We start from the raw sequence: 52,740 nt of genomic DNA on the forward strand, positions 1-52,740 counted from the left end.
TAGACCGGAGTAAACTATAAAGACTTAAGAGGTCTATGACCAAAATGACGGGACTAAAATAGACCTTAACCCTTTTATAAAATAAATCATGAGATTTTAGATGTTTTTGAATAGGTTCAAGCATATTATATTTTATTTTTGAGTGTAACAACGCCTTCCATCAAATCATTTCAAATTTTTACAACTCCCTTAAAACATGATTATGACAAAGGATTGTAGTTTTTTTTTATTTGTATTAATTTTAGGATAACTAATTATCAAATTTATGTAGTTTTTGATAAGTTCAATGAATGTATTTTACTTCTTTTTCAAGTGTAATAGGTCTTCTACTACCAAACTATCTCAAAGTTCCATAACTTCCCTAATACATATTTCTAACCAGATTTATAGTATTTTTTTTAATTTTTTTATTATTTTAGGATGATTAATTATCAAATTTGACATTTTTCTGGTAGGTTTTATAAAATTATTTTAATCAAATATTGCTTGCTTCTTATTTGAAGATGTTGTCATCCTAAGTATTTTATAAATATTCAACCAAAAAAATCTTCATAAAACTAATATAAATTAAAATTCATAAACCCGCTATTCATGAGAGCATGAAATATCAAATATATCAAAATACTAACATGAATATATTTTCCTTTTGTATTTATTATAACTATCTCTATAGATGTTTGAACTTAAAATATATTAAGTTTAGATACAAGGCTTAAGTTTAGACCTACAAATTTCTTTCTCAATCAAGGGTGTCAATATAATAGTAATAGCATTGGTAGTATGATGTTTAAAAATCGACGGACATCTTTCAATAATAAATTCATGCTTTTAGAGTCTTTTATTTTTAATGTCGCATACATTGTTAAAAAAAAAAATAGAAATCCAATGATAGCTTTTAATATAATTTAATAATTAATTTTTACATACATTCATTCAACTTGAATTGGTGCTCTTATAGTAGACCAAAAAAGTTTAATCGCTCCATATGTCACTTAATAAATTCTCGCGAAGATGAATCATATAGTAACAATGATGTGCATCTAGAAACATATCTTTTATTGCTGTAATAATTTCTAGATTTTTATCATCGACAATGCATAAAGACTCATTAACAGACGCTAATTTATTTTCTCAACTCAGAAAAAAAAAAAATCGACAAGTCTCTATCCTCAAAACGCTAGTCTTTATAAGGAAATAACTTATTAGCACCACCAACACTAGTCGTTATCATCTAAATACTAAGGTATTTATCACATGAATGTGTTGCATCTATATCGATAACTAGATGAATATAATATATAAAACTATACAAAGAATGCCCAAAAACCTTAATAAAAATGTGCTTCACTATAGTAATCAAACAAACATTTCTTTGATAGCCAAACAAGTATATTGTTTATTCGCAAAACTTGTTGTTTGATTTGTTCACAGAAAAGCAACCCTCTTGTTTCGTTGAAGAAGAGATCAACACCAAGTAATTTAGGAAATATAAGAGAGAATCGAGAAATTTATTGAACTAGAGCACATCGATTCAACTGAATAGAACCAAGCAAGCCATAAATTCTACCTTAGTACCAAGTCATTTAATATAAAAAGTGAGGACGTTTCTATGAACATCTCGTCTTCTTTTGTTTTTTAATACAAAGACACCACCCAATAAAAGATCAATAGTGAAACTTTTTCTGATAAGTTGTCCTTACATTAAAACAACACAATAAAACAAGACTAGTCATTCCTCTACACAAAATTGAACTCAAGAGGATCTAACCATAGTTTGTGGCACAACAATAATCTTAAAAGTATCTGTGAAAAACTGTAACATCCAGAGGAAACTCAGTGCTTTTGGTTTATCATGTTAATGATAACCTCAACATCAAATTCCAGCTCTAGCTAATTAATCTTCCCTTTGTGCAGAGAGGACTCACTCTTGATAGCAACCAAGTCTCGACGATAAATTTAAGATGCTAAGTCAAACTTGATAATGGACAAAATCATATGCTGCATGATATGAATGATGACATGCCAAAACTCAATACACATGCAAGAGATGATACTGATCAAGAAACAAAGACAGCTTTTTACCGAAGAATGATTATATTCAAATTTTTGTTCAAATAACAACTGAAGTAAGCAAAAAATCAAGAGGATCAGACCGATTTCCTATGTTGCACCATATAGAGTTGGTCCATCGTGACAAAAGAATAACCTTAAAATGATCAACTCCACGATGAACATACGTGGATATGTGACACATCGAGCCATGAAACCAAATCCATGGCTCCACTCCGATATTAAAATCATACATTCCTCAAATACTGGCTCAAATCTATAAGCAAACAGTGAATGAGAGTCCAGAGAAGTCTATTTGCTATAAACTACTTACAGATGAGCACCAGTCAGAACGTTATTTCATAGGCACCTTACAAGATCCATGAAAGATATACAGACGAGCTATCTCATACAACCTCAAGAAATTCAACCTGCGAGAAAAGGGTACAACTGCTATTTCACTTATTATGTACACAAAGTAAGCCTAGAAATGCTAAATAACATGAAAACCTATACTTATGCCATCCAGCTACCGTCCATCCTCTGTTCTCGAAAGCATAATTCATACAGAAACTTAATGCGGAGCTCCACATAATCACAAAATGCCTGGAATAAACAAAGAGATTGACAAGATAATGGCATTATGAAGATATGTGCCCAACATACCCTGGATTCTTCCTGGTAAACACTCTCGTACAATGTTCTTTCAGTACGTTCCCATTGGGGGCATACCAAATGGCGGCACCGGGGGCATCCCCATACCAGCCATAGGTGGTGGAGCTGGATAAGGTCCACCCATGCCAGTAGCACCCACACCAGGTATTGGTGGAGCTGGCAGTGCAAGGGGTAGCAACTGTGCATACATATTCTGCAAATGAGAGATGAATATCATTGCTAGGCAACAGAAAAAATAAAGACAAAATAAATTACAGAATAAAGATCGTCAAGAATGCACCAAACATGCCTGCTGAGTAACCAAATCCTTTTCCTCTTTTTCTTTAACTTTCACTTCATTCTGTGCTTCAATCTTATCTTTAATAAGTTCATCAACCTTGCTAGTATACTCACGAATAAACTGTAGATATGCAACAATCACATCAGAGTTGACAGGATTCAGAAAGATATGTACATAAGTTACTGAAGTTCGAAAAACAACCCAACTGCATCCACAAGGATATACAGCAATCACCTGCAAGAGGTATGGAAAAGCAAAATCCAGCATATTGTTCATCCAGGCAAGCTCAAGGGCAACATCAGGACGGATCAAGTCATAACAAATAAAAAGACATGAAGAAAAGCATTCCTTCTTTCCCTGCCATAAATAACCAAGAAATCATCAGGATACCATCGATGCACAGTTAATAGCAAATGGAAGAGAGTGCACAGATATAATCCAAGCACAATTATAAGTGAATGGATAAGGGAAAAGCTTGTTTTTCTAATTCTAATTACAGCATTTAGTTATGTCTAATGTTGAAATGATAACATTAATCCTACAGAGGAAATAAAGGCATTTGAATTTGTTTATGATTAATATAATATCTAGAACTTGCTCTTCTTACCCTAACACTAACGACCACCAGAGATCATGGCAAATAACAGTTTAGACTGAACAGTGAAAACAAGGATACGAAAGAACCACTAAATGGCGACAAGCAATCAGGGATTCTTGTAATCACGAATTATTAAACATAATGCAAGCAACTGTTATAATTACAGAACCAGCCGATATCAACTTTGTATACCAGCTTAATTAAACATATGAGAACACCATTCATTTGTTTCACATTACATTATGCTTCCGTATATTATTTCAACTGAATAGCACATCTGAAGATGACGATTTGGTCTCTGGTTCCTGCAATGACATTATTGAAAAAAAAAAATTTTCTTTCTTACCCACTTAGTCATTGGTCAACACACTGGACTAAATTATGAAAATAATCCCTGTTTTGCATAGGTTCTGGTTCTACAACCATTCTACTCCCAAAACGAACTGTCACATGTATGATTTAAAAGGGTAAGGACAATGCTGGTAGGAAAAGTACAAGGCACTCAGTTTACAGGCTTCAGCCAATCCAGAATGTGGGGAGTGACAAACATACGCAATCATCCCATTGCATGTAGATATATAGGTTGTTTCTGTAACTCTTGACACCGAAGACTGCAATGAAGCAACTTGATGCCACGCATCAAATGGCAGCACATAACAGACTCCTTTCTTTATTGACATGAAAACCATTCATATAACATGGTATCCACAATAAGTGAACATGAAGTAACATAACTATTTTGATATCTGATTAGAGGAGGTTTCTTTCAAATAACCAACTACAAAGTCATCAAATTCAACAATATAATCAAAAAATAAATAAATAAATCCAAATAAAAAGGTAGCTTCAATTTGGCAAGAACCGAATAAGATGATTGAGGAACAAAATTTGAATATAGCTGAGGAAATGAAGAGAATTCCTTCCATATATGACAACGAGTACAGAACAGTAAAAAATATCAGCACATCCAAAGGTTGACAAATAGGTGCTAGTTATCAAGCCCAGTACCTTTTCGATAAAATAAACAAGCAGCTCTTCAGAAAGTTCACGATCACCAGACTGTGAACATGTCTCCATTGCATCTTTGTATAGGTTGTCCTTCTTCGATAGTGCAATGGATTGCTTCCATCTTCCTGCTTTCTTGTAGATATATGCAGCGATACGTCTCATCTCAAGAAGCTCATGCTTTTCAATCTAGTTCATAAAATACTCATCAGGACTCAAGACTGCACCATAGTATTGCAATTCAAAGTAAAACAGTAGGACAAATTTACCCTCTGGGCGAGGCCTATCTGATCAAAGTTGTCATGCGTATCAACTGATTCCCGTAGCCTGTCATAGTCCTCCTCCTCGACATAAATTTCATTTAGTGCCTCGTTAACTGCAGCTACATTGTTACTTTGAACTGCAACCATGTATGGCTTGACAAGATGCAAGTGACCAGCCTGGTACATGCAAGGGTTTAGTTATCCAGATAACCTAACTTTAACCATACAGTAGCCGTATATACCCTTCACTATGAAAGTTACGATGGTGAAAGTAAATTATGAGTACAGATTTAAACCTTCCGCATAATATCTACAACACGAGTGTGGTCCACACGAAGAGCAAGTACATGCAAAAGATCATTAATCAGGTCTGGATGTTCTTGCAGGTAGAAATGCACTGCCTTGTAATAGAGCTCAACATTTGCAACTTTAATAACTACATCTTTAAATTGCATGTGATCCCATGCATCTGGAGAATGGTTCATAATAGTTGTGGCGGCATTGTCAAACTCATCATACTGAATATACAGATAGGTAAGCTCCTGCCAATGCTGTTGCTCATCACAAACACGGATAAGCTTGGGAATATTAAGGCGAGTCGAAAAAAGTTTAATGTGCTCCATAAGTTTCTCTGGTCGATATCTAGCATACAAGACTCCTAACTCCGTGAAAATACCCATGTGTGCGCGTTCCAATCCAAGGCCACTTTCCATGAGAGAAATTAACTCATTAAAGCAGCCTCTGTTCTGATAATAATCACTGACCTCTTCCAAGTCATCCACCTGAAGTGAAAATTTTAGTGATTAGGATCCAGTAGGGAGGATGAGGTCCCTAGATAACATAGTAGTGACAAGAAACTAGATTGAGAAAAGGTTTTTACTATAAATTCATATTACCTGGATGATGATATTTAAACCACAAATTTGTGCCAAGCGGAATTCCTCAGCATCAACACAAGCAAAACAGACTTCCTTCCATGTCTTTGAGCTATTTGCTTTTCGAGCAGCATCCACTGCACCCTGGAACTGTCTGAGCTTGACCAACGTACTAGCTAGCTTTGCCCAGTTGGAAATGAAAGTAAATATGATCTTGGCAGCTTCATAAAGGGCATCATCAAACAAGCGATCTCCAACATTTTGGAGATTAGCAACGTTGGGCATCAGAATGAATTCCTCAATTTCACCCAGCCTATCAATCTTTGCATAAGTATATATGAGTTCACTATCCACTTTTGGTTCCTTGACCGTTTGCCTTACCATCAATAAGTATTTCACCAAGTCATGGTAAATGTTTGAATCTTCTGCAGCCCGAATAACATCTAGGAACTGAGTAGCATCATCCGCTCGAATAAATGACTCAATTGCTTCACTTACTAACCCTTCCCGTAATTGAGCTTTGCCCACCTGACTCCATACAGAATCTTCTTCTACATGGAATGCAAATTCTACAGCCCGCTCTATGCTTTGGATGTTGTCCAGGAGGACATTAACAGCCTGCACATTTAAGTTGAATTTTTTAAAAATGGCAAAGGCTTCCTCGAACAGTTGAGCTTCAATTGCCACCTCACCCACTGCAGGGCCATCAAAGTTGTCCAATCTATTTATGTAATCCATGACCCTAGATGGATCTGCTTTGATGGAAGTTAAGATCAAAAGGTTTTGCAGATTGAAATTCCCACTAAAGGCTGAATTCTGGAGCACAATCTTTTCAAGTAATTCGATCAGTTCATGAGGAAGATCAGCAGTCATGAAAGCCTTAACAGCTGCAGAGACTTGCTCCGGGTTCTTGCTTTCAGGCAATGCAGTAGAAACAACCTGATCAATAAGCTGCCTTCTGTATTCATTTTCAGGAACAAGAACTTTCTCCCATAGATCAGCATCCATTCTTTCAACAACATATCTGTCACAAAAGAAAGATAACAAATCAATTAAGACGGACCATAATGATAAAAAAGAAGATAAAGATAGATGCTTCTAGTACAAATAAGTTGAAAGAAAAAAGAACGATACCTAGCCTGTAACTTGAACAATGAATTTTTATTAGTGACATTTATTAGTTCATCATCACATTGACCTCGTCTGTATGCAACAACTGCAAGCGTGGGGTCCCGCTTTTCACAATATTTACCCACTACACGTGAATCATAATACGGATTTGTAGTCAGAAAATGCTCTGGGTTATTATTGCTGTCTATGATGATCATTCCTAGAGCATTGTGAACATGTGCATCTTGGCTTCCTTCACTCACAAGATGTTCCAGAAATTGTGTGAGTAGCCGCAGACGGTTCCTGTCAGGCCATAATGCAGCAAACACCAAAGATATTAGTTAAGAGAGTTTATTTCAATAAGTAAAGCATGAGATGTCACATACCTCTTCTCACATTCAACCACAAGAGACTCAACTGGAAGGAGAGAACGGACAGAAAGAATCAGACCTTTTATAAAATCTTCAGGACACTCATCATCTAGCAGCTGTCCCACCACTAAAGGTGCATTACCTGGGTTCACCTATAATAGATTAACACAGCAAACTGTTAATATATGAGATCTGATAGTTCCAGTGAACTAGCCATGACCACAGCAATCTTTTTTTGTCCCAAGTGGCTATATAATGAGTGTAAACAGTACTGCAGAAAATAAAAATGGCAAAATGGTGAAAAGATCATCTTACTTTCTGGACATAACCTTCAATATATCGAAGCATATTGTTTGTGTACAAAAAGTGAGTTAAATCAGGAACAAAACCAAAACGGTCGCAAACATTTATCAAAGGCCTTGCATCAGGAAGTTTGGCTTCCATCAGGAAATTCTTTGTTTTCTCTGGATCATAGAAGTTGGATTCTCTTGTTACACGTTCAACTTCTTTGATTTGACCAGTTTTGGCTGCTGCCTCAATATACTTAAAGTGTATATCTGGATCTTCACTGTTTCAATTGAATACAAAGAAATATGTGGAAAAGAAAAAGGTTAACAACCTAGTCATAGTACTAAACTTCCCATCTAAATACATTGCATGTCAAACCAAGTACCTGGAACTCAAGTATGATCCTAAGAAGAAGTAAAGACCTTCATAGGACTTAAATTGCTCAAATAGTTTAATACAAGCATCCACACCTAACTGCTCAGAATATTCTTTGGCAGTCTGAAAAAACATAAGATCGTCATAAGTAGATATTAGTTAAGTGATCAATCATCAAATTATTCTACAGTGTGAGAAAACTAAATAAAGTTATACCTGAACAATTATCTGAAGGTTTGCTCTCAAATTCACAAGCAAAAGGTCCTTCATGCATTCTAAAGCCCACTCTCTGGAAAGGGTCCCAAAGAACTCCACAAGTGCCTAAAAACCAGTAGATCTATTCTAATACCAACCATAAATCAAATTATATATATATATATATATATATATATATATATATATGTAACCATAGATCACACACCTGTGGCTCAATGGCATGGGTATTCACGATGACACGCTTAATATCAAGCAGCTCTGTGTAATGCTGTAATAGAATTGGTTTAATAAATTGTAAGAAGAGAACTCAGTTCAAGATAACTACTGAGAAGCATTTAACCTGAAGGGCTCGCATATATAGGCCAGCCTTTTCACATAGCTGAGCTATTTGAGGACGATCATAATGACTAAACATTCCATTAGCTAATATAGCATCTGCAACATTAGGATATGTCACCAAATTGATCTCCAGAACCTGCAATGCTGACAATAATTAGGAAAATAACTGAGATGAGCAAGAAGACTACTTAACAAACATAACCATGAAAGCATCACCTTAGTTTGAAGAAAGGCATGCTCAGGTAGATTTGGCTTTAAGACATCTAACAAAAAGGCGGTTGCCTCTCGGATCATATTTCTCTAAAGAAAAACAATTATACCAAGAAAAAAAGAACATATTTTTAGCATCTACTAAATAAACTAAAGAGTTAACCAAGTAAAATATGTCATGCTATGCACTTTTTAAAACACTGGTTAAGTATTTCAGAAGAATAAGACAAAGAACCCCGACAAAATATATAAACCTGAAGAAAGATATCAGTAATTGTATTATAATCCACTGGACAGCCACCCTCCATTTGAGACATCATAAGAGCAAAATTAACTGCTCCCTGTAATGCAAAGGTATCACTAAGTCAATAAGTCTAAGACTAAAATGGAAATTTAGACAAGAATGAATAAGTGGATTTAAGGCTTAAAAAAAACCATGGTGCATGTAGATTATGGAGCAACTCAGAAGACAAATAATAATATAATATATCATACTAAATAATGCAGAGGTCAAAGGTCTATTAGCAATAAATTATAAGAGTATCTTCAATACCATCAACAGTTGATTAGTCCAAGAACAGAATCTTACCTGAGGATCTGACCTTAAAATTGTTTGCAGAAGGAAAAGGTAATCTGGCACGTATCCCACCTGCATTCAGGAGTGTATGATCATCACTTTCAGGTGGCCATTTTACAAAAGCTTTCTTCTGCAGAGAATTAAAAATGCATATGAATGTTGTAATTCCCCTCTTCCCCTTCTACTCCACCCTCACAAGTTGTGTGGCTTACAGGTGCATGAGCTCTGGTTTGTGTGGTTGCACATGCATAACATTTGCTGCTGATATGCACAGATATTCCACAAAACAAAAAAAATTCAAGCATGTGCTTTAGTAGACATGTTCTGAAACAATTACCAAAAAGTACCTGCTTTGAATAGATAAGTATCTTGTCAAACTCTCTCCGTTCAGCAAAAGCAGCAACAACTTTTGGGGTAGCCCTTGCTTTTATATAGATTTTTAGTGCTAGATCATTGTCGACAGTCTACAGGTGGAAGGGTGATCGAAGTTGAAAAATAGAGAACAATAGTGTCTGAATCTATGATACAGTAGTAACAGAAAAAACAGCTTTCCCTATAGAAAGTCACATATCTACCTTGACAAGATCCCCCAGTTCTTCACTGCACTCAAGCTTGTCTTCAGCCAACCAATTTTCCAATAGATTCTTTTTGTTCTGATTTACAACAAGGCGAGATAACTCCAAAGACTCAAAGGCATTTAGTTTTCCTCTGGTTAACAATGTTCCAAAGTACTGTAGAAGAGGAGGTGTCTGTCCAGCTTGCACAGGAACACTCTGCACAGTGTATAAAGACACTCAAGTAAATGGTGCACCAAGCCTCAAGCTGTAAAGCATTTCAAGATCTAGTCTGAGTGAATACATAACTTTTCCTTGTCAAGAGTATCTATTAGTAGAAATAGACAAATGATTCTATTAAACTGTAGAAAATAAAAAAATTCAAATGATAACAAATAGGCTGGCTATACAAGTTCAATGCAAAAAACCAAAGAAAGAGAGAGAAGAATAAAAGAACAGAATGCAAGTACTTGAAATTTTGCCACAGTCTCCGGAGTTCTCAGGATGTCTTGTGGAGATTCAGCAGCTAGTTCGGCAGCCTCCTTGTATTTTGTCTGGGAAAACAATTCTTGGAACCTCTGCACAACCTGATGGTGCACAAAACTAATTAGGAATATATTTACATCAATCCTGGAGGCTTTAAAACTTGGCTGCCAAAGGAATTCCAGTGTAATAATACACGTTACTAAAATCTTCTACAAGGACTGTCGTGCCATGCTGACCGGTGGTATCGGTCCATGGGCAGACTAGTACATGCTGATTGGTACTGGTATATCATATGTTGGTACACCGGTATGTACCAGTTTTTGGAGAAAAGGTGAAAAATTACTGAAAATTCACAAAAATTCTTTTTTAGGTTTCTTATCCTAATTGAATAGTAATTTTATTATATTTAATTAAGAATAGAGTGTATATGAGGCATAAATAAATGCATAAGGCTATGAATAACCTTGAATACCCCATTTTGGGCCAAAATGTAAGACAATAAACATAACTGGGACAAAGGCAAGAGAATAAACTTAATCACGTTTAATCTTTGTAAATATGCATTAGTAATGCCTCTAATTATATGAAATGATAAATAAAAACAAAAAGAAGCCAAATACCTTCAAATTTGAGGGAAATTTCACTAGATCCTGAGTTCTAATCCCATTTTTATCCAAATCAATATCTTGATTACCACTAATTGTTGATTAGGAACTTTAATTACAAGCGAGAGCGTGAGGAAGAGTGAGAATGAGAGATGAAATAAAAGTGACTAAGAGTAAGCGAAAGAGGGAGGAAGGAGGGGATTTAAAGCCCCAAAAGAAGCCCCAATGATCAATTTGACCGTTCGGGTCAAACTTGACCCGATTTACCCGTATCAACTGATACATCACCCGAACCAATCAATACATAACCTTCAAATCTGCATACCCCGAAACGGGCTGGTCCACGTACCAGTTAGCTTGCAGACTGGGCCACCCGTTTCAAACATTGATCTTCTATTTATTGGTAACAATTTTAGGGGAGTCTCTAGAGGTGAGATTTTGAGTTCAATTAGTGTCCTCGATTCCCTATATGAGTATAGCATAAGTTAGACAAGTTATTTTACTAATAAGATTCGTATTTAAAGAATAGGACAGGTTTCTTTTTGCAAATTTTATAGGGTGACAAGATCTACTCTTTTTCCCATAACTCCTATAAATAAGTGAACTTATAAAACCAAGAGCCACGGTTAATTTTTCTTTCTTTACAATTTTTGTTATCCTTCCTACTCCCATATTCTCATGGAAGCCTATTCCCCGACGAAAAAGATTAGCTCCCTGATATATGCACGTATGTAACAAGTGAATTTTTACATTATAAAGAAATTACATGGAAAAAACTGGAACTTGTGATTTACCAAATTTTCTGCCCCTGGAAGATTTCCTCTTTTAGCAAGGCTAACAGCAAGCTCCAGATTATTCAACTGCAACAAGCACGACATACTAAAAAATATTTCAACATCTGCCATAAGATTGAATGGTCCAACTAATAAATACTGATGTGCTTACTTGACTGCTGACAAACGGCACAATGGTTGCTTCATTAACAGTAGCCAATAAAACCTGTCCTCTCCTATTAATAGCATAAAATCCACCAATTGTTGAAGCCTCCGCGGTCAAGAATATAGGATCTGGACTAATTCTATTTCTGTACACTGCTGTTGCTGTTTCAAGATCATATACAAATAACAGACCGAGCTTCGTGATCACATATATCAAACTATACTTATGTGAGATCTGGAAAAAAAAAACGTATATATGTTAATACCAAATCAACAACATCTACTGGAGACTACAAGAATAGAGATTCTATTCATTACCTGCATTGCCACTGGGAAATCATCAGAAAAATCTGGTGGAAAAAATAAATCTGCCTGTTTCTTGGTGAAGCCTGGTTTACCTGAAAAAGGAACTTATGCTTCAGAACATAGGTTAAAACTAGTAAAAAGAAGGAAAACAAAAAACCTTCAGAAAAAACCAGTTGGTACATTTAGACTAAGTTCATGAATTTGCACCAAAGAAGTTACTTGGTGACTGAAGAAACACCAAGAAAGGAGGGCGAAAGCAAGGAGGTAACTATAGCTTTAATAGAGAGCACTTGGAGAAAAGATGTCCCATCAGGGAAAAAGGACTTTCTGATATTTGCTCCACTGAAAACTGTTTTCTACAGTGACAACCTTCCAAATATTAGGGAAACATTACTTCTTAATTCCCGCAAACACCAGGTGAACAAGAACAAAGTTAACTAATTTTTTGAAAAACTCCATTTGATTCCAACAGAAAGTGCTTTACCTTCTCCAATTTCTTTTTAGGAATGTAGAAATGAAAAACATGTTTCTAATACTAGTAGCATAATCATAGTAGAAAATCCAAGGCTATATGAAAATGATTGCCATCTGCAATATCTTCTATAGATTTTACAAGATTCTTTGCAATCAAACATATAGCTTCACAAGGGAAAATTAAAAAAACTGCATTATTCAAAATTTTCAAATAGCAATTTCCAAATTCAGAGGACAAGCATATTCAGAATTTTATACAACCTGGTTGGGCTCCCAGTTCAATCACATGCAACTTAGAGGTAATCTGTCCAGCGTTAGTGGTCTTTGAGGCAAAACAAATGAGAGTGGAGGGGTTTTCTTTTCCAACAACCTGTTTACAATATAAGTTCAAAAATAATACAAAAGGAAAACATAAAATGAAACAAGCAAGCACATCAACCAAAGGAGAATATTAAAAAAAAAGAATCAAATTAAAGACCTTAAATGTTGCAAAAGATGCAGCATGTGCTTCAAGTGCCTGACTGCGCTGCTGTTCCACTGAAAAAAGCTGCATATTTCCTTTCACCAGTTGGGGTCTCTGCAGCACCAAATGTATGGCATGGGATATGAAGTTAGTGAAGAGTAACTACGGCACATAAAACAAAAAAAACTGGATGTCAAAGTTGGAAGAAACGGGGTATTCCTAAATGAAGAGATGAACTGATGAAGTGAAAACAGCATAAATGCAACAAAAGGCAACCGAAGTCTGATAAAGATTTTATGATTGATGAACAACAACAACATGGAAGGCTAGCTTTCTGAAGTCAAGCAAGAAGATACTAAGAAGACTGCCATGAGCATATTAAAAGATGGTCACAAATTGAATGACATGTAATTTTTTAGCTGACCTGTTGCTTGTCTATACCCCACCTCAACCATGCAGTTCAATTGCTAGAAACAAGAAGATGTAAACAAAATAATGAAGAAATCAATCCAGGTACAAGTCTTTCTTAGAACTCCCCAATATACTAACATCAAAATTTTCCATCCTTTTAGTCAACAAATGAAAGTTCCATTTCACCATCAAGCTTGCCCAGAAAACCTGCATCTAGCATATTCTCTAGTAATGCAACACATACAACTTTATCGACAAGCTAATGCAACACATACAACCTCTAGCATTCTCTAGTAAGAAGAGCCTTCTTTCTAGTATTCTCCAACATAAGGAGTCCTAATATCATGTTAACTCTTGCTCAAGTTATTTAGTATTTCCAACTCAATATCAATCTTCTATTCTGCATGTTGGTTATGAGGCTAATTTACATGTCTAGTTAAAACTTCCATTATAAATAAGATCTACATATGGGGCCCCTGCCTCCTGCGTGGTCGCACCTTTTTTTATCTTTTTAGGCTTCATACCAAGTGATACTCCATGGACTTGTGGAGCTAAGTGATACTACATCAAGTCTTATGCCAATAGCATTCTAATTTTTAATCACACCTTACCGCTATTCACCATGTCTTAGAAAACACTTTGTACATGGTCTAATTGAGCACCAGTATAATGGAGAATTGTCATATACTGAAGTGCTGTACTTACAGATACGGATGACATACCAGTCAATCTTTAGTGGGCCAACAGGTGCAGTAAGAAATAGTTAGTTACAAGTAATTTAAACCTTACTCTGGACACATTCATTTGTAGCCAACATTTAGATCATTTAATTACTTCTTGCACTTATTCAGTCTAAGATACAAAATGATGTGCTCAGTTGAGTGGAGTCTGCTTTTTTCAAATATGTCAACTCCTCAAAGATTGTTTGGATATATAATTAGCATTCTTTTTTTTCTTTGTAGTAGAGGAGTAGCCTAGAACACAAGGCTCCTACCAATGCAATATCTTAGAAGGTATGCATCCTTATCCTTGTATAGAGAGAGGCTATTTTCGTGACTCAAACTCTAGCCATCTAGTTCACAAAGATATCATTCTTCTTCGAATACTCTTTTATTTGTCACTTGTCAGCATCATTCAAGCCTTTCCTCACTCGTATGGTGTCAGCCATATAAAATGAGAAGGCTTATGGAAGATATGGTGAGATCCTATGACTGATCAACCAAACATCAATCCTCCAAAGGTAGAAACCCAGTTCCTAACAGGAAATCAAGGGGCAAGAGATGGATTTCCATAAAATCTAAAATATAGCTAGCAGTTAAACAAATCAGTGAATTGGTTGAAGCTCAAGTTTGTTCCAAGAGGCTAGAAGAATTGAGAAATAACAAGTAAAGGGACCACATTCATCCCAAAGCCAATTCTAATTCAAATCCATCATTCTATATCTGTTATTGATTTGGATTTATTAATCTTTACCTGCCATTAGAGGTTACTTATCTGTGTAGTTGAGGATGTAGCAAAATAAAATTACTGATTGTTCAGCTTTGTGGTTGCATTTTCAAAAAACTAATGCTTTTAACAAAAATCAGAGGAAGACATTGCATTTCATAAACCCAAAGTTCTATATCCAACATGACATACTTATGCAAACAAAAAATAAAGAAATGCCAACAAAGCTCAAGATGAACTGATGAAGCATTACAAACAACAGCAAAATTGCATAACAATATGCAAAGAAGTTATTTGACCAAAAGAATATTTTATAAATTAAATTCAGTGCAACCAGATGGTAAGTCAGCAGACCTCAGGAGCTCCAGGTGCAATTCCAATGAGAACAAGCCATTTTTCTGAGGGATCGCACCGATAGTTGATGATTTGATTGTTTGTTAAGTTAGCTGCCCTATCAAACACCTTAACAGGCTCACTGTCACCTGGATTTGAGGGAAAACAACACAGATTTCAAAATTCACAGCATGACAATAATGGTTAACTAATTTGATTCAAACTTGGAATGATTCATTTCGCAGAAGAGGTTTACCTTCAATTGACCAGTGATAGACTGAAGCTTGTGTAACTAGCCCCAACATTTTTGGGTTAATCCACTTCCAAAAGACAACCTGCACATGTTCCAAATTAAATAAAGAATTCAGCTCTTCAAAGATTACAGACCAAAGGAAATAACAAATGAAAATTGGGGCAATGGAAGCATTTAAATTCATTCTAATTTTACCTGCTCAGGCATCTGATGAGATTTTATTTTAGTCTTCTGTTCAATATTGAAAATCTGTAGATGATCCTGCATGGTTCCCTGTATTTGTGCTGCATATCCCCAAAGACATTAGACTAAATAATACCAGTTCAAACATAACAATAGTACGACAAAAGAAATTTCAAAGAACCTCCTCTAACACCCCCAAAGTAAGTAATGTTTCATTTCACAAAAGCTCTCCATTAAAGAAAATCCCAGAAGGTATATTTCTAGTTGTAAAAATTCTAGTGGCAAATGTTACAAGCATCTACCTAATACTTTCCAATAAATATAGCAGCATAAACATTCTGCTTCTGTAACCTGCTTTGAACAGTCAATAATCAAGAAGTTGACTGCAAAATAACAGATATACCATAAAGATATGCTGATGAGCATTCCAAAGAAACAATATATGAAAAGATACCACATTTATAAATAAATATAGATATGATTTTATATACATTACATGTTGTGACAAGGTCAAAGAGCCTCAAGAAGTCAAGAAACATATTTAGGTTGTTTACACTCTCCTTATTCTTGTTTCTTTTTTCTTTCCTCCATTTCTACTTTAAATGAAAACTTCACCCATTGCATTGCAGACACATGAAAATAAAAATTCAGCATCATTATAGTCATGTTTGTGCACTTCAAAAAAGAATTTCCCTGTGTTGGGACAAACTATGGAAGAAGCTTATGATCAAAAACAAAGAAGTCATATATTAACAAGGTTTGACATACCGAAGCGTACCGCTCGATACGGGTAATATGTATTGGTCCGATAAAAGACCGGTATGGGCGGTACATCAGTATAACCTAGTGTACCATGTTGTCATGGACTTCGCTGGAATTGCCTAAGTCGTGAGACACTCTTGCGGCAAAGACGCGAACTTAGCTTGCGTTGCCTAAGTCGTGCTTCGCCCTTGCGATTTGTGTCCGCAAAGATCAGCCCACTTGCAACCTCTCGTAGGTCCCGAAGGACCTGTAAAAGAGAAAGTTGATTAGTTCGAAGAACGAGCGATGGACAAGTTCCGACGTCTCGCGAAAAGGGGAAGCTTTACAAGCAATTCAGCGAGCACCTTGCGTACACAAGAGAAAAGAGGGAGAGGAGGAAAACAAGGACTTTAGAGGGTTGAACGAACAATTGCAAGTCCACAAACAACTGCTCACCGGGTGCCGGGCGCGACAACAAGTTCCCATCAAGGTAACGTGCGAACTTGCGAAAGATTGTTTAACGCCCGACACTATACCGAAGCCCCATCCCCCATGGTGCCACCCGGGTGGTTCCAGGGTGCTGAGATGGCTGACATTTCGCGTGCAGCAGTGGGCTGCAGAAAACAGCCCGTGGCACGCGAAAGCGGAGCTGTTTTGCTCGGTTCGGTAAGCGATCGCACTGTAGCGCTGCAACTTGTTCGAACTTACATTTTTACAAGCAAAAGGACTTAAAACCAAGCCAAAACATGCTGCCAAGTAGCTGTACATGTAGATGAGAGCAACGAATAGTTCGTTAAACGGAGTTGTTGCGGGTGCGCGATGACCGTTCGAGACATTCTCCCCCACTCAAACTGTCGACGCCCTCGTCGACGCTTGCTGATAGTTGTTGATGATTGCTTCTTCATGTCGTAGGGCGTCTTCAAGCTTCCAACTGACTTCAGTTCGGGGAAGCTTTCGCCACTTCACCAAGTACTCGGTCTACTCAGCTCCAGTGGGTAGCTTTATCTTGCGATCCGCTAAAATGGTTTCAACTCGCTTCTCGTAGGAGGCTGTGGTGCGGGGTAGCCGAGTTAGAACACTTCGGGAAGCATCATGCGGATCCGAGTGGTAGGCTTTCAAGTTGCTGGCGTGAAGAACATTGTGAATTTTGAACCACGCAGGCAGCTGCAACTTGTAGGAGACGTTGCCCACCCTGCTGATAATTGGGAAGGGCCCTTCGTACTTGCGCACCAATCCTTTATGTACTTTGTTCCTAAAGAATTGGAGTGATGCTGGTTAGAGCTTGACCAACACCAAATCGCCGATCTTGAACTCTTGTGGTCGCTTTCCCAAGTCTGCCCACTTCTTCATTCTTTTTGCCGCCTTCTCCAAGTAAGCCCACGCAATATCTGCATTTCGGTGCCACTCCCTTGTAAAGTGGTAGGCTGACGGACTACTCCTAGTATACCCAATTACCATGGTATGAGGAGTTGACGGTTGTTGCCTTGTAATGATCTCGAAGGGGCTCTTGTTGGACGCAGAGCTCCGCTGCAAGTTGTAGGAGAATTGGGCAATGTCCAACAACTTCACCCAATCTCGTTGGTTGACACTCACGTAGTGCCGAAAATATTGCTCTATGAGCGAGTTTATCCTTTCAGTCTGGCCATCCGTCTGGGGGTGGAGGCTTGTGGAGAAGTATAACTTTGACCCCAACAATTTGAATAGCTCAGTCCAGAATCATCCCAGGAACCGAGCGTCTCGATCACTAATAATATTGTGCGAGACTCCCCAATACTTCACCACATCCTACATCATCAACTTGGCCGCCTCCTCTGCTGAATAGTGTAAGGGAGCAGTAATGAAAGTTGCATACTTAGAAAATCGATCAACCACCACAAGTATCGATCCGAGTCTCCCTACTGCGGGCAAGCTTGATATGAAGTCCAAGGAAATACTCTCCCACGGCCTTTCTGGTACGAGCAATGGCTCCAAAAGTCCCATCGGCTTCCGTTGCTCCACCTTGTCTTGTTGGCAAGTGAGGCACGTTTGAACATATTTCTCCACATCAGTCCCCATCTTCGGCCAATAGAAGGCCCTCTCCACGAGAGCCAAGGTTCTATGAATGCCTGGGTGTCCAGCTCAAAGGGAATTGTGACACTCTCTTAAGAGTTCACGTCTCAGATTGTCCACTCGAGGAACATAGACCCTATTCCCTTTGGTGTAAACGAGTCCCTCCTGGACCCAAAACCGTCGTGTCTTGCCTTCTTTAATGAGCTGTATCAGGGCTTCTGCTTGGGGATCACTGTACAGTCCATCCCTGATCCTGGAAAGGAAGTTGGAGTGTAACTGACTTGCTTGGCCTCTGCCCTCTAATTGTACGGCATTCACACGCTCCATTTTCCGACTCAATGCATCGGCCACGAAATTCGCCTTTTCGGGCTTATACTCCATTGCCATATCAAACTCAGCCAGGAAGTCCTGCCATCGTGCCTGCTTTGGGGAGAGTTTCTTCTGAGTTTGGAAATAGCTCAAAGCGATGTTGTATGTCCTTAGTACAAATCGCGATCCAAGAAGGTAGTGTCGCCAAACTCGTAGACAATGGATCACCACTGTCATCTCCTTCTCGTGCACCGGATACCGTCGCTCGGTCTCGTTGAGTTTGCAGCTCTCATAGGCCATCGGATGACCCTCCTGTATGAGTACTCCCCCAATAACGAAGTCTGAAGAATTTGTATGGACTTTGAAGGGATCCCCATAGTCTAGCAATTTGAGCACTGGTTCTTCCAACACGGCAACTTTCAGATCTTGGAATGCAATTTCACATTTATCAGACCACCTCCAAGGTTGCTCCTTCAGTAACTCCGTTAGTGGAGTTGCACGCTTCGAATATCCCGCTATGAAGCGTCGATAGTAGTTGACGAAGCCAAGGAAGGATCTCAACTCTGGCACCTTCTTTGGAGTTCGCCATTCCGCAACCGCTTGCACCTTCGATTTGTCCATCTAAATGGAGCCATCACCGATTCGATGCCCCAAAAATAAGATCTTCGTTTGAGCAAAGTAGCATTTCTCCCTTTTCAAGAACAAAGTGTTCTCCCTGAGAACCTTGAAGATTGTCCGAAGGTGCTTGACATACTCCTCGAGCGTTTGACTGTAGACGACGATATCGTCTAAGTAGACGATCATGAACTTATCCAAATACTCCTTGAATAGCTGGTTCATGATAGTGCAGAACGTGGCCAGAGCATTGGTTAAGCCGAAAGGCATCACCAAGAACTCAAACGCTCCATACCTAGTCACGCAGGGAGTCTTCGCTTCGTCGCCTTCAGCAATGCGCACCTGCCAATACCCCGACCGATTGTCAAGTTTTGAGAAATACTTGGCTTTGCCCAACTGGTCGAACAAGTCCGCGATGAGCGGGATGGGATACTTGTTCTTTACCGTCACTTTGTTGAGGGCTCGGTAATCGACGCATAGTCGGAGGCTCCCATCTAGTTTCTTCTGGAAGAGAACTGGAGCTCCGAATGGTGCTTTAGAACTGCGGATGAGACCACCGCTTAGTAGTTCACCTAACTGCTTTCTGAGTTCTGCCAACTCTGGCGGGAGCATGCGGTAGGGTGGTCTCGCTGGAAGCTTCACTCCCGGCTCCAGCTCGATGTTGTGATCCACACCTCTGCGTGGCAGAAGAGTCTTCGACAACTCGGGTGGCATAACGTTAGTGAACTCTTTCAGGACGTTCGCCACCACAACAGGTTCATGAATAGCCTTCTCATCGAGTGGTTCTAGCTTCATAGTAGCCACGAATGTTAATTCACCTTTTCGCACCCCTTTCTTCAGTTGTAATGCCGATATATGTTGGGGTTCCCTGGCTCCTCTCCGAGAGACGGGAACCACACAGGGGTCGTCACCTCCCATCACATATAGGGAGTTAAGGAACGGCATTGGCACCAACTTCGCCGCGTGCATAAATTTCATTCAAAGAATCACTTGTAAGTCATCCAATGGCACCGCCATCATGTTTGTGCTCTCGCTCCATGTTCCGATCTTGATGGGAACTCCCTTTGCCAACCCGGAGATTTGCTTGGCCTCCGAGTTCACCGCCTGCATTCGACTTAGGCTCTTCTCCAAGATCAGCCCGTCGCTTTGCTTCTCGATCGGTAATAAAGTTATGGGTAGTGCCCGTGTCCACCATTGCAAGGGTTGTTTGGCCATTGAGCTTGATGTCTACGTACATCAGCTCACCACTTCCTGTTTTTTGTAGCCTTGTCTTCGTGTTCTCCCCCACTTGACCTCGTATGGCGTTCAACAAACACATTGCTCCCATCCGGGGTTCTTGCGACTCCTCATCATCGCTGTTGGATTCAGAACTACTCGAACTAAGAGCGACAGCCTTGCCCTTGTCCGATCCGGGGGAGGAGGATATGGATGGAAGCTGTTAAAGCATTGAGTGCCTGCTTTTATGGGCACTCCCTCACCATGTGCGGCCCTCCACACAAGAAGCATCCGTCAGGTTTTGGGGTCTTGCCTTTCGGGCTTGGCCTTTTGTGGGAACTCTTCTTCCTTTGTTCGCCCCCGAGCTCCTTCCCTCGAGAATATTTTGGAGGGCGATTGCTTGAAGATTATTTCCTTTTTCTCGAGAATTTCCTGTTCGACATGGAACAATACTTTCGAGCTACGAGGCCTGATTCCGAAAAAATCAAAGTCTCTATAGCAACAATGTATCTGAACGGAGATGCAAAACTTTGGTGGCGAACCCGTTGGGAGGAGATCCAATAAGGTCGGTGTCGAGTTGACACGTGGGAGGACCTGAAGTGGGAGTTGAGAACTCAATTACTACCGGAGAATACATAGTTCGTCGTAAGAAGGAAGTTGAGACAACTCCACCAAAATACTTTCATCCGAGACTACGTGAAGCAATTTTCTACGTTAATGCTGGACATACAGGACATGTCCGAGAAGGACAAGCTGTTCAGCTTCCTCGATGGTTTGAAGCCAAGGGCTCAACAAGAACTACATCGAAGGAATGTCGCCGATGTGATCAGGGCAATTGTTGTCGCAGAAAGGCTCACCGACTTTGTTTCCTCTGAAGATGGCATCTCTGGCCCCTCCATAACCATGAGGCTCGGGTGCCCTCAAGTTTTGTGGCGACGCAACGCGGGTTTTGCTTCCTCCCGCATTTAGTGCTCTTGTGAGCATGGTCACCCTTAAAGTGAGTTCCGCTACAACTTCCTGCAGGTGTTGCACGGAGTCTTTGGTGTCATCTAACAATCGGTCGACAAGGGCCTCAACCTTGTCGATCCTGGACTCCGCTTCTTCTTGCGAACTTTCTACCCCAACAAGCCTTTGTTGGCCATGGTAGAGTTCCTCCAAGCTCGCTTTAAGAACATCCAAGCGGGTTTCCGCCGTTGTGAGTCTCTCTTTATGACTCTTTTTCCCAGTTGGCGCTCCAAATTGTGCCTCCTCCGCTCGCAGAGAGCAGTCGACTTCTCGCTCATCATGTTCACTGTCGCGCTCCTCCTGAGCGACTCCAACAGCATGAGAGCGAGTGTGCACTTGCAGCCCACCTGCGGCTGCTTGGGGCAAGGGTCTGGCTTGCCCCGTCTTGCTTGATTCGCCACGATGCTTTGCCATAGCGAAGTTGCGAAGTTCTTTCGCTGCTCGCTCGATGTGCTTGCCCGCTTTGATACCACAATGTCACGGACTTAGCTGGAATTGTCTAAGTCGTGAGGCATCCTTGCGGCAAAGACGCGAACTTAGCTTGCGTTGCCTAAGTCGCGATGCATGGCAAAGACGTGAACTTAGCTTGCGTTACCTAAGTCGCGCTTCGCCCTTGCGATTTGCATCCGCAAAGATCAGCCCACTTGCAACCTCTCGCAGGTCCCGAAGGACCTGTAAAAGAGAAAGCTGATTAGTTTGAAGAACGAGCAACGGACAAGTCCCGACGTCTCGCGAAAAGGGGAAGCTTTACAAGCAATTCAGTGAGCACCTTGCGTGCACAAGAGAAAAGAGGGAGAGGAGGAAAACAAGGACTTTAGAGGGCTGAACGAATAGCTGCAAGTCCACAAACAGCAGCTCACCGGGTGACGGGCGCGACAACAAGTTCCCGTCAAGGTAACGTGCGAACTTACGAAAGATTGTTCAACGCCCGACACTATACCGAAGCCCCATCCCCCATGGTGACACCCGAGTGGTTCCAGGGTGTTGAGATGGCTGATGTTTCGCGTGCAGCAACGGGCTGTAGAAAACAGCCCGTGGCACGTGAAAACAGAGCTGTTTTGCTCGGTTCGGTGAGCGATCGCACTGTAGCGCTGCAACTTATTCGAACTTACATTTTTACAAGCAAAAGGACTTAAAACCAGCCAAAACATGCTGCCAAGCAACTGTACATGTAGATGAGAGCGATGAACGGTTCGTTGAACGGAGTTGTTGTGGGTGCGCGACGACTGTTCGTGACAATGTGTTGGTACAACTTAGTATAGCTTGGTACATACCATACCAACAGCTAATCGGTACACTAGTAGAGACCGATAATGCGAACTATGTATACAAAGATAAAACATCAGTACATAACATTTTTAGCAAAGAACTAGCATCATATTTGATTTTGTTTAGATATGATAGGCTAATTGCCCATCAGGCTCGGGTCGTGATAATAATATCCGAAATAAAAAATAAAAATATATAATTTTATAAATATACCTAATTATGTGAAAAATATCACTAAAAAAAATAGTAGACACTTAGGTTTTAATGAATAATTCAATCAATAAGGTGGAGTATTATTCTTTGTCCAAAAATTAGTAAGAATTTGGAAAATTACATCAAAAAAGGATGAAGATTTATCTGATTTTGTTCCTTCATGTCTATATTTTTTTTCTTTCACATTCTCAATCATATTATTGTACATGTCATATACTAAATGAAGACTTGATTAATTTGTGTCATAAAATCGAAGCATATCATAAATAGATCTAGTGAAATAAAGAATATAGTCAATATTGTCTCATCAAATATCATAAATGTAAGGATCATCACATATATCATCAAAAGAAGACCTTTTATGGCAGCAGAGTGAAGAAAGTATACTAAGCAAACAAATAAGCATGAAACCCCAATTAAAAGATGTAGATTCCATTTCCTAACCACAATGATGACAATAGCTAACTGGTGTCAAAAGCGAGAAGGAAGAGGGGGCCGTTCGAGCTTCTCCTCCTCCCCCTCCTCTACTATCGCTCTCCGCTCGGCCTCCCCTTCAACAGGGGTGATCACGCCACGCCCGAGTGATAACTTGACACATTACATGCATATATGATGTGACAAATCAAGTTTCCGAGTGGACACGATGAGATCGGATTCCCGTGATGCTGGTTTGGGGTAAGACAATGGCTTTGCTCATGACGTCGCCGAGGGCGCGTGATAGATTGTAGTGGATGAAACTAGGCTCGGGGTAAAGGTACATCAAAATACAATGCACACCTCATTAGAATCCAAGTGGTCATGGACACAAGTGGGCTTAGGGCAAGAGGCATTGTCGATGCAAATATAGGTTCTACTCCCGTTGGAACCCCTTGTTGCACACCTTGCAAATGAATCGGTTAGTAACTATCGACGATAGAGGGCCATGCAATTGTGGCAAGAAATCCTCCAAGAATCACAAGATTTCATGCCGACAACCTATCTCCACAAGGCAAATGGCTCTTGCGTGAGGGCCATGTGAGCTCAGCATCGCACGCGAACACCACACAACGAAGCACTCAAGAGCAATGTCGTGTCCAAAAAATAAAAATAAATAAAAAAGGCACAGCTAGACATGTGTTCGACCGTGTCGACGACGTATTTATGTTCAACACATGTCCGACATGGATACCCCCACCAAAAGCACCTTTAACTGTAGGCCTCACGCAAATGACCGTGCAGCCCAACCCACCTCGAATTATATCAAGTGGGTTTAATGTGGCTTGGATAATATGTGTTGCTCAAATACCTATATACATTAAAAAAAAAGTTGATTATCTTAGGATATCTCCGTTCCAATAGTTCCTAGATCCTGTTCTACATGGCAGCAGAAGGAAGAAAGAATAGAGAACAGCAAAAAAAAAAAAAAAAAGAGGATCTCCCCATTATCAATATCAAAAAGTGTATTTGATTCCAATAGATCAAAAATGTTGAGGACATTGAGAGTGCTTGGAATAGGTTTACTTACTTTTTTCTTTGTTTGTAGTTCTTTTTGTTTGTATATTGAACCTGCTTCCAGTTTGACTTGAGTATGATTAGTATAAATTTGATGTGTTAATCTTTTTTTTATGCTTGCAGATATACCAAAATTCTAAATTAAGATTAGCAAAAATAAATGGTTTTTCTTTGTTCTATTGAATTGTGTGTTGCAATGAATTGACTCATGAAAATTTGATGTTTCTTGGTTTCATTTACATAATTAAATCATATCACATCAAACGGAACAGCAACTGGTTATGCTTGTAACTCATTTGTTATCCAGTAGCACAGAGACATCCATAGAAGAAACAGTGTAAAATAATAGTTTTTACCAATTCTACAACCAAGTAAATCCTTTAGTCAGGATGGCATTAATTATCTAATACAATGTGCATTAAGCATAAGATTTATGTTTATTAAAGCACTAAAAAATGAACAGATACAGCTAAAGGTGAGAAACGCATTGAAGCAACGGGAAAGAAAAAATATGGGAGTAAAAACGGTAAAAAAGAAATAAAGATAAAAATGAAACTACAACAAGGAATTGTAAAATCATAAACAGGAAGGTAAAGGAAAAAAAACCTTTAAGAGCCAGAATCCTGGCGTTGGGATTCATCAAAGCTGAGTCTGCCGTGATCGGCCTCCTCAACGGCTGCATGGGCATGCTCATATCGACGATTACCAAGCTGTTCTGCGGAGATGTCTCCCTAACGCAGATGTACTTGTCCGATTCCATGGTCACATGCGTAAAGGTGATGAATTGAGGATTGATTCCGAGACTGGGAAGCTAACATCAAAACAAACACTCGTCAAAACCAACGGTTTGAACCGATGCAGTAAATTACTCCGAACTCTTTCTCGTTTTATCTCTTCAAACAACAAGATCAGCGCGCAGAGACAAGAGCAAGAACTCCTCACAGAACCCACACGATGGGTAGCATAATTCGACATCGATACCATCCCCAAGACCAAATTAATATAATGAAAGTTGCGAAGCCCCAACTCGAGCCGTGTAATGGGAGTGACAACAATCAAGTGAAGAAGAATAACGCCGAAGAGGAATCGAGAGAGGTGTTGCTCGGTTCACTCACCGTGAGAGCTTCCCGCATGGCGATGGGAGCGTTGGCGGAAGTCATGGCGATGGGGACGGGGCTTCCGGCCGAGACCGCCTTCCTGCGATCTGAAGGATCGGAAAAACCCTTTCGGGTTCTCCTCCGGAACGACGGGGAAGACGGGGCACGAGCGAGGAGGAGGATGGTCTAAGGGGAGGGCAATATGGTAAATAAATAAAAACCCGAAGGCGAAGAGTAAGACGACGACCGAGTGGGGCAGGGAAGCGACACGAAACGCTTAGGCCGGAAGCGACGTTCTGGATTCATCGAGACGACTGCACGAATCCACAAGGACGAGCGAGCGGTCCCGATTCGATATGTTGCGGCGATCATCGCCAGCATCGTGTGCCCAAAATGTGGGATGCTTTCATCGTATTGGTACGTACCATCACGTCGTAACAAGCTTGTCGAGATCAAAATTAAACACAATTCACGAGCCTCGACGGACGATTCCGACATACGTACGAGATGGCCAAGACGCGGCTCTTTGGCATCCCCAGCGGCACCATCCGACATGGTGGGTCCAATCAAAAGCCGGTGTCAGGCCATCTGGTATAAATATGGGCCCCGCGTGACATGGTAAAGCCCGGTAGAGGGAGGGCATCGAGGAAGGAATCGGATTCGTCCGAATCCAATACCGCCTAATTCGTCGGGATCAGCTACCCTCGACTTAGGCTCGAGCGTGGGAAAGGAGAAGAGTAAATGCTCATCGGATTCTAATTAATGAAGCAGTATACGTCAATTAAGAACACACTCGTGAATCATGATGGAGGAGGGATAACAACAAATCGCGGCCATCATTCAAAGTCCCGTTGCATAGACTGTTGAGGGTAATAATTCTAAGTTGGTGCCATAAATTGCTACGGATAATGGGTTTTTGCGTCTCAAATTGCATAAATAATATATAATTCTTAGATAGATTAGCAAGCAGATAATTTATGCGGTGGCAACTATTCAGTTCGATTAGGATCATTTAGCATATCGAATCCAAAATTAGGGTAACAGCCGGCGTCCCACCTCGGCCTCGGTCTATAAAAGTCATACGGCACGAGAAATAGGGAACTTTTAGCTACATGAGTCCAGAACGCATGTGACCCGCTAAGTCCGGTGTGGTGTGGTGTGGTGGGTCTCACCGTTGCTGTCCACGTTCCATTATTTATTGGTGTGATGGAAATAAATTAGGCAGGTCGAACCGAACGCTACAGAAAAGGAACTCATCCTCGTTTCTTTTCTGAATGATGAAGGTTGGTCGGAGCTCAGTCACATCATCGGAACAAGACGCTCCACTTTCACCGAATGCGCCCCATAAATAAGCTCAACACAAGAGATAATTAATTTCTCTCCCCTGATATATTTCCCTTTTCTAACAACAACAGTTGAATCTTATCTTGTCGTCGAGCTTCGTGTCGAGTAAAATTTTGGATTTTTTTTCTCCGGCAATGGAAAAGAAATCAAAATGATAGAGAGAAAGAGGAGGACTCGATTGTCAGTGGCGCGGGCGGGCGGAGAGGAGGCGGGTGAAGAGGACCTGGTTCCACGTGTCGGGCAGGCCGGGCAGGCACCAGTGGATGCAGTCGGCGAACTCGGCCGGCTTCGCCTGCTGCTCCGGCGTCAGCAGCGCCCCCTGCCGCACCGTGTACACCGAGGTATGGGCGTCCTTGCGGTACTCCGACATGGCCGTGATGTCGATGAAGGTGACCGGCACCCGCGCCGTCGACCCCGTCACTTTCTTTGCCAACGCGAACAGGTTCATGTCGGTGCCGACGGAGACTCCGGTCACGTTCTTTATCGGCAGCGTCTCCTTCGCACACTTGATCCCGTTCGGATTACCCCAGTCCGAGCTCCTACGCATCAGCAACTCCAAATCAATTAGCTACAGAACCCTTTCTTTCTCTATGCATTGCAAGAAAAGAATCAACTCCCTGTCGCATGGTCACCGAATATTGGTAAAGATGGGACAGCTGCATCGAGACAGCTGCTAACGGAAGACAGGTAGCTTAAGGTGGTAATTGAGTCACCTCGTCACACCCAAGTTTAGAGACTTTGCAGCCGAGAACTTAGTGAACATGGTGACAAAGCCAAGTCAATCTTGTTTGCATCGAGACTGTTGTTTTAGTGTTCTTTATGGGGAAGGCCTATGTCGAGAAGGTCGTCCGGAGAGGTTAGGCAGCCGGACATCACGGTGGGCCGTGGGCACCGCTTGCTGACATTACGTTTCGGTTTGGAAGCTCTCGAGGAAACTTCGCTCGAACGCCACCGCCAATGTCACGCACAGTGACACCACTGTCTTCCTACCAGAATCAACGCACGGTGTTCCTACATTCCCCATCATCGAAGCCTACCCATGGCGCTACATGGAAAAACACGAGGAAAACTCTGCTGCAAGATCTAGCTAGTACTAAATATTTGAACTCGTTCCCTTGCGGTATGTTCGATGGGGTCAACATGTCATCTCTGTTTTCAAGGGGGTTAGGCTGGACGAGTGCCTCACATTTTGATGTCTCAAACGGTAATGGGTCACGGGAGAAGGATCCCGTCCTTGTGCTGGACGCAGTGCAAATGGCATGGTTTCAGTAGATCCTAAGATGATGCTCGAACAAGAGTGGCAGGAGTTGCTTACTTGATGTGAAGAGGAGACATGCTCATGAAGAACACCGACGACCGGTTGGGGTCCATATTTCGATCCAGCCATTTGGACAAGGTCCTCAAAACCGTCTCGTACGCGTCCCATCTCTCGACGTCATCGGTGTGTGTCCAATTCTTGGCCCCCGGACGCCTGCTCCCAAAGACAGATGATGGATGTAAGAACATGAAGCTAAATGCGACCGCAAGTGTGGCCAATCGACTGCTGCTGGTTACTCACAACACTTTTATCTTGCGAGTGTTCATCCACCAGATGTAGGTGTTGAACACCAGCACGTCCGCCCCTTTCCACTGCACAGCATGCTTCTCGATCGATTCGGCCTTGATGATCCTCACGTCGATGGTGTGGATGTTGGGGTCGTCGGAGTTCGACTCCACCAGGAACGGCGCCCAGTAGAACTCGATCGACGCGTCGTAGTCCTTGGGTTTTTCACAGTGGGAGACGGATCAGCCAAGAACAGGATAGCCGTAGAGCGAGCTCAGCTTTGATGGATGCGGCGGAAGGATTGTAGTAGTAGTAGTAGTACCTCTACCGTAAAGATGCTGCGGGAGCCGTCGACCCGACGGCTCCTCTTCTCCGGCGGTGTCACGGTCTGCAGGAGGCACACCAGGGACTCCCACTGGTTTCGGTTCATCGAATCGCCCACGAACATCATCCGCTTCCCCCGCAGCCTTTCCAGCAGCAGCCTCGGATCAAATCTGGCGAATCGAGAATCCTAACTTACCATCAGCCCAAATTAACCAAAACAGAGATGATGTCAAGAAGCTGATAGGAGTCGAGATGGACGGTGTTCGGTGTACTGACTTGGGCAAGGAGCAGCCCTTGGGCTGCCACCGCCATTTCTGGTACATGACCTCCCGGCGGCCGTTCCGCAAGCACGACATCTGCTCCGACAGGAACTGGCACTGATCCTCCCGGTAGAGCGGATAATTGACGTCGTCGAACACCCACTCGCCACGCGACAGATCGCACGTGTCCGGCACGCTCACGGCCGCCATCTCGGCGCCGGCCGGCGGCCCCGGCCCCTTCCTGGGCTTCTCGTTCTTGGTCTGAGGCTGTTGACCAGGCGTCGAGCGATTGCTGCTACCGTGCTGCGTCTGATGGCGAAGGTTGACGCCGGAGAAGGCGTCGGGGGCGTCATCCTGGGTTTTGTACCGCGACAAGGAGTAGCCGGCGATGGCCTTGATGTCCTCGCTGTACATGACCAAGGCGAAGACGGAGATCGTCACCACGACGACGAAGATCGGGAGGTTGCCGCCTTTTCTGACGTAGGATGCCGCGAGCTTTGCGACCGCGACCGACGACTCCGGCGGCGGGCCGAGCGGGGATTTCCGGCGAGGGGTGTGCATGGTGCTTCTCCCAGGTGTTGGATCTGGAGGAAGTAGGGGAAGGGGAGATGTCAGGGTGGGTAGAAAAGCAAAGGCTTATGGCTCCAGAAGAGAAGCTCTCATTTGGTAAGAGGAGAGGGAGGATATGCTACTTGGACAAGCCTGCCTTTCCTCCGGCCTTCACGTCTACAAGTTGGAGAGGCTGCAATAGCGAAGGAAGCAGCTGGGCCAGTGCTTTAGGTGTTTGATGGGGAAACCTGAGTTGGAGGTCAACCAGCTATCACACCTTAAATCTGTTTTGTCAACATTTGTGGGCTTTCATCACATGAATCATATTTTTTTCCTATTCTGTACTATTTTTTCTTTAATGTTTTCCTCGGAGGAAAACAAAAATATTTTGGTGAGCATAATAAGCATATGTTTAAGAAGTGCGATCGATAAGGTGTATTCATGTAGTCATTTACTCACTATAATGAAGTAGTGTGGACTGCTGGGAACGAAGCGACTCCCCCATTTCAGATCCATGGAAAGAAACCTAATCAATACCGCAGTGGAGTCTCTCTCATAAAGAAGAAGAGGGGCAACGCAGCACTAGGCAAAAGTTAGGTTGACCATGTGGACAACGAATGATTGCTTGCGAGCGAGCACACAGAAAAAGAAACCTAACGGGAACAGAGACGGGCAACAAAGACAAAGCACAATGGATGACCGGAGCTCTCTCTCTCTCTCAAGACACACATACGCTCTTCATCTGCCACTTGAACGGAGATGCCCGCCCCCACAGCCTCCGGAGAGTTGCCGATTAATACTGTCACGGGATGACACGACGAAGACAGGCATGCCAGAGTGTGTGGTATTTCGGCAATACAAAGTTTAACGAGAAGCAATGTACCACCAGCGACGTGATGGCAAAAGCAGGTCGAATATTATACTATCAGACAGCTGTGTTTTGCCAATACGAGTTCAGTCGGGAACCATGCACGGCAGAAGACAGCATAAACAATTGGCACCATTCCGCAGCCGACAAGCCCCCTAGCCTTGCGATCTGATCTGGTCACAGTAGGGCCTGGTGCATTGAATATTTAGAACATATGAGCATTTGATTTGATTCCCTCCTCTGTTCCAGTGCAGTGACTCGTTCACTCTTAGAAATCCTCAATGCTAATTGACCCACCCAACCTTTGGGAAAGTCTGAGGACCACCTCTGCATCCTTTTTACTAACTTGTAGAGGCAGCAGGGAAAGTGCTCGTGGTGTTCATGCGCTTCCCGCGAGAAGCTTGCATATTCAAGTGCTACTGTTACTCTCACTTGCTCTCTAAACCTTCTATCCTAGCGGTGCTCGATGACCGAAGACAGTAGGTTGTACCAGAAAAGAGAAAAGAAAGAAAGCAACAAAGCAGATGCCTCTGATGTTAGGACGATCTGCAGGCTGCTGAGGGGCCATCAGAAAAAGTCTTGAATTACTATTTCCTCTTACAGAGAAGAGAAAACTTCATGTATTTGTGTTTCTAGCCTACTGTTAGTGGAGAAAAAAACCAAAGAAAAAAGAAAAATGGGGTCAAACTGTGTAAGATTATAGTCACAGTTGAGTCAAAAGTCATACCAACGGGAGAGCCCAGTGAACCTCTTCTTGGGTTTTTTGTGCTACGGTTGATGAGATCAGACTGCATTTTGTCTTCTCCTGTGAATCTTTTCCTATTCAGAATCTTTCATCACATGTCCTGCAGAAGGCACAAGAGATCATATAGCTTTGTGAGTGAGACGACTGCAAGGTTACAAGCAAGCGGGATACTGAAGGGCACAGCATGCGCGATGTCACGCAGGAATAAGTGGGCCACTCCGACCTAGGAGTACATGTTCCTTCATGGTCCACAGCATCACATAGAGAACTTTGAAGCCTTCTTCTTTTATACTCGTATAATCCTAAGGAGTGAAGATATAGAAAGGGAAACATCAGTATTTATCATACCTGTCTTCTGGTAATCTCTTGTCGTCTCTGAATAAAGATTATCTGCTTCGATAGTCTGTGCAAGTAAATCTTCTGCTGCAACTGTTGTTGGAAAAAACACTCTTGCACTACTAAAGTACCATTGCTGAAGATGAATCATAGCAAACTATGCACTTGGATTGGTGGGCTCGGAGGTCCTATATCATTTAGTCTTTCTTTCTGTTTCTTTCCCCCCTTCTTGTCTTCATCTGTCGTATTGCCAAGCAATTGTTGTGTTTGATTTCCTCCTACCTCCTGTCTTCATCTGTCATCTCGGGAGCCATTGTCCTTTGTATTCTCCCTTCAACCAATGACCATATTTCTTGTAGATTCTTCTATTCTCCATCGTTAACCAACTTGACATTAATCCATACCAAACTTAAGACCATAAGGTCACCTCTTAAGATAAGATTGCCTAAAGCATAAGATACTCAAGATATACTCATTTGCAAGGGTCAACTTAGACCTTAACCTCGTGTAGTTCACAAATAACTTACACAGCAAAAAAAATAATAATAAGAAAGACGAACGTGTAGATAATATGTCATCGTCACTACGAAAATATGACAAGATAACTAGGATCACAAGCAACACAAAGCAACCAATTTTTATTAGACACAAAAGACTCTTAAAGATGGGTTGAACAAGCGTACACAAAGGGGGTTCCGAAGATAAATGCAGACCTAATGTTCACCTAGCACTCATGTCAAACATAAAACAGGTACACTAAAAACATTACATCACCCCTTAAACATATACCCAAGACCCTATCAACTTTAGTGCCACCCAGGGTTCCATAGGGCTTAGATACTTACCGTTTTGTATCGCAAGACTATCAATTAGAAATCAACCCGTGGCACATAAGAACGAGACTATTTTGGGCTATTTTCCCCTTTCGAGTGACGTCGCATGACCAGAAACATTTCTGAGTTTTACATGATGAAAACACAAAACAAAAACACTAACAACAAACAAAAATGAGCCTGACAGTAGTGTATCTAGCCCAATACATGCTGCCTATGATAAATCACTTGAAAACACCACAATCAATGAATAACAGGAATCGAAAACCATCTTGGACAAGTGACAAACACCTTGACTGCATTGTTCCATAACATTCTCACTCACTTATTCCTTTCTTTTAACGCCCTCATCGAAGCCTCCTTATACGCTGAAAATTGATCATCCTTAATTGCAACTTATTTTTCAGCTTCTATTGAGTCGTCAATTTCGATCCACCTACTTTGTTGCAACTCGCCATGCATAACTTGAAGTGTCTATGGCCTTCTCCCATGATGTTTGCCCCTTGCATCTTTCGTTTGATGGAGCTCCCAATCATTGTAGAGCACCAGTACATAGGTGGTGAGGAGAATTGAGTTGCTTTTATTGGATTCACTCAAATTCCTCGAGTTAAACTCTTTGCTCCAAGGTAGTTACTCAACTCCACTCTTCAAGTCTGTTGGTTGGCAAGAGAAGAGCCTTCATGTTTGCATTTAAGCCCCCTTGGAGGTGTCACCCTATAAGAGCTTTGCCTTGCAGAACTTGAAGAGTCTATGGCCTTCTCCCATGATGTTTGCCCCTTGCATCTTTCGTTTGAAGGAACTCCCAACCATCGTAGAGCTCCAGTACATAGGTGGTGAGGAGAATTGAGTTGGTTTTATTGTATTCACTCAAATCCCTCAAGTTACACTCTTTGCTCCAAGGTAGTTACTCAACTCCACCCACTCTTCATCGTCGCACTTCTAGAGTATTGGAAGTGTTACTCGGACCGTTTCACCCTTGTAGTGTGCTTAGGTGATAACTTTGGTCGTGCCAACGAGATCATACACACCCCATCTGCAGCTAGAATTGTGCTCTCCCCTCTAGAGCACAAGTTTGGTCAACGCTCGGAAGACGCACCGCTAAGGTACCATGCTTCATCCTCTGATGTTTATGGTCTTCACTTCGATGCTTTATCAACCAAGTTCTTCTTGGACTCGAGGTCATTGCAATGCCTTGCCTTTACTGATCAATTGCTTCAGCACACCTTATGACTTGAGAAGCATTTCCTTTATGATCTCCCGCCAATTAGATTGCAACTTTTCGATATAGTCACCATCGTCCGCTTGTTGCAGGGCCTCTGCTAACTCTGATTCTTTAGTCGTTTGCATGACATTGATGATCGCTCACCTAGTCTTGTCTCTTGAAAGCACCATATTACCCATGAGCGAAGATAAGTTATGGAGTAGTCTATCATCCAAGAGCTTGTTTGAGAGGTCTCGAAGATTATCTCACTCTAGAAATGATATCCAACATGGGCAGTTGACTAGATCTTTGACTCTTTCAAAGTTCGAACTGCCATTCCACCTTGCACCCTTGTCGTAAGGGTTTTGGTAACCTAGTTGTTGGCACACCGACATATTCTTCAAGTGCATTCATCTTGATGCTCTTACCCGGTGCTAAGGGCTTATGACTCCAGCTACATCGCTATGGGATTAGTCAGGTTTTCCCACCTTGATTCTTTCATCACTTACATAGCTAAGAGTATATGTCATTCAAAGCTTCCTTCGAAGCTTTCTTCGAAAGTGCCACCATATATGAAGAGTCATCGTCTATCAGAAAAAGAGTTCAAGAATGAAATGGGTACTGCTTTCGCCTCTTGTAGAAACTCCACACCAAGAACGACTCAGAAATAATCTAAGGGAAACACCATGAAGTTGGTTATACTACTCCAATCTCCAATCTTGATGTCCACTCCCTTTGACAATCTAGAGATAAGCTTCGCCTCCGAATTAACTTTTTTTATACAGCTTGGACTCTTCGCCAGCTTAAATCCGAGTCGCTTTGCCTCTCGATCTGCTATGAAGTTGTGTCTAGCACCTGTGTCCACCATTGCGCAAATCACCTTCCCCTTCAACTTGATGTCCACGAACATCAATGGGTTGTCATATGCCTTTGCCTCTTTCCATGTTGCCTCTAACTGCTCTCTTACTTGACCTTGTAGTGCATTCAGCAATTGCACTGCCCTAATGCGATATCCTTATGGCGATTTGTTGTCATTGCTCAAATCCAACAAACTCGAGCTTGAATAATCAGTGTTCTTTAGCCCCTGTTTAGGTTTCTCCCCGACTTCACCTCACAATGAGTTTAACAAACGCACATCTCCTATACGAGGTCTTGACAATGAATTGTCGCTATTCAAATGCGAAACCTCCTCGAGCTAGAAGATTTTACCCTTCTTCGTCCGGAAAGAAGCCACAAGCACATTAAGCGCCTCCTTCGTTGCGACCATTCTAACATTAGATGCTTTCCAACACACAAAAGACATTTGCCGGAGTTCAAGACGTTCCCTTTGAGTCCATGTCTCGTCGAAGCACCTTTCTTCTTCGAGTCCTTCCATCAAAAAGATTTTGGAGATCCCTTCTCCAGTGGATACTTCTTTTTTGGGTCGTCTTTGTAGAGAAATCTATGAGTCATTCTTCCTTGACAATTAAACCTGCTAGCTCCCAAATATTCCAACGATGCAACTCTTGTTGAGCCAACGGTTTCAAATCGCTGAGGAAGTAGAAAAGTTTGTCTTTCTTGGACATATCTTGAATGTCTAGAATCAGTGCAGAAAACTCTTTCACAAAATCTCAAATTGTAGAGGTCTGGTGAAGTTGCCGCAACTTCCGTCATGCAACAAACTCAATGTTCTCTGGCATGAATTGAGTTCACAACTTCCACTTTAATACATCCCAAGTGTCGATGTTATAGCGGCCTTGATGTATTTCTTCCCACCATATGCACCACGACAGTTTTGCATCACTAATGAGATACATCATCACTAACAACACCTTGGAATCTTTTGATTCGGGTTGGGTCGCTCTAAAGTATTGTTCCATATCGAATGGAAGTTTTCTAACTTCTTAGCATCTCGATCACCCACGTATCTATGCGATTCAAGAGCCCTTACTCTTGATTAGAGATGATCGCGAGACATTCTGCTACTCACATTCATAGCTTGCATGAGTACCGACACATGAGCCCTCAGGTCCCTTACTTGCTCTTGTAAGTATTGCATGGACTTCTTTCGTGTCATCTGTCAACCTTTCGACTCGAATCTCCAGTTGATCCAATCGAGATTCCAACTCTTTTTAGACAGACTACCATATCTTGAAAAGCTCCCCGTTTCCATAGAGCTCCACCAACTTTTGATTGACAATGTTGAGCTGCAACTCCAATTCTGCCACTTTCTTTGGTGTTTCTATGTCATTCAGGCTGCCCTTCAACTTGTGCCTCTTTTATGTGAGAGAACTCTTGTGGTGTGAGAACATCACTGCAAATGCCATGCTCTTCTTGAGAAGCTTTGCTAGTAGTCACACGAGTGCTCAATCCATTTCTCTCAAATGACCATGCATTACTGTTGCCCATCTTGTATAGTAGTGCTAGTTTTGGCAAGCTGCCCTGCCATGGCAATCCAATGTTAGCTTAACCAGCTTTGATACCACTTTGTCATGTCCTTAGTTGAGATTGCCTAAGGCATGCGAATCTTAAGCAATACTCGTTCGCAAGAGTCAGCCTAAAACTCAACCTCGTACACTCCACAAAGGACCTACATAGCAACGAAAAGGTTACAAAAGCAAATATGCAAGTAATACACCACAATCGCACACGAAAAGAGCAAGATATCTGGGATCACAAGCAATATAAAGCAACCAGCTTTTATTAAACATGAAAACCTCTCGAAAAGGGGCAAACAGGCACACACAAAGGGGGTTACGAAGGTACATATAGGCCCAATATTCACCTAGCACCTTCGCCGAACATAAAGCAAGCACACTAAAGACATTGCATCACTCCTCAGACATATACCCAAGGCCCTAACCGCCTTGGTGCTACCCAAGAGTTCTAAGGTTTTGAGACAGCTGATGTTTCGCATCACAAAACCGTTAACCACAAATTAGCCCATGGCACATGGAAAATAGAGTTGTTTTGGGTTATTTTCCCCTTTGAGCGATGCTGGACACCCAAAAAAGTTTCTGAGTTTTACATGATGTAAACACAAAACAAAAACATTGACAACAAATAAAAATAGGGCTAAAAATAGTGTTTTCTACCCTGTACATGCTGCATATGACAAAACACTTGAAAACACCGCACATAATGAGAAGCAAGAACCAAAAACTGTCATGGACAAGTGTCGAACATCATGACTGCATTGTTCCATGACATTATTTCATACCAAATTTAAGACCATGCATAAGGTTAGTCCTCTTGCACATTTCTTATAACCAAGGATTGAAATATCGTATCGTACCGAAGTTTCGACATTCTCTCGGTACGGTACAATATACCGAGTGGTATACAACTCGGTATACCGGTGTATATATATAATTTTAAAAAAATATACGATGTCGCCTTTATATATATTATTTATTTATTTATTTATAAATAAATAAAACTTGCTCAGTAGCTAGCGGTCCGCATACCGATTTATTGTCGGACCGATACGTACCGCTCAATACGAGCGGTATCATTCGAAACTATATACCTTGCTTACAATCTCCTCCTCTTTCTCTCCTCGTCTATTAGGTCTGTGCCAACTGATATGACTCAATTTCCATGTATTGGCAATGCCATTACGTATCACGTCTGAACTAGTCTGACGAGCAATCAGTACAGGTCTCATAATGAAATTTGAAACCTTGGCTTAAGAATTGGAACATTATTTAAGCAAGCAAGCATGCAAACTTTGAAATAATATCCTTCTTATTTGACGCTTTCGTCCCCATCCCGCAAGAAATAGAAAGATTCAATTGAAAATTGAAGCAATTTGATGATTTAAAAAGGCCAGATGAAAAAACCTTGGCCATAAGGTCTACATATCACATTTATGCTTACACAATTTAAATGGACCCAAGCATACTTGCCTTCTTAGAAGATTAAAATTTGATCGCTCTCTTGCCAGCATGATCCCTCTTGTCAGCAGGAGAATTCCCCTGTTTCAGTGAGGGAATATCTACAGATTTGTTGTGGGTGTATAAAACAGCAACTCACATGAAACCACCAAAGGAATGTCTAATTGCATTTCACAGTGAACTACATACACTGAGCATAAAACAATAAACAAATGGTAAAACTAACAAAAACTGTCACCAAACAGAAACATATTTCTAACTTAATGAGCCAGAGGCAGCATAATACTATACTGACATCCCCACAGAGCCTGTGCTTATGTTACATTCTGTTTCCAAAATACAGAACCTAAATCTTTAGATGAGGTAAGAAATAGATGAATGGTCATGACTCCTAGCTATGGTAGCTGTTACGGCTTTTTGAATCTACATATTTTTGTCTTAAACAGCTTAAGGATACATTTTGTTTGGAGATATGAATTAACATGAAATTGCTGCAAGCAAATGTTTTCTGTTCGCTTAAGTGAGGCAGAAGCTGCCATTAGCAGCTAGCCAGGCTGTGTCGTCAGCACATCATGTTGTCCCTCCAAGGCATCAGTAGAATAATACTATTCCTATTTAGGAAGTAACAGAGGACCAATGCAAAATTCATGACCAAAATGTTTTGATTCATCCAGCATATGGATATGTTTGGAGCAACTTGTTGAAATGATGTAACCAAGATTAGCTTATTATAATGGGTGAAACATAATTGGCATAATAGTTAAACTCCTTGTTTACCATTTCACTAGTCACTTATGATTGTTCATATATAAAAAGAAATTTAAATTCTTTATGCATCTTTCAGAAAAATAAATGGGAATTGAAATCTTAAGCATTACCCAAGTTATACAAGAAAGATTTCATGGTTTAGCATATAGATTCCAACAATCTGTACAGACGTTAGAGGGTATACCAGCATTGATGAATCTTGGGGAATAAGGTCAAAAGTCACCAAAGCTTTTGAGCAATTTATACCTGGACTGCCTTATAGACCATACCAAGGCACACCAATTAGCATATACATATTTCACATAATGACCCATGATAAGAGAAGGGGGTCCGAGAAGTCGTTGCCCATAGAGCAAATTTGTGGGAAACCCCATCCCAACATGGACAATTGGTCAAAGAAAGAATTTAATTGTCATACACGAACGTCCACAATTTTACAAGCTTAAGTCCCTTGGATCAGCATCTGATATCTATAAAATGATGCTATTGGTCGAACTATCACCAGTATCTTTTGATTTCTACTGATCTAGGAAGTTCCGGGGAGTATCCCATATAATTTTCGACTTTAGAAAAGCATTTTAATGACTGTTGGCCTATGAACAAGAATGATCAACAGTTCAGTATGTGATTGCAATGTCATTGATTATTGGTGCTTCCTTTCTTCTTAATGATCTCATCGGAGGCATGTCAATGATGAAAAAGTCGGCCATCCTACCAACCCAAACTCTCTATCCATCCATGATGCTAAACAATTTAAATCTGCAGAATCATTCACCTAACCAGCAGAAGGGTAAAAGATCTGATAATCTTACCTCAACATATGATGCCGAAAGCTCCTCCTTTGCTGCTCCTCTTTTTCGTTAACCTCAATATTCCCCCGACACTCGACCTCCGCTTCTTCCTGCCCAAATTCCACACTTTCTTATCCCGGACCTTCTACAATATTTCCTTCCTAAAGATGACCTTCTCCAGCTTCTAGCCGGGCAGGCAGTATCGATGATTGGACTCCCGACCGTCCCAGCTTCCTCCCACACCTTCGTGCAGCTAATCTTGGCCTCGGCGACACCGTCGTCCGCGATGGAGGGCGAGGAGGCGGCCGGAGGGGCACGGCAGCCATCGGTGGTGGATGAGGCCGCAGGGGACGCAGATCCTAGGGTTTGGCTGCTTCGCCACCGGCTGGCCCCCTCATAACGAAAAGCTCGGCGAGGATGCCACATCGAAGATCGAAGAGCCGCTGCGGCTGCCGCTGCTCATCGGCAGAGAAAAGACACGGAAGAAGGCTACTACGATAGCAGGCTTTGATTGGTAAGAGACAGAGATCGCTGAACGTGGTTCAACATTTTCCGCTTAACGTTCGGCTCGAACAATTGACACGGCGACCATTATTGGATTCGGTTCGGGTAATCGGGTCATTATGGCACCCTTTACGCAATCTCGTTGACGCGAAACCCGTTTACAACTGTCTTGTTACAAAACGGACTAATTAAAGTATTATCTTTCGTAATTAGTTATCTTTAATATTTTTTATTTTTATATTTTAAAAAATATATATTAATATTTTTATAATTACGAAAATAAAAATATTTAATTCCGTCTCTATTTACATCTCCTAATAGAAGATAATGTACATGTTATCACATACAAAAATAATGTTATTATTTTTATCATTTAAAAGATATTAATTTTTAAAAAAATAGTTTCTGTAAAAACTTTACTATCTTTTATCGACTCATCATAATCTTTTTAGATACTTAGGTATCGTTGTTCTACTTCGCCAATGATATGATATTGATGCTTTCCATCTAAAATTTGTTTTTATTTCGATGGATGATATGATGATGCTTTGCTTCGCGTTTGCACCATCGTCGAGTCTTTCCATCATCGGCAACATCCAATAGGCGAGGATTCAGATAACATTTGATGTTGTCAATGGATTCGTCAGCATTGGACCCAACACTTTCTTAGTACTTACGTAGGCTATCGATATGAATATTGGAGACTATGTAGTATCTTATCTTCCATAGCCACAAATATATAATGTATATATTAAGTGGCTTCGAAGTAGACAACTACGAGAGGAGCAAAATCATCTCATGTTACTTTGTATGGTTCTCTTGCTCGAACTAAGCAGTGGATGCGATGATGCCAACTTGGTGTTGATGCCTTTGACCAAACATGGAGCAACTCGATCGACTCCGCCTTTGGGTTGCCTCCATGGGCAAGAGGCACACCGAGAGGGGCAAGAAGTGGTGGCACTGAACAAAGGAGGAATCTCCGAAAGTAAAGGGAGGACTAAAAGCTTCGGACAAAGTCATGGATGGACTTGCAGTTTCGTCTCCCTAGGATGACTGGGTGTATTCAAACACAGCTTTCTTCTGCCGCTGAGTGCTCTTCTGGAGAGCCATCATTGAAGGCTGGAACTCAGCAGCTGGGAATCTATCCCTCTGCCTGTGGTTGAACTTTGCAGTACTATTCTATGTTGAAAAGGATAATGCATTTAGCATATAAGACAATTGAAGAAGAGAATATAAGATAAAAATAATTATTGAAGAAGCTTTATTGAAGTAACTTTAGCTTGAATACATTAATATGTCCATCTCCTATTTATACATATTAGGAGGAAGGATTTTTCTCAACAAAATAGAGGATTTCCCTCAACAGAGTAGTGAGATTTTCTCGTATAGTTGAGAAAATTTTATCTGCTATCAACAAGCTCAGGTTCACTACAGTGAATGTGATTTCACTTTCTTCATCGGTAGGAAGAAAGAAGCATTTAGGGGTTATGGCAGAAAAGAAGCAAGACTTATGTTGCCTTGATATTTATGTTACTTGTCATGTTGACATGTATAGTGTTTTGGCAGATAGAGATTTGTATTCAAAAGCATATCTCATATATATATATATATATATATATATATGGAGATTATAATAGGATCTTTTATTTCATGGGTTAATGTTAGGATTCCTTAATTTTATAAATTTGATATTAATTTTTATTTTTTATTTAAATTTTTTAGTTATGGTATGAGTTTTTGAGTTTTTCTTAATTATATTAGGACTCCAAATTAGGAATAGATATTTTTATTTATTTCATTTGTTAGAATTTTTACTCCTAGTTAACTATGGATTGAATAATTATGTGTAATACTGTTAACAAATATAACTTAAAGTCTTTGGCCAACTTAGAGGTTGATCCCCCTCAAAGCGATTAAATTCCTATATATTTTTTTAGATAAAGTCTTAAAATTTTATCATCTATTATCATAGTAGAGTTCCTAAAGTTTTTATGGCATTTTCTCATCATTCCTAAATATCTTGTGGTGTTTTCTCAATGTTACCTCAATCTCCTCTCCGACATTGCCATAGGCCTTGACACCCATACCGCCAACAATGACTTCACCTTCAACGCCAAGTAAATAGTGCTCATGCCCTTGACCCGAAATCAAAAACAAAACTTAGGAATTATAAATCTACAATCATATGCAATAATTATTAATAATTATATGGAATCCCAATTTGAAGCCTTGGAAATAAAAATTAAGAATAGATTGTAATAAACTCTCAATGATTTTAAAAAGAGTTTGCTGGAGAGTTTTAGCAAAAGTCAATAAGATGGAAGTTTGGTTTTTACCAATAAACAACTAGATCGATATGAAGTCATAGAAAGATTACTAAGAGTATGATAATGGCTACCCTTATCGATATGAAGTAGAATTTCTTAAATAAGAAGATGAAAATCCAATCCGTTGGATTTCTAAAGCAGCGAAATTTTTTCTTCGTTCACAAAACTCTATAAGATTCTAAAATAGAAATAACTTTAATTCAACTACATGGGGATATTATTTAATGGTATAATTGGTATGAAACTTGTCATGAAGCTTAGGAGTAATTTAAGAAAGAGCTTCTTATTCATTTTGGACTATCCGAATATGAAAATGTTGATGGACAACTTGCTAAGATTCGCTAGACTTCTACTATATTAAAGTATCAAAATCAATTTAAATGACTATCAAATCGGGCTAAAGATTGGTCTGAAAGGAAATTGACGAGATTTATTCATTAAAAGTCATAATTCATACATTCATTATGATGTTAAGGCTTGTCAACCTTACACTATGACAGTTGTAATTTCTTTTACATGATTGTATGAAGAAAAAATAAACATGAAAAATCATCGAACTATGAGTGTTAATAAACAAGTGTGTAGTAAGTCAATTACTCTAATCATTCCTAATCGGAATCTTAATACCAGAAGACTGGTCGAAGAGGAACTCAAGAAATAATTAGCAAAGGATTTGTGCTGACATTATGATGAAAAGTAGAGTAGAGAGCATCAATGCAAACAAGAAAAACATTTGATGATTGAATAGGAACCGGATATTGAGGTTGTAGACTCTAATTATGAAGGTATTGATAATGATAAGATTATTGAACCTATCGCATATGTTGTATATGCATTAGCTAGTTATTTTAATCCTCAAATTATAAAAGTTGAAGGGCTTTTGAAATATCAGTCAGTTACTATTTTGATTAATACTAGTAGTACTAATAGTTTTATTTATAGGAAGGTTATTGTGCGATTGGCCTATCACATTAAACGTTATGATAAGTTCAAGGTAAAGGTTATTGATGGACGAATTTTAACTTACAATAATAAGTATTTCAAAATAAAACTTGTTATGTAGGGTCAAGAATTACTCATGGATTTTTTTCTTATTACCATTGGACGACTATGAGGTTGTGCTTGCAATTGAGTGGCTATTAATTTTGAATGATATCTTTTAGAATTTTTCTAAATTAATTATGAAAATTTTTATCAATAGAAAGCAAGTGATCAGGAAAAGCATAGTAGTAAGGTCACAATTATTACTAGCCATATAATGGTCACAATTATTACTAACCATATAATGGAGATGGTTATTTGAAAGGGACAGCATGGATTTTTGGTACAATTATAGAGTATTAAAAAGAAATTACAATACCTAAACAAGATGAAAGTGTTCAATCATTGCTCCGAGAATTTATGGATATATTTGCAAAACCACAAGGACTTCCACCTCTTCGATCACATGATCACTAAATCCCTTTACTACCTAGGAGTGCACTAACTAATGTTCGACCCTATCGATATTTATACTTTCAAAAGATAGAGATAGAGAAAATCATTAAAGAGATACTTTAAGTAGGAGTCATAAGGGCTAGTGTTAATCCATACTCCTCTCCAGGCTTATTAGTAAGGAAAAAGGATAGTTCTTGGCAGATGTGTGTTGATTATCGAGTATTCAATAATATTATAGTAAAAGACAAGTATCATATTCAATGAGTTATTTGACGAATTGGGAGGTGCATAAGTTTTTACTAAATTAGATACTATCACTAAATTTGTGTACATGAAGATGACATTTATAAAACTACTTTTAGAACACATGATGGTTACTATAAATATTTTGTTGGAAAATCTTGGGGGCGACATCACATGCACAGCAGAAGAATAGAAAATAAAATCTCTAATTCTCAAAGACATGTTCGTCGTCATGCGAAGATTGGTGTGTGAAATCTACGAAACTTAAAACTGCGTATAAGATAAATTATATTACCTAGGGAGATCGTATATCCCTAAATCCTTGTAGATCTCTAGGAGAGGGTGAAGGAGGTCAAGCGCCCTCCTCTCTAGCGGTGATCCACACAGCATGGCTGCAATGATGCTCCTCAAAACTCAAGGCCTGCTTTGAGGTGGAGAGGGGGAGGAGAATAGGAGAGACAAGCAAAATGTTCTAGCCTTTGAACCACTACTTCCCTCCTATTTATAGAGGTCCCCTATCAACTTAACTTTAATTGATCCTCCCCTATTGGATATTGGATCTCCATCCAACTACTCAAGCCTCTTAGATTAGTGGATCTCAATCCAATAATCTATCATGGGCTCTTATTGGATCTCATTCATAGGATCCAATAATTCGGGGACTTATTGGATATCTAATAAGATAGGGGCCCCGACAGATATCTCATGTTCGAACCTCTACTAATCGTAACGTCTATCATATGTATGTGACCCTCTAGGCCCATTATCGAGCTGGCTGTGAGTCATACTTGTCAGAACTTCTTTTGGCTCAATGAATTATTATCTCCATAATAATTCACTCGACTTATCGATTGCGGATATACTAGGCCACTATGCCGCAGTCCCCAGACGATACAGGGGAATCTAATCTATTGGACCTATCAGTTCTCAGTTACCGTGTATCTTGTTGGGAAATTTTTTGGGGGTGACATCACATGCACAGCGAAAGAATAGAAAATAAAATCTCCTAGTCTCCAAAGATTTGTTCGTCATCGTGCGAAGATTGGTACATAAAAATTCGTAAAATAGAAAACTATGCATAGTAAAGATTGTGTTACCTAGGGAGATCGTATATCCCTAAATCATTACAGAGATATGTGTATGTGTATAGTACGGCATACCTATCGGAACTCCTTTTGGCTTAATGAATTATTATCTCTATAATAATTCACTCGACTCATCGACTACGGACGTACTAGGCCACTACGTCACAGTCCCCAAACGATATAGGGGAATCCAATCCATTGGATATGTCTGTCCTCAGTTACCGTGTACCTATAGTCTCTCATCCATTTAATATCCCAGAGACTATATATCGGGCATGGTGCTGTCAAACCCATACGGTTTCTACTCGAGTCTCGCTCTAATCGGATTCTCCCAGAGAACTCTCTCTCTCTCAATCTGAATGACCCTAGCCAAGGATTTGTTTGAGCAAGAACACATGAGACATTCCTCTTATGACACTGAGAGTGGATGATCATCTATCGATACTCAGTAACCCTCGTAAGGTTGACTACCACTCCCAAAGACCGGCTGTGTTAGATTTGAGGCATTCAAACCTATAAGTCTGGTATCAAAGAGTGGAGCACTCATACAGGACATCCTTGGTGTCTCAAGTCTAAGGACTATATACACCACTAGGATTACAGAATCGATGTCTAACAATAAGGTATCATCAACCATCCAGCATTTCGTAAGCGGATCAATCATTGAACTCATTCTATAATGAGCATATATATTGTATCCTTAGTATTCCCACACGAGCAACTATAATACTAGTTGCATCTATCATATAGACGGGTATATAACATACCAATTTGTCTAATTATCTCGATGTCCCTCTCGAGTAACCTATGACCGGAATTATTTATGATCTGTATTTAAATGCCAATCGGTCTCATTATCGTGATATCATCATGATTTGATTCACATTGCATGGATCCAAGGACATCACAATATATACATGCATATATGCAATAGTCAATATGAAGTGATAAAATATCAAAATATAATAAGCAAAACGATTGCGTGTCAAGTCACATGTGTCATCACTCACGTGATTGGCTTGCTGGGTACCTATGACTAGCAATCTCCCACTTGACCTAAAGTCAATCACATATGTGTCTGATCCCCATCAAACCCTTGTGATGCTTAAAGACAATCTGAGACAACGGCTTTGTCAATGGATCTGCAATGTTATCTTCGGATGGAACTCTTTCCACTACTACATCTCTTCGGGTCATGATCTCTTTAATAAGCTGGAACATCCTTAGAAAAATTCTGATAAGACACGGATTCCCTTATTTGAGTAATCGTCCCACAGTTGTCGCAATATAAGGGAATCGACTCCTTGTTATCTAGCACGACTCCTAGATTTGTGATGAACTTCTTCATCCAAATCCCTCCTTTGTTGCCTCTACTGCAGCAATGTACTTCGCCTTTATGATCGAGTCAGTAGTAGTATCTTGCTCGGAACTCTTCCAGTTTACTACTCATCAATTCAGGGTATACACATACCCCAAATTTGACTTATTATCATCGAAATTGGACTGGAAACTTGAGTATGTGTAGCCTTTAACCCTGAGATTACTACCTCCATATACTAGTAGAAGATCCTTAGTCCATCTCAAGTACTTAAGGATATACTTTACTACTTTCTAATGCTCCAAGCCTGGATCCGCCTGATACCTGCTCGTGACACTTATAACATGCGTTATATCAGGTCTGGTACATAGTATGACATACATGATAAACCCTATTGCTGATGCATAGGGTATTCTATCCATGTTCGTCCTTTCTTCAAGATTCTTTAGGGATATACCTTTAGACAGCGATATCTCATGTCTCATCGGTATGAGACCTCTCTTGAAATTTTCTATGTCAAATCTTTTGACGATGGTGTCTATGTACCTAGACTGGGACAAGCCAAGCATCCTCTTAGATCTATCTCTATAGATCTGAATCTCCAAGATATAGGATGCTTCTCCTAAGTCTTTCATAGAGAAGTGTCTAGATAACCAAGCTTTTACTGTAGATATTATTCTTACATTATTCCTAATGATCAGATGTCATCCGCATATAAGACCAAAAGGTGATAGCGCTCCCAATTACCTTCATGTACACACAAAAGGCTCATCTTCTTTCTTAACGAAGTTATAAGATCTGATTGCCTCATCAAATTTTATGTTCCAACTTCGGGAAGCTTGCTTTAGTCTATAAATGGATCTAATAACCTGTACACCTTATCTGGGCAATCCTTGGATACGAATCCCTCGGGTTGTATTATATATATCTCCTCCTCGAGGTTCCCATTGAGGAATGTAATTTTCATATCCATTTGTCAGATCTCATCATCATAGTATAATGTAATAGCCAATAAAATTTGGATGAACTTTAGCATGGCTATGAGTGAGAAGGTATCAAACTTCATGATCTTTCTCTTGTACTAAGTTCAAGTTGTGCAACATGATTGATATGTTATGCTTTTTGGACCGTATATGTGAATCATCAAACCCGTGTAAACTTCAAAAGTATATAGCAATCTTTATAGACATGCGATTAAGCATATCTTACAGAGCAGTTTTTGGTTCCACACTGTGCATTTACAATATAACCGCAACTTTTTGGGCACCTTAGTTGAATTTTTTCTAACCAATGCTTGGAAATTATAGATTAAAGAGCACATTGCAGACACTGGGAAATGAATCTGGAAATAACACATGGGTAAGGCGGCCACAAAAAAAGCGATATCTCATATCTCATCGGTATGATGCCTCTCTTAAAATTTTCTATGTCAAACATTTTGACAATGGTGTCTGTGTACCTAAACTGGGACAAATCAAGCATTCTCTTAGATCTATCTCTATAGATCTGAGTCCCCAAGATATAGGATGCTTCTCCTAAATCTTTCATGGAGAAGTGTCTAAATAACCAAGCTTTTACTGTAGATAGTATTCATACATTATTCCTAATGATCAGAATGTACACACAAAAAGACCAAAAAGATGATAGTGCATATAAGACCAAAAAAGTGATAGCGCTCTCAATTACCTTCATGTACACACAAAAGGCTCATCTTCATTCTTAACGAAGTTATAAGATATGATTGCCTTATCAAATTTTATGTTCCAACTTCGGAAAGCTTGCTTTAGTCTATAAATGGATCTAATAACCTGTACACCTTATCTGGGCAGTCCTTGGACACGAATCCCTCGGGTTGTATCATATACACCTCCTCCTCGAGGTTCCCATTAAGGAATGTAATTTTCATATCTATCTGTCAGATCTCATCATCATAGTATACTGCAATAGCCAATAAAATTTGGATGGACTTTAGCATGACTATGAGTGAGAAGGTTTCATCGTGAATCAAACTTGTGCAACATGATTGATATGTTATGCTTTTTGGACCGTATATGTGAATTATCAAACCCGTGTAAACTTCAAAAGTATATAGTAATCTTTATAGACATGCGATTAAGCATATCTTACAGAGCAGTTTTTGGTTCCACACTGTGCATTTACAATATAACCGCAGCTTTTTGGGCACCTTAGTTGAATTTTTTCTAACCAGTGCTTGGAAATTATGGATTGAAGAGCACATTGCAGACATGGGTAAGGCGGCCACAAAAAAAGCCAGATCTAAGAGTGACACCTGCACGTAATGTCCAGCTGACTGTCCCTCATTGATCAGCTGGTGAAGGAGAAAAAAATAGTTGCATTCATCAAAGGATCAGGGAGTGCTCCACTCTGGTTTTTGAATCCATCGATGTGCTGGATGAGGAATACAACCACGGGTGGTGGGAAACACTGGAGAACTATAGCAACTGGCCTACATTCCCACAGGTCTTTGTCAACGGGGAGCTCGTGGGTGGATGTGATATTATTTCCTCCATGGCAGAGAAGGGGGAGTTGCCTCAATGATCGATCAGCTTTGTCTTTTCCAAATTCCTGATGGAAACCTGAGTCTCAACATCTGATCTTGCCTAGTCATGTGAGTTTCAGGGCAGAAGAAAAGTCAGCAGCCTAAATTGAGAGAATAAGCAAACGCAGAATACATTGTCTTTGTGCTTATTTTATTCCAGATTGACAGTAACAAGAGCAACTTTCCCAGGGATGTAATCCATGGTGCAATATCTGTGGAACACACACATTTGCACATCTTTGGAAGCTGCTCCAGTGTGCCTGTAGAGTGTTAAGAGCATCCATGAAACAACAATCTGAGTGGTATCACTTCCGTGGATGAGCATTTCTGCAAGCATAAGATGTGCAGATATCGGCCAATGTTGTGAGGAACATACATGGCCCCCCATGTTCTGTGCTTCCAAGAAGACGACCCTCTTTAATAGGCTGATAACAAGGGAACGGTTGGCCTCGATAGACACACGATTGCGTCATCCTCATCCCTCTCCCCCACTTGCCGTCTCTCCACTCTGAGTTATACGTCGCAAACACAAGCATCAAAAGCTGCTGCTCTTTTCGTTTATTGCCTACCACCTTCACATTTCAGAAAAAGATGGCACCGTGGTGGGGACAAAGTGGAACTCATCTGAAACCTTCGTATCAAGTGAGAAGCATGCGGAGATCATTACAAGAGCCAATAAGTATAAAACTTTGATTCCTTTTTCTTGGAGCACTTGTTATTGTCTTTCGCCACGCAACTCTGCATTACTGGATCACTGACCTTTCACAGAAGTCAGAGTGGCTCGCTTACGTTTCCTCCTCCCAAGCATCACCCAGCTGGCCGCGCCGCCTTACAATCCGGGCATTAGAATTCCCGTTAAGAGCCTAAACGCCGCCGCATGCAACTTGTAACACGCACAGAAATACCACAAAAGTCACCGTGTCAGAAAATAAATGGTATTTTGTGATGAGGATCAAAGATTACTGCCCGGATGCCACCCCGATTCGACCCGTTAATTCGGTTCGGTTAAGCCGGGGAAAAATCGAATCAGAAAATAGACCAATTCCCGAATGTGTTAGATTTTATGCACTCTGAAACAAAAGGAAAACCGAGGAGATTAAGATTGGTCTTGGTCTACAAAACCAATTGGTTCGGTTTGGGTTGAACCCGACCGGCTTGCCCAGAACTCTCTTGAGCTGTTCCGCGAGTAAGCATACATTGATCTCCTGCTCTCTTTCGTTAAGTAGCCAAAAAGAAACACTATCTCGAGAAAAGTCTGACCGTTCCCTCCAAATGGCGTCGTCCTCTACCATCACCACCTCCGCTTCCGCCTCGTCCTCCTCTGTCGGTGACGATCACCACCATAGCTTTGGCGACGCAGCCATCCCATCGCCTCCTCCACCGACGCCGTCGAACCAATCGCTGGCCAACTCCCTTCCCGCCGACGCCGACGCCGCTCTCTCCCGCCTCCTCCACCAGCTTCTCGCTACTCCAACCCTCTCTCGCCCATCGCCGCGTCGCCGTTCCCCGCATCCGGCTTCTCCGCCTGTCATATCCTTCGATCAGCCGCTGCGAAGCGACCTCCTCCTCTCCGCCGCATCCGACTTCGGGTTCTTCCACCTCGCCGGCCACGGTGTCCCCTCCGACCTCGCCTACTCGGCCGTAGCCGATTCTCGGTCCCTCCTCCAATCTCAATGGCTCCCGGTCAACAATCTCTTATCTCTAGGCCTCAACCGCGACGACTGCGACGGTGATAGCCTCGACCACGATGATCAGGATCGGATTTTGATGTTAGATACCAGCGAAAACGGGGACGCGGGCGGGTTTGCATCTTTTCCAGCGTTGCAAGAGTTCAGCAAATGCTTGGAGAAGGTGGGATTGGGGGTGGTACAGATGCTATCGGCCATGGAAAGGGGGTTTTGTGAAAACCCCTTCGAGAAGCGGAATTATATGCCAAGGTGTTTGTTGTGGATCTCTTCTCACCACGATTGTAGCAATACGGGCAAACTTGCCTCTCAGACGGGGAACTGCAAGTGCTACCCGTACGTGGTGGGGCTTCAGTACGAAATGAATTGGTGGAGGCAGCCCTGTTACGCTATCGGTGACTCAGGTGAGCGGATCTGCATCGCTCCCATCGCCGATTCTATACTTGTTACACTCGGGGACATTGCTCAGGTGAGTTTCTTGGCTGCCAATCCCCTTCTCCTACTACAGTTAACCATCTTGAAGTCAGAACTAAATCGAATGCTTTTAGATAGGTGTGACAATCGATTGCTATGACGACAAGTGTTGCACTTACTATATATACCGCCTTTTTTTTTCTTTTTTTTTGCTGAAAATAATCCCTTGCTATGACTCGAGAATAGGCAGCATCTGTTGCTGACAGCTGAACTGCACTATACTGGCAGCCTGTTGACTACTTTCCATGTGAGATAGCCATCAAAGGATTAGTTATCCTGTAGAGCAGAAAATTGAGACCCCATGAGGGTTTCATCCACATTCAGATTCATTCTTTTAGTCATGAAAGATGGCATGTTTGAATTCAATTTAAGAAGCGCTCATTCGTTGTTCTCAACAATCACGATTGAGAACTTGATAGCTTTTGAAATAAAAGACAACAGCTTAGCCTATATTCTACCTGAATTTAATGTAGACCCTGGTTGAAGAATAACAATCTGACTCAGGCTGAACTCATCTCATCAGGAACTCGTTTTAATTGTCTTTGAAGGTCTGGTGTTAAGTACACATTAGATGCTTTTGACAGCTGAACTGCACTACACGGGCAGCCTATATTGACTTCTTTCCATGTGAGACATGCTTGACAAACATCAAAGGATTAGTTATGGGTAGAGTAGAAAATTGAGATCCCACAAGGGTTTCATCCACATTCAAATTCTTTCTTATGGTCATGAAAGATGTCACATTTGAATTCAATTTAAGAAGCGTGCATTAGTTGTTCTCATCAATCACAATTGAGAACTTGATAGCTTTTTAGAGAAAAGAGAACAGCTAAGCCTAGATTCTAGCTGAACTTAATATAGACCCTCGCCGAAGAAAATGACTCAGGTTGAACAGATCTCATAGGAACTCATTTTAATTGTCTTTGAAGATCTGGTGTCAAGTTCATATTAGCCTGTTCTAGTTTCTGCCTGCATGCTTAAGAGTTAAGAGCAACCTACAAAACAGTGTCAATTGATTCTAGTGGACATATTATCTACCAATGTGTTGTCTTGTGTTTATTGTTAGGTAAACCAAATGCATTTGTAGCTAAGCACAATGAAAACTTGTGGGCTTAACTTCAAAGGCTAGGATAAAATTGCAGTTTGTATCTTGATGCATATTTCTAACTTGCTGTGACAATTTGCTCGTCCTAAGGTTTGGAGCAACGGAAGGTTTAAGAAGGTGAGGAGCAGGCCTCAAACGCCTTCCTTGCCCTTTGATGGCTGTGATGGTTCTGGCTGCATATCTGTGACGGTGCTGGTGACCATTCCACTTGATAGTGTTATCTCCCCCCTAATGCCTTTATCAGTAGATGGCTGTGTCGCCGACATTGGTGACGAAGGTGATGACGACGATGATGATGGAAAGAGGTTTCATGCCTTCTGTTTGGAAGAATATGCATGGAAAGTCTACCATGAACGCCTCCCTTTGAAAGATCCGCTGCTGAGATACTGGCTGTAATATCGTCCTACTCTGTACTTTGTTTACCTTCTAGTGTTGTCAGCTTGCTCGGTATGTTTGTAGAATTGAGATCTTTTGGTTTTGTACTGTTGGTTCAGAATCTTGAAATTTTTATGTTAGATTGGCTGGTTTTTTTCTCCTTGAATTCATGATGGTATATTGCAAAAGAAACGTTGGACAACGACAGATTTCAAGGAGTGGGGTATCAAAATTTTCTTAGTATCTGTGATTCAAAATTGATAGATAAAAGCTCAGCTATTCACAAGTTTGTATTGAATTTTGGATGTCTTATCTTTACTTGGATCTTTTCTCATCATATATGAACGAGAGGAAAGAAAAATGATTACTTTTTATTTTTTTGGGTTTTTGATGGGAGGTATCTCTTTTTCATATTTTTCAACAAGCATATCCATTTTTTCATAATCCTTGAAATTTTCTCAGTTTTTCCATCCAAACATCCTGAAAAATATTTTATAATTTTG

At 40.7% G+C, this 52,740-nt stretch overlaps 3 protein-coding genes and 1 long non-coding RNA gene across 4 annotated transcripts; 1 reads left to right on the forward strand and 3 right to left on the reverse strand.

Moving 5' to 3' along the window:
- Positions 1–2,344: 2,344 nt before the first annotated feature.
- On the reverse strand, positions 2,345–25,866 carry LOC103982032 (clathrin heavy chain 1). Its single transcript, XM_009398823.3, has 30 exons — positions 25,706–25,866; positions 25,197–25,401; positions 15,696–15,784; positions 15,504–15,582; positions 15,269–15,396; positions 13,073–13,171; positions 12,856–12,964; positions 12,133–12,212; positions 11,822–12,049; positions 11,671–11,736; positions 10,256–10,372; positions 9,807–10,004; positions 9,579–9,695; positions 9,244–9,303; positions 8,909–8,995; positions 8,661–8,744; positions 8,446–8,580; positions 8,311–8,373; positions 8,106–8,210; positions 7,900–8,012; positions 7,542–7,794; positions 7,242–7,378; positions 6,880–7,158; positions 5,767–6,769; positions 5,167–5,652; positions 4,877–5,047; positions 4,611–4,796; positions 3,239–3,361; positions 3,014–3,124; positions 2,345–2,917 (listed from the first exon to the last, which is right to left on the reverse strand). The coding sequence occupies exons 1-30, from the start codon at positions 25,748–25,750 to the stop codon at positions 2,756–2,758; spliced, it is 5,118 nt and encodes a 1,705-aa protein (XP_009397098.2). The 5' UTR covers positions 25,751–25,866; the 3' UTR covers positions 2,345–2,755.
- A 1,188-nt stretch (positions 25,867–27,054) lies between these two features.
- LOC135651990 (protein trichome birefringence-like 28) lies at positions 27,055–29,941 on the reverse strand. The gene is made up of 5 exons (XM_065172706.1): positions 29,175–29,941; positions 28,897–29,068; positions 28,590–28,789; positions 28,347–28,502; positions 27,055–27,570 (listed from the first exon to the last, which is right to left on the reverse strand). The coding sequence occupies exons 1-5, from the start codon at positions 29,717–29,719 to the stop codon at positions 27,213–27,215; spliced, it is 1,431 nt and encodes a 476-aa protein (XP_065028778.1). The 5' UTR covers positions 29,720–29,941; the 3' UTR covers positions 27,055–27,212.
- A 7,522-nt stretch (positions 29,942–37,463) lies between these two features.
- On the reverse strand, positions 37,464–39,689 carry LOC135651996 (uncharacterized). Its single transcript, XR_010502016.1, has 2 exons — positions 39,146–39,689; positions 37,464–37,646 (listed from the first exon to the last, which is right to left on the reverse strand). It is a non-coding gene; the product is annotated as an uncharacterized LOC135651996 (long non-coding RNA).
- A 10,135-nt stretch (positions 39,690–49,824) lies between these two features.
- On the forward strand, positions 49,825–52,377 carry LOC135652005 (uncharacterized). Its single transcript, XM_065172713.1, has 2 exons — positions 49,825–50,752; positions 51,953–52,377. Exons 1-2 carry the CDS (start codon positions 49,871–49,873, stop codon positions 52,256–52,258), a joined length of 1,188 nt encoding a protein of 395 aa, XP_065028785.1. The 5' UTR covers positions 49,825–49,870; the 3' UTR covers positions 52,259–52,377.
- Positions 52,378–52,740: the final 363 nt, after the last annotated feature.

The sequence above is a fragment of the Musa acuminata genome, chromosome BXJ1-4 (genome assembly GCF_036884655.1).
Source record: "Musa acuminata AAA Group cultivar baxijiao chromosome BXJ1-4, Cavendish_Baxijiao_AAA, whole genome shotgun sequence".
Taxonomy (NCBI): Eukaryota; Viridiplantae; Streptophyta; class Magnoliopsida; order Zingiberales; family Musaceae; genus Musa; species Musa acuminata.

Excerpts from the sequence above, each read along its gene's own strand:
- LOC103982032 (XM_009398823.3), bottom strand. The coding sequence starts at position 25,750 with ATGACTTCCGCCAACGCTCCCATCGCCATGCGGGAAGCTCTCACG. Across the intron at positions 7,379-7,541 it reads TTGAAGGTTATGTCCAGAAA|GTGAACCCAGGTAATGCACC; the intron begins GTAAGATGATCT and ends AATCTATTATAG. Across the intron at positions 3,362-4,610 it reads TTGTTTATTTTATCGAAAAG|GGAAAGAAGGAATGCTTTTC; the intron begins GTACTGGGCTTG and ends TATTTATGGCAG.
- LOC135651990 (XM_065172706.1), bottom strand. The coding sequence starts at position 29,719 with ATGCACACCCCTCGCCGGAAATCCCCGCTCGGCCCGCCGCCGGAGTCG. Across the intron at positions 29,069-29,174 it reads AAGGGCTGCTCCTTGCCCAA|ATTTGATCCGAGGCTGCTGC; the intron begins GTCAGTACACCG and ends TCGATTCGCCAG. Across the intron at positions 28,503-28,589 it reads ACTCGCAAGATAAAAGTGTT|GCGTCCGGGGGCCAAGAATT; the intron begins GTGAGTAACCAG and ends CTTTGGGAGCAG.
- LOC135652005 (XM_065172713.1), top strand. The coding sequence starts at position 49,871 with ATGGCGTCGTCCTCTACCATCACCACCTCCGCTTCCGCCTCGTCCTCC. Across the intron at positions 50,753-51,952 it reads CACTCGGGGACATTGCTCAG|GTTTGGAGCAACGGAAGGTT; the intron begins GTGAGTTTCTTG and ends GCTCGTCCTAAG.